The following is a 72,089-nucleotide window of genomic DNA, read 5'->3' as shown; positions in this document are numbered from 1 at the left end:
AGATTAGCCTCTAAATTTAGAAGCGCAGGTCAAGACAGAATGATGAGCCCCCAAAGAACACAATCCTTGAGCTGAATCATCCACTGCTACCGAGACTCACCTACAGCAGGCAAAATGAAATGAATGCCTAAAAAAATTCATCAGGAAACTTCAGAGCAAGAACAACAGAGGCACCCACAAGCTTCACACCAGGTAGTGACGTGCTGGCCAACTGGTGGGAGAGGACTCAAGTATCTCAGACCTATAATACTTCCAGCAGCATTTACTGAGAGGCAGCTACTGCTCATTCAGTTCCTGGGGCTGTGTGGACTTTACTTTTTGAGACACAACACATCACCACTTCATTCACTCTTCTAAGAGGAAATAAAGAGCTAGAGTAGGGTATGGTGGAAGTGGTCTACTGGCAAGCTGGAGGTGAACACTTTATGAAAGGCTAAGCTCTTGCTGAGTAATACTGAAATCACACAAAATGATTTACTATAAAAATCTTTACATTATATTACTGTTTTAAAAAACAAATGGCAGCTATTTGACAGATGTTCAGAGGTTGAGAATTTCAGAAATAGCCTTTAAAATAGGCAGATTAATGAGCAGATGATGGTGAGGTAGCAGAGTTGCACAATGCATGAAACTTAGCAGATGGCTCTGCAACTATAAAAATATTGAGACTCCTAGACAAGATAGACAGAAAGAACACTTTTGCTATTTTCTTGAATTATTTCCGTCTTCTTCTCATATCTTTGGCAGTACTGATGATATCTTTTTCTATTTTTAAATAGAAAAACTTCCCAAATTTATCTTCCCTTCTGTTTTAAGCATAATGGATCTCATTGGACGAACTTTCTACTCTATCAACATGAAGGAAAACATTAGGGTGCATGCTTGAAGCTGCATATGCACAGCCTCATGTTTCCTAGGAAACAAGTGATTGCTCATCTCTCCACCAAAATAAATGGATGCATCAGTTTCAGCTTCCTATAAACGTTAGCTCTTTGATTCAGGGCAGAAATTGTCATAATTCTGCTTGTGCCACTTATCAGCATTTGAGAAGCTAGCAAGATGGTACTGCTTATTAGCATGGTTACAAATAAACTCTGATTAAGCAATGGCAGAGCAGACCTGAGGACAGGCGATCAGAGCCACCATCAGTGCCCTCTGCCCAAGGAGCCAGCAGAGCCATATGCATCGCTGGGTGCTCACATGCAGCCATCTGGGGAAGAAGGGAAGCAGCACCTCCCACCACAGCACCTTCTGTTGGCTGTGCAGAGATGAACAGCAATCAGAAGATAGGAATTTTAGCCCTGCATTATCTTTGACTGACCAGCTCCAAGTTTAAAGGGTCTTCCTGACACACATCGTTGTTTGCTGGCGTATTTCCACGTTCACAGAAAGGGGTCTGGAATTCTCCCTTCTTCTGTCATTATCTCCAAGGGCTTCTTCTCCTAAGCATTATTTCCATGTTCTTATGGTATTTAAAGGAACAAAAGCAAATCAAAACAACAAAAACAGACTCCAAAAGTTGACACTGCTGTATTTCTAAATAGTATTTTACCTCAGACAATTCAAATATTGATTTACCACTGTGTTGCAGGAATCTAACCCTTAACAGCAGAGACACAGCAACATTAGGCTAAGCACTTGTGACAATTTGACCTGCAATGCAAATACCACAGTAAATAGAGCCAAGGCTGATTTCACAGGAAAGGCTATTATGAATATATAGGCACACTTCAGATGTTCTGCAATTTCAGTCTGTCAGCAGCACATACATTAGAAACTCAGCTACCAAAAGCTAAATTTTCTGAAAACTCCCTGTCATTTGAAAGATGGTCATGTCCCCTGACATCTATTAATTGCACTGAAAATTTCCTCATTATTCAAAATGTCGATTATATGAACTTATTCAATGTCTCCCCTGACATCTGGATAATCGGGGTTGTATTGCATATGGGCCCTTCTTGCAAATCTTTGAAGACAATTGACTACCCTCACGAGTAAAGGTTTGCCAGATCAAGCCATATAATATGTAGGAACATTCATTAAAAATAACTTCCAAATAACTTGTTGTATATGATCAAGTGTTAGTATCGATAAATGAACATCATGGTAACAAGACCTGAGCATACAGCATAGGTCTTTTCTAATACAGCATTACTAATCCTTGATATTGATCAGCCAGCAAATCTGAATTCTCTTCAGCAACTTAACTGTTTTTTCTTTTGAGTGGTAGAATCAGTCTCACAAAAGGCCATTCCACGGAGACACGATAGTTCAAAATTTTCAGCTAAGCTTCCCTTCTCCCCTTCTAACTCTTCTGCATTAGTTGACCTGGTTTGTCATTCTTCAAAATCTGGATGGAGACAAGCTCATTAATATAAAGAAAACAAAGAAAATAACCAATGCAAGTTTTCAGAAGAGAAGCAAAACCAAGTTCAGAAGCTTGAGAGATTAATAGAGGTTTGCTGCCAAATTCAGTAACTCGCATCATCTTTTCTGCCATGTGGTACCCAACTCTGGTAGGGAAAAAATCATTAACAAAATGTATGCACACAGCTTAAGCAAAGGAAACAGAATTTTGCTCAACTCTTAACAGCAGCAACACCACCTCTTCAACAAACTGCCATGGGGGAATAGGTGCTTGCAGCTGCTGAAATGCTGCAATGTGGACCTAAGCCAACTTCTGTCCTAATTCTACTCATGGCAACTAAACTGATGTAGATCAACAGCACAGACTTTCTTCCCTTCATTTCCCCTAGCAGTTAAAGATGTTTCCTTTTTTTTGAACACATCAATTACATTCTCTGTCTTCACAGCACTGAGAAACACCATAAATACACTTTAGGTACAAAACATTTAACATCTTGTGTGTGCCTAAGAAAAGTAATAAGCTATTATTTGCAGACAAACAATTTTTCTTCCTTCAGCTGGACAGAAGAATAAAGCCTGGATCCACAAGCACTTTCCTTCACAACTAACAATTCCTACAGTGTCAACAGCATTAAGAGCTGTAAACACCAGTCAGCCTTCACTCCATTACAGTCCCCCAAGTTTAACTTCCTAACTGCAATTGTTCTTTAGCTATGTAGCATGAATACTGCAATCAAACTCCACGGAGAAAATAAGATGGGTTTACTTTCGTTCTACAGTTCCTCCAGGTTTATGCCCCTCAGATCTCATATCACACACATCACATTTCAGCCTGACAGAAATTTCTTGAGGAAGAAATGGACACAACAGGTCATAAATACAACCCGAGAGCACTTGGTGTTTATACTTGAATATTGCACACACAGACCTAGTGGTATTGTGTCAGGCACATAAGCAAGGGCAGAGAATAGCATTCTTTGCTGACAAAGACATAAAGGAATATTAGGGATGTAGAGGTTTTATTTTTCTCTTGGATTTTTCACCTGATGCGAGTGGTGTATTAGTCTCCATTAGAAAATATAACAGGCCCATATGGCTGAAGGGCAGCACTGTATGACCTACAAAAAGCCATGCTGAAGGATGCAGAGAAGCAAGCATCAGTGGGGTTAATCTTGAAAACACAATATATTAGAAGTCCTCAAATGCTGTTATTTTTCCATTTGTTGCAAACCCATAAAATTTTCAAGAGGCATCTTTTCAACTTGATATTATTTGCTAAATGCACATTACTGGTGATGCCTATCTAGGGATAAGTCCAGCACTCCAACATGATAATTTATTCCAGCAGCAAAGGAAAAAAAAAGAAAGAAAATTGCACTCTGTTCTCTAAGCATTATACATTTTGCTTCAGGGCATAAGCCAGGCACGTCCAACCCACAGCCTGCAGCACAGCTCACACTGCAGCCTGCAGCACAGCTCACACTGCAGCCTGCCCTGCCCTGTGCCATCACGGCAGCTTCTCTGCCCTCCTGAGAGAGAGGCCTGGCCTAGCACCAGGCACACACCCACAGCTCCCATCAACACCCATTGGGGTGCTGTTAACACTGTCTGGGCTGAAACCAGAGAAAGGGGAGGATGCAGTGCACTACTGACTCAACTGATAGTAAATAACAGTATGAGTTTTGATACATTGGCCAAGCACAGTCCCACGAACAGAGAAAATTATGCAGTCATTCCTTCCATTTTGATTAAGGGATTTGAGAAGCAAGTTTCAAGATTGCTGAAAAATCATCCATTTATATTTGCGACTCCATTCTCAGTAGATGTAAAGACATTATCCGTGAATTTTCAAAGGCAATGTGTAGAGTGGCAATCAGATATTCAACTCAAAGATGCAATAATGCCTCTCTACTAGATTTTTATAAGAGCTCTCTTCCCAGAGAAAGATAGCCACCACTTCACAACCACACCTCACTCAGGTCATCTCTTTTGGGTTTTTTTTTGGCAGTACACACATTTGTGAACAATTATTGTCAAGGATGAAGCACAGGAAGAATGAAACACCATCAGAAGTCTGACAAACACCTTGAGAAATGGCTAGGAATTACCATCTGCCACTGAACCAGACTGATGTGTTAAATCCACAAAAACAGTAAGCCATCCTGTTAGTTTTATGTTTTTATTGATCTTTTTTAATGTTTTAATAAAAATAGTTAACAGATAAGTTTTGATACTTATATATATTAACTAAATATATTCGACGAAGTCTGCTCCAAAAGTAATGCCTCCTGTTCTATTACATTGGCCCGTGATGTCAGAGGTGGATGTTGGTGGACTGGTAGCAGAAGCTGAACCTTCTCATCAATTACATGTTGTTGCTGTGAGACACCATTTGATCCCTAAGGTACTGATAAGGGCTGAAATCATATCACAGAAATACCAAAGTTGGAAAAGATCTCCAAGATCATCCAGTCCACATGATAAGTATTACCACGAAGAGTCAGTTCATCTATCAATGCAGAATGTCCTCCATTCACATCTCTGGCATATCCTGACCCAGATGACTTGCACAAGCAAAGGAGGACTAGAAAGGCTCTTCTTCAGAACACTCTCCCAGGAACCAACATGTCCCCAAAAGTATCTTTGTAAAGTAAAGAAGCCACACAGTGATTTTACTAAGCATCACCCCTCGCACCGACAGAAGCTGTCATCATTTCACTCCCCCACAGACGCACTGAAAAATTGCTGCTACAGTGTATGTGCCACAAATAAATGGGCAAAGGGCAGGTATTAGTTTTTTTCTGACTAGGTGTCATGGGGGAAATGAGAAATCCCATTCTCACTACATTGCTTTCTGCTTAAAAAAAAATTACAAACACAAAACCCACACAGAGAGACTATACAGAAAACATTTGCTTACTGCAGGTTTCAATAAGGGAGTTTCCCACAACTGCATCCAGTTTGCTTTCTCTGTTAATCATCACCTCACTTTCTGGCCAGAAGCAGCATGAGAAATGCAGACAACAGGCTGATCTCCATCACGTATGCTGAGTGCTGCACATTTAAATGCCACTTGCCAGCATCTGAAGGAAGGCATATATACTTTGCATTAATAACAGGCGATGAATCCAGCCTGCAGTTCAAACTGATTATTTACATAGCCAGTGGTCAAGGCAGCAGGAAACACACAGCAAGACACGAGCTGATCAGCACAGCCCCCTGCTGAGAATACAGCCACCAATACTCTGTATCAAACCCACTCTTTGGCACCAAAATTCTCAGCCTGAACACTTATCCCAGTTCAGATGAACTCATAACTACTAGAAAGACAATTAATAAATGAGATAAGATCTTCCTTTGGGAAGAACACTAGATTACTCCATTAAGATTATTGCAGCTGCATAGCACTAATAAAGGCACATCACTTCGCTAATGGGACCATCGCTTCCAGAAGATTCCTCCACTCATATGAACTTCGTATCAGTGCAGCCAATTTAAGTTCACTTGCTGGATGATGCTGGATCACTGCCAGACATCTCACTGTAGAAACTCTTTTACTTTCATATTCTGCAGCCATACTCAACTTGCATTTTTAGCTGCAGTAACAATCCTAAATGCTACATAAACAGTATTTTCTGCCTAGTCTTCTATATTTTGAAAATTTATTAAATCCATTTGATTGCTAAATTAATTTCTCCAAGCAAAAGAACTGCATTTTATTGCATTTTTAGACAGACTTGTTTCCCCACCATCCCCCAGACCTTCCCTCCCCCTTTCCCTGTTTCCCCTAATGCAATTTAGGTCACTTGAATACAGACGTCTCCAAACCATGGGTGCAAGCAGAATACCACACAGAAGTGACCTACAAAGAGGCCTAGTGGGGATGGAGCTGAAAATCTGAATCTTGAGGGATTTAAAGAAACATCATCTAATAAACACCATCCTTCCTCCCTACTCCAAAACGATCACATTAGAAGAAGCCAAAGTGCACAGCTTCATGGCTGCATGTGAAGCCGTTGCTTTATTAATTCATGACTGCACATGGTAAATAACCTGAGCTAAAAAGAAAACTAACGCACGAGAAAAGGATCTTCCTTTGCTATAAGCTGGCAACAAAAAGGCTCAAATATACAAAAAGAGTCTAAGTTATCACCAACTTATTTTTCAGATGCAGAAGCTTGTAATTTATCCTCCAAAAATTCAACTCCATACATTTTGGGCTTACAGGCAGTTCTCAGAGGAACCTGGAGTGGAATAAGATTCATCCCATGGAAATCTCCTGACAGACGGTACAGTTGCAGCCCAGCCTTCTGCCATCCATCCCTCAGGCAACGTACTAAGTTACTGATCATTGCTCCTTACCTCTGTGCTTTGGCTCCATACTTAATGCACATTTCTGCGGAGATTAATAACTGCACACAATCCCAGCTGTAAGCCTTCAATGCATACATATAGGCATACAAGCACACACATCACATAAGCAGCTTGAAAAATGCTGGTGTGCACCCTATGCAATACCAATTTTAAGGAAGGGGAAGTTCAAGTGAAGCATCTTCCACTACACGTGGAGGGAAAAACACAGGCTTTAGGAGTTTAGAGTCAGAGCAAGACATCAACAAACAAGGCTGTATACAGGTGACTGTAACAGCCACGTTTTCACTATCCTTACACATAGGTCTTGAAGGAGGACAATTTGGCTTTGAAAGCCAGAGGTTCTTTCACACTCTCACATAAAACACAGCAGTTAACGCAGCGGGACTACAAACTTACTGGGCATCTAGAAACACTGAAGGACTAAAATCAAAGGGAGTACCTAAATTAGCAAAATTGTCAGACATATTACATACAAGAGGCCATCTTGTATCAACGTTTCTAAAGTTGCTACATCAAAGAGTCCTGTAGTTCTTACTGGAGCAACTTACTACAAAAATCCAATCCAAAGATGTACGACTAAGGGTTAGTCACACTTAGAGTCATTTTAAGACTATTTAAAAAACTTACAATAATTGGATGCAATGTATAATAAGACACAGAACATAGAAAGAACCCCGAGTCACTGAGCCTACACTCTAGCTACCATACCTTGAATTGTAAGAGTCAGAGAAAACAACCCCTAGTTCCAAAAGTCAGTGTGATAGCAATAGCTTTGACTCTCTTTTCTCAATACCTATCCCTTGATAGCCAACAAACACTTGAGAAATCACAAAGAAGATAGCTCTACTAGATACCTTGCATAATACAATAGTGCAGCAACAGCAGCAGAGCCACAAACTACAACAAGCAAAGATCTGCTCAAATGCAACAGCTACAGAAATTAAAGAAAGAAGCTGCTTACCCCTAAAAGAGCTCAGATATGCAGGGATCTCCAACAAAAAGCCCTAGCCTCCACTGTTAACCCTTAAATGAGGTCTGGGAAAGGGTGGAGCTCCTCAGTCACTCAGATGCACTGCATGCACCTGAGTTCCCTTGATTTGGCCCTGCCTTCCTACCAGGTGCTCAATCAATGCTCCTGAGCTCCCTTTGTTTGACCCTGCCTTCCTACCGGCTGCTCAATCAATGCACCTGAGCTCCTCTGGGTTGGCCCTGCCTTCCCACCAGGTGCTCAATCATTGCTTCAGGTCACGACTCAACATTTCTGCTACACCTCTCGAAGGCATTTTGTCCTTAATTTGACGCTTAGCATTTGATTAGATCTTGAGGTAGGGCAGAAAGATCAATTCTTGACCAGGCACAATTTCAGAGACTTGGTGCTCCTCTCCCAGGTTTTATAGCTTGGCCTGATACCTGGTTGGCTCCTGCAGCTCCACTTTTCATGAACAGCTTCATAGGTGAGCCCTGAGAGCTTTCCTGGATGGCTGAAAAGATTTCTCCTGGCTCTAGCATAAGGATGGGAAATCCCCAAACAGCTCTGCAGAGGTTTGCTCTTTTGCGTGGATGGCACAATATACCTACTTACAGCAGTAGGAGATCTTCTGCCCGTTCTATGTTCTATGCTCTGATTCTCTTCAGACCAGTTGATGAAACCTAACTTTTTTATATGTTTAATTAGGATAACTCAATCCAGGACTGATTTAGCCATGCTTGATTTTCATGGGATTGAACTATACACTGCAAGCTAGATTCTTATAGCTCGGTCTTGCCTGCTAACCTGAGGTGCTTCTTTCCTAAACCTAAAAGGCAGTGATGAGAAATGGACACCTGCAGAGGATGGCTGAAGGTACCTGCTGGCACAGCTGTTCTCAGGAGGAGGGTCTGTCTTATCACTGACAAGAAAGGCTGCCAAGAGCAAGCAGACTCCTGGCTTACTTACCCCTGCTAAGTGCTTAATTTCAATATAAGATAAAGCTGGCTTATTGCTACAACAGTCTTTTTAGGGAGTTTATCCCAAAACCGGCAAGCAACTGACCTCTGGATGTTGCGAACAACAGAAAGCAGGACTACTTTTCATCAGAGAAATAAGCCCTACCCCTCCATACTGTGCCAAACAAAACCCTGAAAATTTGTCTCTCTGTGCTACACAAGGCTGTTTTTCCTTTCAGTAGCTGTCAGATGCTCTGGCTTTCTGATACTGTGATATTTTTTTCTCCTTGTTTTCAGAACTGAGAGGTCTGGCTAGCTAGGTAGGTGTACGACAGTATGGTGTAATTAAAGCATGTAAATCTAATTATTTTTTTTTTCTTACTTTCATGCTGTACATGAGCAATCACGTTGTTTTCAGCAACAATAGTTTTTGCCATAACCCTAGGGGCAAGAACCCAAGCCATGTGTACACTGAAAAAAAAGGTAACCTCAAGTTTCCTCTTCATAGCTCTGATGTGGAACACTGCAGGCACATTTAGCCAATTGTCCTTCAAATGTTCTTCTGTATGTTTGGCTTTTTTCTCCTTTATGCTTGAGAAGACCTCAGAGGCTCAGCTTTGGGGAATGTAGTGGAGTCAGACTTTTGTGTTCATTTCTGTTAGCTGAATTTATGTTGTAGGCTTCTGTTGGGAAATGTCATATTGTTTCACGACCCTAGTTTCATTTGCAGTGGAAGCATTCACACTAGCTCTCTTTCCTTCCTAGGAAACCACATTTCCTTAAACTGCTATCACCCAAAGCACCTGGCAGTAAACACGGAGAAGTAGGTAGATTGTAAGGTTAATTATGTATGGGGTGGGGATGATATCTGCATTCTCCTCTTCATCATACTATCTTCTCTGGCAAGAAGTTCTGTACTGACATTAAGTACTGAGAGGAGAACATGTTGGAGAAGTGCATCCAGAGCTGTGAGAATCCCATGCTATGCCGCTTCACACACGTAATGCTTGAAGGTTTCATCCTGGAGCTGAAAGCGTAGCATCTAGAGACGCTCTGCTTAGGAGACTTAGCAAGAGAAACATATCATGAAAGCATGTTGCTGAGGTGAGTAGGTGTTAGACCCAAGCCTTGTAAGCTAAAAGCAACATCTCATAATCTCTGCTAAATGTAATGGGTAGCCAAAGTAATGAAGCTAACCCAGGCGTAATGATTAATCTTAGTGTGAGTCGTGACCCTGGCAGCTGCATTCTGAACCAGCTGCAATCTATATAATGCATTCCCAGGAAGACCAGACAACAAGGAGTTGTATTAGCACACAGTGCAGATGGTATGAATGCATGTACCAGCAGACTCAAGCCTAGCCAAGGAGAGCAAAGGTCTTCGTTTACTAATATTCTTAAAAGGATAGCAATTTATCTAAGATATTTATTATGCTTATCATAATCAAAGAGCTTGATTTCTAGAATTAATCCTTTTATTGCTAACAAAAAATATTACCATGAAAAAAAGGTTACTAGAGTGAATGCAGTCTCTGAGCAATGCATAGGATTAGCCATAAGCAATACATTTTTTTCCTTCTCCTCCCCCAACACAATGTCAGGGTCATGTAAAGTCAAAGCACTAAATATAGGACAACATTAGCGGAAAGCAAAGCAAGCTTGTCTGGCCACAATGGAAACACAACATAAGGCCCCTTCCAAGGTAAACCCATCAAAGCAGCATGATTACGCTAAGACTAACAAGCAAGAGGCTTGTTAAATCAGAGAGTATATGAGCCTTAACCCAGCTCTCTGTTTATGAGATTCATTCTGGAGATCCAAATGGGTTATTGCAGGAAGAGGAATCAGGACAGATAGATTAGGAGCACTTGCAGGATCCTCTGGAGAAGATTCATGAGCCTGAAAGCATTTAATTGATGGATTTCCATTCAGGAATGGCATACAAAAGTGTCTACTTAAATAAGAGCAATCTGAACTCCCAGATGTGGCGTTATTATGACAAGTCTGGAAGATGCAGAAGAGTTGGAACCACCTTCTTTATCCCGAGAAAGATCTCCTTCCTCCTGGAAAACTTTACTGAATTCCTGAATTTTTCAGTCTGTCACATGCATCAAACAGAACCACTATTCACTGCATAGGCTCTCTCCATGTGTACCAGTTTCTTCTTTCCTTCAGAGCTGTCAGTTCAAAAAGAAAAGAGCCAGGCAATAAAAACAAGGACTTGTCAAAGTTTAGCCTCTATCTATTTTTGATCATGCTCCGAACCACCTCACAACAGCAGATGCTGACTGAGACAAGGCAGCTGTACCCGTGTGATGAGTATACTCCTCAGTAGCTGGAGTGTATGCTGCATGAATGGGGACATGCTGACGAGATTAGAGATGTAGAGCTCTTAAGAACTTCAGTGCTAACATGGTCATAGAAGTAGACACAGTATGGCAGCGTTTTCACATTTGACTTGCTCACTGGTTATGGTGCAGAGGAGTTTGTGCATGCCTGTAAATTGAACAGAACAGCAGGTTTAATTTCAGGCCTAATGGATGCTGATAATGAGTTCCTTTTGATCGCATCCATTGCTTCACTTTAAAATACAGCTTACAAGCTACTTGACAGAGTTTTGAAAAAAACCCTGCTCTACCATCTCCTCCAAAGCTGTCTGTCACTGCAGCAGCTGCACACCAGCCACCCTCATACTGAGAAGTTCAGGCTGACTTCTGCTCTGCACTGCCATTCAGAATCCGTATGGCAAGTGAGACCAACTGGGAATGATGCCATAAAATTTCATTTGCTGAAGAGGCTTTTTTCTAAATTAAACTAGTTAGAACTAAGCTGATTCATAGGATCACAGTGCATTTTTTAAAACTCCATCCTATGGACCTAAGCAATTTTTTTGTTGCTTGAAAAACATAAACCTATCCATTAGGCTTGTCCTAATGTTCAGCAGCTCTTCAGTAGCACTACAGCTAGCAGCTGTCAATATAGTGTGCCTAGATGATCCAAATAAAATGGAAGCATCTGCAATAGTCATCAAATACAAAAAGATTGAAGATACTGGTGTAGCAGAACTTGCATGAGAAAACCAATTAAATGTCTTTATTCTGCAAGCCGGTTTTGGCCCAGCTAGGGACAGTGCCTGCGCTTGGCAGTAGATTCATACAGGTACTGAGCCTTGTGCTTTTCCACTTATACAGAGGAAAAAAAAAGCAACAGTTGTCAGTAAACTCTAAAATAGAGGTGATATAAATGCTTTACACTGTTTTCAGTGTTATTCTAGGCATCATTTTGGAGTCTCTCCATCCTTAGCTCGCTGTAAAACAAATGTCAGCATTGCTTTATCCTCTACAAGTTCCCAGGCACTTGCCAGAAGAATAACATGAATTCCTGTATGAATCTGTCCTGGCTGTCAAACACTTGTGCATCCCACTGTCCCCTAGGAATGGCTGTCCAAACAACTCTTGAACCCATATTTGGGCCCAAAGCAGGAGGTGGGGGCTGGAAATACAGAAAAACAAGTATGACTTAAACCACACTGGCTCAAGTTTTGCACAGTTTCTGGGGAGTAACTGAATTGGGAACACACCACATTGTGGACTCCCATCTCACAGAGAACTCTTCTTTGGAAAACCTGTTTCCTGTGGACAGGTATCCATAAATGGACATGCTCCTATCCTCCCAGGTCTCTTGCAGGCTTTAATAACAAGCAGGGTGCCCTAACCCTGGGACTCCTCCACAACAGAAACTACTAAGAAGATTCCTATAAGAGACGTCGCAAGAAAAGGTGCAGTACAAACCAGCACACACCTAGATGAGCTCTGTGTTGTTGTTCATCTGTAGTATACTCACCCTCCCACTCCCCATAACAGCAGATTATTATTCACCTACAGTAACATCTGTTCCTTTGCCACAGTCTCACCAGTGTCAGAGCTGTGCTGGAGCAACTCCTATATCCCCTTCCAGGAAAACCTCCAGCGGGGCACAGTATTATAATGCCCTGACCACTGAGAATTTTATACACCAGATGGATACCTCCAACCAGAGCACTTTAAGCACATACACCCTACAAATTAAAGCAATCAGTCAGCCTCAAAGAGGGCAAGAAATACTGGCAGATATTTTTTTTCTGCCAAAAAATCAGTTTCACAATAAAAGCTTAAATGCCAGGCTTTGAAAATACAGAACTGTTTAATTTTCAGATCAGTAATCCTTGTTTCAGTTCTCTTGCTTTGCTTGTATTTTGCAGCATGTTAAACTGCTAACATTGATATGATCTCTTAAGCATTTTAGAGTATCAGTGGCCTAGCTTTAAAGATTCCAAACTGATTTTTAATTCAGAGTTTATTCTTTTGCTTCAAATTATTTGTCACTCTCCCCAACCCAAAATTTCAGCCTCTGCCACAGAAAAGCAGTTGTGTTTCCTGAGCACCTTTGTGCAGTCTTTATCAACACTGCTCCAACCCATGTAACTTGCATCACTCTCTTTAGCATTTACCAGAGGTTAATTCACCCCTGGTAATCCAAGCAGGTGCTCAGATCCTCGGGGAATTACTCCCCATTCCTGAGAGATGCTGAATTGTCTTCTTGGAAGCCATCGGACACGGACATGTTCTCTGTCAGGGCAAAAGAAAAGGGCAACCTGGAAAGGGTAAGTGAAGCAAAGGCACAATTCATGTAGTCCTAACCCCAGGGGCTGGCCAGGAAAATGAGCTCTATACCAGCTAGAACCCTCCACAAATAAGAGAAATATACCTGCCTGGCTGCAGTTCAAGGTCCCAGCTGATACGATTCAAGGTGGCACAAGTCATTTAGTGGAGACCACAGCAATGCATGCCAAATTTGTTTCACTGCTCTTTCACTCTTCCATCAGACCAGAGTGCCAAAGGTGAGATAGCAGCAGTTTACTTGCTATGCCCCTCAGTTTCTTCCTTCCTGGCTTTTAGCATCTCATCCGATAGCAAGCTGCCAGAGTTTAAACAATCTCAGAGGCACTCACAAACCATATCCTTTTTTGTTGTTCATTTTACAAAATTAAAAACATTAAACATTAATGTCTCTTGAGTTTCCTCTCCCCCTCACCCCTCCCACCTCCCAAAGTAAAATGTTTCTGTGATTCCACATCAGAAGGGAACAATACTCTGTTGTGCCCAATACTTTGTGGGTGTGGGTGTTTTCAGGAACCACTTCTGAGAAGAAATCCCAGAGGTTATTGTAATCATTCCTTTCACTCCTGGGTACTCAAGCGCAGAATTGCCTGCAATCAATTTGCTCTTGCATCCAAGTATTAAACTCTCTGTGTATAAAAGTATCACAAGCACTTTCTATATTAATCTATGTAGCAATGTTCTAAAGAGCTTTTTATTATGCTGCAAAGAAATTACAAGGCAGAGCAAAAGCCACTAAAGCCTACTTGAGCATTACCACCAAGCACCAGAGTTGGGTCAGATCCTCAGCACACTCCAGCCAGCCTAACGCAACAGCTCTGACTGCATTCACCAGCTCTTCTCAAGGCAAATTCAGGTACACATCCCCATAATGCAGCCCCATAAGCCTACCTTAATCTTACCACAAGGAGGATTACAAAGCTACAAAAAAGAACTTGTCAGGAAATTAGAACACATTTAATATAAAGCACATGAACAGAAAGGTGCTGACTGCTTTCCAAGATTATCTTTTTTTTTTTTCTTTTTTTCCCACTTCTATATCAAAGATTTGGATCAACAAGGATGCTGGACCCACATGCTGCCCAGCCTCGTTGAGGATCCAAATGCCATTTCCCTGAATGCTCAGGCACCAACTCTGAAATTCACTTGTTTGTGAATTCTGAAGCAGAAACAACACTGCTTCTGCCCTAAAAACTTACAAGTTTGACTGAAACAAAACCAGTTCAAGATTGAAGTGATTATCCTCAAATATTCTGCAAATCTATGAAAATATACATTCTCTCTGCTCACTACGACTTGTGGAAACTTGTGCTGGCTGAATTTGATCCAAATATCTTCCAGGGAGATTCTTTAGCTCTGCATTAATCCTTCACATCAACCCTAATCCTCTAAGTAAACTGTTTGCATTTTGCAAGTTTTCATCGTAAATGACAAGGAATTTTAGGTTAGAGATAACACAAAACACAACAATGTAAGAAAGGAATAAATAAAGAAAAGCTATTCAGGGTCTGACAGCCCTGGATAAGTAAGCAATATGACCCATAGGGCAAAAATAAGAACAAGCACGAACACAGGGATGTATGTTGCAGGTTTTATAAAAGGTAATATAGGTTTGGGAGAGCTGTAAAAGCAAGCCACACAGTAAGTAAATGCAGCTGTAACTGGAGTTTTATGACAGTGATAGATTCCCTGAGTAGAAAAGAAGCAACTCAAAACAGAAAACTGTAGAAAACATGTGGGACAGCTCTGTCCTGCCCTAGGATGCTTGAGTGGACCAAATGGCTAACTTGCTGATTGGTGAGTCCAGAGGTATGTCCAAATGGGTAAAATCCTGCAGCATCTCAGAACAGCCTCAACGCTCACAGATGATCAGAGCAAATGGTCAGCACACCTACCCACAGGTTTAACTCAGCTCCAGAGATTTTTCTTACACACTGCACAGAGTCCTTTCTAAGTTAGCTCCTCACAGTAATTTCTGAATAACTCATTTATGATAAGAATCCTACATGATAACAGATCTAGGAATACTTGTATGACTTCAAAGGAAAACACATCTCTTATCTGATAGCCTTTCAGAGCAGTACTATCATATTTTCATAGAATGGCAGTCTTTTCCTGGAAAACGTTATTGACAGTGATGACAGAGAAGTGATGTTCTTCAAACAGATCACTTTTCAAGGTATAGTAAGGAAATTCATGCATGGTTTTAAGCTAAAATTCAAATTGCTATTCACAGATCAGTGTCATAATGATGTTTATTAACTGCTGCACAAAAAGCAAATCTTCTGAATTTGTGGAATTGAAGAAGGACGCGAATGAACAAAAAACACACTTTCAATTCTATTATAACTTACTGCAGAGCACAGAAAGGAAATCAGCACGTTTCAAATGTTTGTATTTATGCACCTGCAGCTCAGAAGAGTTATGAATACAACAGGGATTCTCCTGTTACCCTTTTTACTTTCATCATTCACACATTTGCAAACACAGACCTTTCAAACCTCCAGGGCAATGACAGTGCTTCCAGCTGCACAGGATCCACCGGTTTTCTGAAGGCCATGGGGACGGACAAAAGGGTCAGCCAGGAGCTCTCCCTCAGCAACCACAGAAGTCCCTGACCTTAGGGCTCAGCTCTGCACGCTCTAAAATCACAAGGCACTTAGGGTTCACAGAGGCAAACACTCGAGGGATGCTATCAAGTAAAGGCCTCCGAGTGAACAGAGGCACATGAACAGAAAACAGCAGGTAGACCCCTGCACACAAGTTACCCATGTCTGGTGGTACACAAACCCCACCAGTGCACATTACACACTTTGAGCACGTGGCACTCACTGCTTATTCTGCTCAGACACAAGTGAAGTAGGCAGAACTGACCAGCTTTCAGGACATTCCTTTCTCCTTTGGTCTTCAGACACAGCACTGCACTCTTTCCTTGTGATCTTAAATGTGCAGCAGCACAACTGCACTGACAGGTACAGAAAGCACCCAGATCTCTTCTTTGCCTCCTCTTTCTGATGAGGGAGCAGGCAGTGCAGCAGCAGGGGCTTCTCGTGTGAGCTGGGAGATGTAAGTTTATTTCCTCAACACTTAATTATTTCCCAGACACCCCAGCCTCAGATGGGGCATTTTAAAAGAGTACCCCTTTTGTGCTTCTTTCATTACATGGCTATTGGTATCTATCAAGCTGTTGGAGGCTTCTTCTGAGTAAAATCTACAAGTTCTGGAAAGCACACAGGACTTCTGATGGTCTTGCTAGCTCCTTTGGTGGGATTCTGCTTCTGATACGCTCTCTAGCCACCATGCAGGTGTGCAGCACAGGGCCCTGTTTGAGGAGGCAGGTGCCATAGCACCTTTCCTTTTCAATGTACTTGTCTCTGTCCTGATTCCTGGATCCCCTGCCCCTAAGCACAGGCTTGAGCTCAAAAAGGACAGCATCATTTCTTCCCTTTTCCTTTCCATTCATACACACTGCTCTCCTAAGTGAAATATCAAGAATCAAGACTGCCTACCACACATAGCACACATCTGGAGCTTTAGAATAGCAAAGTATAGGGCTGATGCTCTGTAACAAAAGGACAGCTTTCCATGCAAGACAGCATGTCACAGGATGCACGCAGTGTCACAGCATGCTGATATATCAGGAGACTTCCTTCACAGTGGTTCAAAGTTTGATGTGAAAAGACAGTGGCTAACGTGGATTCCGTTCTAACTAAAGTCAGGCTGTTAGCATTATTTGAACATGGGGTTTTTAATGTGTGGTTTAATACATCTCTACTTTGTAAACTGAGCGCTTTTCAAAGAGAGCTCCAGAATCCAACAGAGCTGTCTTTAGGGGGGCTTTGATCTTTCCAGAGCACCTATCTTGTGTGTCTGTAATTGCTCTAGTTTAACAAGGCTCCATAGCACTTCAAGAAAAAAAAAAAAAAAATCCTTTTATTAAGGCTGTAAACCTAAGTGACCGCAGTGATGGAATGTGCTGCTGTGGGTACTCCATAATTCCCCTGGAAAAAAAAAGAAAAGAAAAGAAAAAAAACACTCAACAACACAAAAGAAGAATCTTCACAATGAAATGAAATGAAATATTTATAAAACATGTTGCCAATGTCCCAGGTGGAATGAAGAAGCCTTGTGGTATGCTGAAAGGCTTGATCTTTCTAAGTATTATGAATGCTGATTTAAATGATTGGGTGAAAGCTGAGGAAGTTATGGCTGAAATTTTGGCTAAAGATGACAGCTCTGGGTTTCAAGTTGCACAAAGCAGTCTGAGGGATTAAGCCAACAAAACCCACTCAAAGATATCCAGTTTCAAAAAGGGTAATCTTTGTATCAGTGATTCACACTCAGACAATGGTGAGGATTCCTCATTACTCTGACTTTGCCATATTAATCTTACTTTACAAATACATGCAGTGATTTATATCATGTTTAATTAACTGATTGAGGGCTCCTGTGGTAAAATGGCATCACATTAAGCTCTGTCCTTATGGCAAATGCGAATCACATCTTTAGCCTTGCAAGAACAAAATATCATGGGATTCACTGATGACAGGATGCAGGAATCGAAATAAGGTCCCTCCTGTTGTTTGAGAATCCAGTGAGGGTGGTTGCCATATGCTCATCATTTCCAAGGGAAAAAAATGACAGGATAGAAGAAAGGACTGCTCTAGTTCTTCCAATATGTTCAAATCTCAGATGAAAATGATTGTACAGCAGTTCTGTACTGAGGCCAAGTTTTACATGAAAGTGCATAGCAAACTTTCAGAAAGCTTATAATGAGAGATTTTTTAATGTGATTTTTTTTTTCTTGTGTTTAAATAAACTGTGAAATGATTCCTTTCTTCAGGAAAAAAAAAATCAGAAAAAAAATGAACTGAAAAAAAAAAAAGAGGCTTCTTTGCCAGCAACATAAGACAACATAAAATTAACTTAGCTTTTGCTATGAAGAGTTATTCCCCTCTAGCACTCACAACCTGTTTTTGAAGATAAAAACTACAACTGTTACTGTTTGATAAAATTAGATGGTGTGTATAATATGCTGTTACCATTAGCAAGATTAAAAGCCTTGTTTATATTATTGCAAAGTTTCTTAAAATTCAAAGAGCATTTTATTTATAAAAGCTGTCGTATTAAGAGACCACACTTTTTACACTAACAGTGAACCTTATACCCAGTAAATTCCCCAGCTATTGACAAATTATATTACTTGAAACAGTTTGTTCCCAAGAATTCAGTGGATTTTTTGCAATTTGTTTCTATGGCAAAGAGGATCAGCAGTGGAGTGGAAGAAGCAGGCTTCAAGTTTTGCAAAGATTTGATGAGATTGCAGCAGTGTTCTCATTCCTCTCTTGGACCAAGACTTTTTGAATGTTATACACTGGTATGAGAGAAGGAGAGACAGTGTTTAAAAGCCTGGTAAGTAGAGCAGCTGCTTGGTGCTGCCTGCTTTGCCATTCTCCCATTTTACACAGTGTCTTAAGCATCAGGTTAACCCGACACATTCTGTCTCCAGATCTTCTGCTAGCGCTGTTCCACTCTGCATAAACAGTTAAATGCCACAGCTAACGTTCAGGATACTCACTCTGCAAATCTCACGTTCAAGTCCCTAGGCCTGAACCTTGATTTTCCACATTCCAGGTGAGTTCCCCGCCGGTGGCGCTACCTGATACTCCAACCTTGCCATCTCCTCCTGGTCGCGACCAGAAATTCCATCCGACGGCTGACAAATCTCTTCTGATGAAAGTGTCTTTGAAATCGATACCCGCCTGCAAAAAAAAAAAAAGTTTCAGTTTCCTCAAACCAGCCTTTGCAATCAAAGAAACAGAAAATTCCCAACCCCTTCTAACCCTTTTGCTGGTGGGTAAAACCACGCCACCTATATGGCTGGGCACATGTGGCAGTGCAGCCCAAACAGAGGGGCACCTGCTTTGCCTACAGTCACCCAGGCAAGCCACAATCCTACAAAATGTGCTCAAGAGCTGGCTTGGTAACACCGTGCTCCTGTGCCCCTCTTCATCCTTTATCAGAAGTCAATGTGCTTCGCTGCTGCTAGAAACATTAGTATGGTTTTGTGATTAGAAAGGTTATATACGCTTTGCAGCCAGCCACTTTATCCTGCCCTCGTTCAGATCCCTTAAAACTGAGTAGAAACAGGGTAACTATTTGCCCTTTACGAAATACATAAACTCTGACTCTCATCATACATCTTTTTTTGAATTCCACCACGTTGCAACTGCCTCCTTCCTTCTCCCTGCCCCCATTACCACATTTGATGTTTTAAAAGGTTTTGAAATTGTTTCCCAAATGTGAAGCACTAACAGGATATAAAAACCAGCTCGGTTGGTACTTACTTAGGAGGATAACTGCTATCCCAATAATGGCAAACAAACGTGTAATGTGTCATACCTTCTGTTCATAATTTTGAAGCTCGCAGTGATTTTAACACCTGTGACATCAGCCCACGGTCATTTGTGATAATTTATGAAGGTACGAGATGTATTTTTAAATATAGAAGGTCATTCAGTAAGTATTTTTAAATTAAGGAATTCACCACAATTCACGACGCCTTTCTGTGAGATAAAAAATGTGTGTCTCAACGTTCTTCATTCTAACACCACGCCAAAAGCACCTCCACAATTGATGCATGTAGAAGAGAATGCTGATTCTGAATGACCAGATGTTAAGAAACAGGTATAGGCACATTAATGAGATAGGGAAGTAATTACTCTTAAAAACTATTTTTAATTGTACTGTTTTAAAGAGCACTTAAATGTTCAAGAAATATTTATGTGTAACATAAAATATCCTCAGCAGTGTGTGATTAATTATTTTTAGGCTATTTTTAGCATAAATTAACTGTAAATTAAGATCAAATATTCTGGAGGCTGGACCGTATTTCACCTAAAAAAATAGTTTGCATTTGGATTGTGTAATATTTAGAATAGGGCTTTCAGCAGTGTAAAGAGTACCTTAAGCCATGTGAAGGTCAAAGTAAACCTTCGTTTTAGATATTTCAAATTGTTATACTTCTTGCTGCGAGATAATATGACATTTACAGTAATTGCTGAAATTCCAATTGCTTTCAGGAAATGCTGCTTCTTCTGCAAGTTGCTAAAACACATGAAGGTGCATAGGACATTGCTGGAGACAGTTTGCAAGGAGATGCAATTAAACGTGAGTTTGATGATACACAAGGTACTGGACCAACATTAAAAAGACTTTCTCATGTTTGACTGTTTACCAGTTTTGTCTTTAAATAATAGTCTTCTTTTGGCATGTAATGTATATCTGCTTGCACTAAACATAATTTATGAATATTTTAACACATGTGTACTCAGTGGGGTGTATTATCATACTGATATAAATAGAATTAATGAGCAGTCAACCTGCCACATGTCATGACATATGACAGGGCAGCCAGAGCATGGGAATAATTCTTTCTGTTTCATATTAAAGCTTCTTTTCCCAGTTGAATTTTTGTTCCCAGATGCCAACAGACCTAATTTTCTAAGGACAATTTACAAAAATAGTAAGAAATGACAAACCTGGACTAATTTATCTTGGGTCACTTCAAAGAATGCTTATTTTAATGTCCTTTTTAATGCACAAACAAACAGATGAGAAGTTTCAGTTAAATGCTAGATTTTTTATACGGAGGAGTTTGATGTCTGCCTCAGCTTTCATTCCCAGGAAGCAGGCATTTTATTTGTTGCTGATTTCAGATTTGTTTCAATGTCACGCTATCTGTTTATGCTGTTGAGGGACTAAAATACAGTAAGCATCTAAATGCAAAGATGACGTGCACGTTCATTTCAGTGCCAAAGGAAATAGAGATGCAGATAATATTGATAATATCACTTTCACCAACGATTTGTTCGAGATTCAAAGGCTAGGTAACAATCTGCTAACCAAGACTAATCAGATTTCTTTTAATAAAGACATAGTGCAAGTTGACAGAATGTGCAAAATATAAGGCAAGGCCATATTCCTGTTTGGCACTTTATTTTATAAGAGAAATAAACTGTAATATCAGTTCTATTCACAAAATGTTGTTTGTCTCATTAAAGGCCAAGGGTCATAATAAAATGACCAAGTTAACAATACTGATCAGATTCCCAGCTAACATCTTAATAAAGATAAACTTGAAAAGTTTTCTTTGCAGTCAAGAATACTGCAAATGTTCTCTGATGCTGCAGCACTGGGGTGCTGGAAATAAACACAGCAAGATACAGAGTCTGCTTTTTCTCCGTTTCGGTTTGAAACCACTCTTTTATTCATCTCAGTGCTCCTGAATCTATCAAGTCATGACTCATGACTCGTTCTTCATCCTTAAACAAGACAGTCTCCTAAAGATGGATCTGGTTCAGGTTCGAAGATGTAAAAGAAGTAAAAGAGACTTATCTCGGGACAAGGAAACCCTACAAGTTCTTGTGCCTGATGATCTTCACGGCAGGGCAGTAGCACCTCTCTTGGGAAATCCAGCTCTGACACACTCAAAGAAAAGGGGCACCATCTAGTGCTTTTTTGGAGGAAAAGCTGCTACTGCTGGTAGGGGTGTAGCGGGGGGAGGGACACACAAGGGCAGGGAGAAGAAATGACACTCCATTTTTTTTTCAGAAGACAAAGAAAACCTGTTGGCCTGTTTCATCTTCCATTTTGAGGCACTGCAGTATTTAGCTCCAGGCTGTAAGTAAAAATTGTCAGCTTTCACAAGGTGGAAGGAAAGAGTCCCAACAGCTAAGATAATATATACAATTTAAAAATGGAAGGGGGGTTGGCATACAGGTATTATTCTGCTTAATAGGTATTTCTTCTGTCCATTAATGCACTTTGGCTGATAGGGAAATGTTTTCCTCATTATACATTCTCTCTTTTATTAATCTAAAAGAAACCCTTTTTAAGTCGTTTTTCTTTCATGGGAGACTATGTTGTGCTGTTAATATTCCTGGCAATGTTCATACAAATAATCTGTCCAGAGTTTACCCAACACAACAAAGAGATTCTATGAAAATAATTATTTGTAACACGAAATCCTTTACAGTGCAATAAGATCAAGTTAACTAGTGATGCTGCTAGGAAAGAGCTTGGGAAGTTTTATCTGATTGGCAAAACTGGATCATATCTGAGTCCAGGGGGAAAAAAAAAAAATGCCCTTTGATAAAATGTCACAGTAATGAAGTCTAATTATCCGAATGATTTTTGAAACCTCTTTGAAAACAGCTTGGGGGTGGGAGGGTGGAATATTCCCTTTTGTTGGAATTTGGGAATTTTTTCTAAAGATTGTGAAATAGCAGCTCAGTACTGTTCAGCTTACTGTTACCATGAGTTGACAGAAGTCGTGCTAGTCAAACTAGTTACGTGCTTGGTCAAAATAACCACTGTTTCAAAGGTACATCTGCTCCTTGGGAGTGGCGGGTCAGGAATGCTTGTTATGAACTGCTGGAGCTGCTGCCTTCTGGACACCCAGAACTACCATAACCCTGCTCTGCACCAAAGCTCAGGACGGCAAAAAATCAAACATGTTGATGCCCTGATCCAAGCACCAGAAGTTGCACAGTGAAGATCAGTGTTCATTTTTGAATTTCCAGGCCATAATTTTGGATTCCCTGGGTACTCTAAGCTCTCGGTCAACTGTGTTCTGGTAAATAGAGAGGATCAGACCCACATGCATGACTAAATAAACAAGAAATATTTCTGCTAGAGTAGTGCTGAGCAAAGCAAATATGTGGCTTGATGAGTAATTCTCAAAGGGAAGCCTATCCCAGGAAACAAAAACAAAAATATCTTTTATGTTCATATAGAGCTTTCCTTGCACAGTTACTCATGCCTGTAATGGAGACGTTTTACAAAAGAAAAAACAGGTGTAGAGTTAAGGGATCTGACCAATGGCAGGCAAGCTGGAAGCAAAAAATCAGCAAAACTGTCACATGTCCAGATCCTCAACAGGACTAGAAACAACTTGTCATGGAAACCATTCAGGACTGCTATGGCCTGCTGGTCTGACCCGAAGCTGAGGAACCGGACTTGAGACGTACTTGCTCCGCAGCCCTCAGTCTTGCACATCCAAGTATGGCCTGACCCACATATATGCTGACTGCTCTTGTCTTCTAGTGAAATCAGGAGCTCAGGACTGCTGCTATTTGGGCCGTGGGCTTCAGTCCCCTTATTTTAGGTACCATATTTTGAAATGTAACATTTAACCCCTCCTTGCCTCGGCTTTCGCATCTGTAAAACTCGATAGCTATGCCTACCTTGCATGGGTGTCAGGAAGATTATTTCAAGTCTCTAAAGAACTTTGAAAAGGAAAAGCAAAACAAACTGAATTTATCTATTACTTGTCATTTTCTATCCCATAAAATGGAAGTCAGATGCAGCCTGGGCTGTGAGCTATAACAAAATGTTCACCTAAGCCTTTGCTATGGCTCCGATGCCAAAACAGCCAATGAATTCAGCACGGCTTCACAGGCAGAAGGCAGCTCCCTCACCTGCTGACGAGGCATCACCCTGAGCCAGTGGCAAGTTAACATCTTAAAGAACCGCAACCCTTACTAACCAATCATTTTATAATTTTTTATTATAGTCTTTATCTAAACTGTCAATACAGTTTACTGTGTATTTCTGATGATTAAAAAAAAAAACTCTAACAAAATAATTCCTCGAGAGGGAGCTTACTCCACCGGGAAGAAAAAAAAAAACCCACAATAAATACCTCTCTGGAGTTTTTCTTGGTGCGGAATGTACCTCATTAGATTTCAGGCAGACACAATCTTGCCTTAACAGGTTTCAGATCTTCTAGAATTGATTAGATGAGCCTATTAGAAAAGTCTACACCAGTTTCTTTCTACACTTGTGCTCGAAGAATAACAGAGGGCTTTGCCCATCATATCTCTTTTCAAAGAAGCAGCCACTTGCCTCCCATGCTGGGTACCTTCACCAACTCTTAATGTAACTTCAAGGTTTGCTGTTTTTTTTTGTCTGAAGCTTTCTCTCCATTTTTCTCCACTCTTCGCAGTCTCACTTTCCTGAATGCTACAGTTCAGTGAAACCCTCTGGTAATGACAGCACTGGAGTGATAATGTACTTTCCCGATTTCCCGTTAATAGTAGCACTTGATCCAGCAACGGGTGCCAGCTCAGTGGCAGAAGGATGCTTTAATATTTTCTAGAGGTAAAAGGACTGGTTCAATTTACAGCCCTGGCTAATTCAGCAGTTTCACTCTGTCTTGGCAGAGAAAAAAATGTTTTAGTTAAAACAAAGCAAAAAATCCCCTTTATTTCTCTCCATTTCATGCCAAAGAAGCAAAGTACAATTGCTCTTTTCTCCCTGAGGAAACGTGTGAATACTGTACAGTGCAATGAAGGAGTTAAAATAACTGAGGGGAAGGAGGGGAAATGGGGAGGGGGAAGAGGGGGGGGGGAAGATACAGCAGTATTAAAAACAAAGCAGTTTGTTTTTCTATTTTAATAAGAGATACATAATCACAGACCATCCAACAACACGCGTATCCTTGCCGAAGAGCTGCTGATATTCTACATTAACCTTTGATAGCGAGAAGTGTATTACCCCTACTGTTTTCCACAATAAATTATGTTATATCTGGCATCCAAAGCGCTAGGAAGTGTTCAGCCAGCTGGAAGCACCAGATTGGCCCAACATCCCTAACGTTCAGATTATAAATAAAGGGTACCTCATACTGCTGCTATAACAAAAACAAGCCATGCGGAGGAAGGGCAACTTCCCCCCTGCCCACAGAAGCAAAGGGCGTCAGTTGGGGAATGGCAGAAGAGGAATTCAAGAGGGCAGGGTTTCTGCAGTGAGATGCAGCCCCCAGCACGTCTAACCTGAGGCAAAAGCAGGACTCCAGGCAGAGAACTGAGACTTCTCCTCTCACATCTTTACTGACGATTTGCACAGAAATAATGCCAAGAGGAAGTGTATCTGGATCTGCGCTTGCCAAATGGTGTAAGCACACAAACACAGGCTCACACATATGCGTATCTGCCCACTCTTTAGGCAGCATTGCCTGTTCTCTTCCAGTCATGAAAATAATTAGCTCAGCCACAACTTCGGTTTCAGAGGATGTGGTGAAATGTGCCACGGTGCACGCTTCTCCCACACTCTCTAATCAAAGGACATTATGGCCAGGGCACATAACGACATCAACATAAAGGATGAGGAAAACCCTCCCTGGTACAGTCTGGAAGATGAAGATATCAAATAGGAAAAAAAAAAACAAAAAAAACCAAAGATGGTTCCAAGACTTAAAACCCAGTGATTGAAAAGAGCTGTAAATGGTCCTTTCAAACAGTTTGCAGTGGGTCCAACTGTTCTCAAGGAAAGCACTTCATTAACTTGAGTGGGTGTATAACTGAACCAGTGCTGGGAGCTGCTAAACCCACTCTACTGCTGGAAAAATTAACCTCATCTATTTATTTTAAGGGCTAGACTATGGTGGTCCCTGGTGAGGATGTAATGGGAAGTCGGACACAAGGAACTGTTCTCCTCACCACTCCTTTTTAGTAGGGGCTGGCCACAGCTGCAGTCCCTCGTGCTCTCCTGAGGGCGAGAATTAGCCCCAAATTGGTATATTCTATCTTCATTACTCCAACTATTACCTAAACAAGGCTATATGCTTACTTACTTAAGCTAAAGAATGGAAAAAAGGAACTAAAATTAAGGTTAATAGAACTGGATAGAGTAATCCCCATTTACTTTGCCCTCACCACAGATGCTTTCCCCTTTTGCCTTCAGTAGATGTTTTCGTTCAAAGCAGTACTTCTTTTCTCTCTTCTTTCTGCTCCCTTTTTTATTTTCCTTTATCTCGTGCCCTCTTCCCTCCCACTGCTGTGGCTGTTTAACTTCCCCTGAGTGTACCCTGGGTGCAGTTTGAGACTTGTGAAGGAAGATGCAGGAGGGCGTACACTCTGGTCTGTAACGCTGTGGGCAAGGGCTCTGAGGAATTACACTGACAACAAAATATATGAAATTATCAGTGTCTTGTCATGGATCTCACGAACGAAAGAAACTTGAAATCTGACAAAGAAACGCTGCTTAGCCTATCCTTCAGTTGGGCCATCCCATATTCTTAAAAATTTCATTTAATTCCCCATTAGGCAACTGAGGCGTTGTCCGAAATTTATCAAACCTGTTGGATTGTTCAGACCTGAGAAGGTTGCTGAGATGAAACATATGCTGCAGAATCAATCAGGTGCCCAGATTTAATTCAGGAACATGGGTGTATTTGTGTCTCCCAGGAGGCAGAGGAGAGGCTAGTCTAAATGCAGCAGTTGTGTATTTGTTAGTGCCTGTACATCCCAGGTTTAGCCCTCTGCATCTTGAAGGAGTCAATGCTTTCCATTGAAAAGGTGGTTGGTTCAGATCCAGTTGTGGGACTCAGTTCTTTCCTGTTATTTTTCTTTGGTTTTAAGAAATGATGCTCCATCCCAGAGAAGGGGCATAGGTTTATCCATTCTTTCTCTAAGACTCGTTATACCAGTATGAGATTTTTGGAAGGAAAAGAGAAAGGTCTGAAGAGAAAGACAGAACTGCAGCACTGCTTCCATGCTCTGTTTTCGCTGTCAGAGACAACACACTGCACAGCTTGTTTAAGGATTCTGGATAGTGTAGTCCCAGCAGACATTTCCTGTACTAAAATGTATTCTCATTAGAGTCACCAAAAGGGAGTACTCAAAACATTACTTATCTGCACATAATCACTATATCACGCCATGTATCCTTTATTTTAATTCCTACTTGCTTGCTAATTACCCACCACGCTGAAGGTCTCACAACTGCTCTCCTTTCAGCAGCTTTGTTTGCAAAGTGTCTGGCAATAATCTCCCAGCAGTGCATTATCATGCCCTTTTCATCACACTATTTAATCAATAGGGTAATGACCTCATATAAGCTAGTTCCAGGACCCAGCCATGCCATGCTAAATAAATGAAACAAACAAAACTGTGGGCTATGTGCCGTCTGATTTACAAATCTGGATACCAATAATTTCTGCAGTAAAATCTACTATAATATATAGAAATTGGAAATTCTTCACATCTCTTGCCAGAAAAAAAAAAGATTCTGCAGTACTATGAGGATATGACTGGTTTCTTTAAGCAGACATAATTGTAAAACATGTGTGTTCTTAGTCAAACATTTATAGGAAGATTTATCCTGATAACACTGGAAACAACACTTTCCCCCAGTACATCACGTCATCGCTTGGAAGCGATGGAATGGTGACCATCACAGCTAATGGGATGAAATCTCAGGCAGCACCAAAAAGAGGGGTTGGAACCTACTTTTCAAAAGCATTTTTGTTCCAGTGAGCAGAAGGAAAGCAGCTTCTCTCCATTTCCTGAGCTGTAAACTTACAAAGTGTGGTTCGCTTTGATTTTGCATCCCACGGTTGGATTATACTCTGTCTAATAAAGCACATGTGAGATGTGTTCAGTAATGTGAGAACTCTGGAGCATATGTAGCATCGCTCTAGTGTGGCAGTTCTCTCATCCAGGGGAACGGGGGTGATAAACTGGGGCTGTCTGCTCCTCCTAGCCATCAGTTTTTATAACACCAGTAGGAATCACATTTTAGAAAGATCTTCATCTTTTCATCCTTCCATTTTTGTTTGGTTGGTTGGGTGTTTGGGTTTTTTTTTTGCAACTAGATAATGAAAAGGGAGAAACATAACTGCTCAGCTGGCACAGAATGACTGCATAACCCATGCTTCCTTAGGAGAGCCAGGGCAAAATCCCCATAACAGCACAGAAGGATCAGCCCATGCAAATAGGATGGTTGGGATAGAAAAGTTTTCTTCATAGGTGTGGAAGGGCAATTCAGTGACAACTAAAAACACAGGTAGGCACAAAGAGGAGTATAAACCACAGTACTGTGTTACCATGGCAGTCTCACCGTGCACTGCTTTCACATGAACTGAGATGTCCTCAGAAACATCGTGAGAGAAAAATAATGGTTCTTAATCTTGTTTCACCTCAAATATTAACTGAAGCCAACCTATTTCGACTGAGTTACCTTGAGACAAAATCTTTACTGGAAATTTCTCACTGAAGCCACTTAAATTTTTTTGGCACTTTCCTTTTAGGTGTGTTATGAAAATGACAATGTGCCAGTCATCCAAGCTGTCAGCACCAGCCAAAATCTGTTCTGAGGCAGAGCAATTTACACTTGGATGAACACCTCCCAAGAAGTAATCACATAAATACCTTCACATTGTAATGCAACTCATGGCTGGATAGGTAGCTCCTATAATGAGCGTGCCATCGTCCCAAAGAGATGAAATGGCTTCAGTGCAAATGCTCTGTTAAGCTGATGAAGAAGCTGTTGTAGTGCTAACTATGCAGCATGCCTGTGAAGCACTTGCTGTGTTACAAGACATTAGTTCTGGAATATAAAACTGCATTTTGCAAAATATTGTCTAAAAATGACCTGAATAACACTAGTTTGGCAAAGTAAGAACCTGAAAACATCAACATTCCCAGCCTCTTAATGAGTGAATCTATTTGCCTATCTGGTGATCTGGCCATTGTGAAACTATGATGTTTACATTTGACTGATGCAGATGCAGAAATAGTGGAGAACATTGAAAAAATAAATGAGAAGACTAAATAAGCAGAAGAAAGAAAACACCACATATCTCCAAGGGAGATGAGCTACATGCAGCATAGGCAGTCAAACTAGGTGTTAACTGCTTCCCTAATATTTACTGGGAAACTCAAGAGTTACACACTGTAAAATATCACCATTAGGTAACATCAATCTTCCTTTCCACCCAAAATCTGTCCTTGGATTACCCAGGAAGAAGGACATGTCATTGACTTATATCTCTAATCCACCTTAAATGAAAATAAATGATTCCTTCCTACATGACATTGCAGCCACAATTTTTTAGGTACAAGAAACTCATATGCACCTCCTGAAACAAGTCACTTCTAAAATGGCAACATCTCTCCAACAGTGGAGCAGATGTGCTGGCATGAACTATGACACCGACTGTCTTTCAGGTCAAAACCAAGCAGAAGGATCAAGCTGAGCAGGACAGTTTTGACTTGCCTTTACAGTTCACCACTTTGGTACCAGTTAGCTTACTGTGCTGAAACTTGAAATGCCACCAGGGGGTTTTGAGTTATCTGGTGACCTAAATGAACTCTCAGATGGAGTTTCAAGCTTTTGGGCAGTTTCCTTGGTTCAGAAAGACTCCATTGTGTATATTTTCTCCTATGGAATTTTTATGAGTTGCTGGCAGAAATCCTTACTCCAGAGCATCTTCCTCATGCAAAAGATATTACATTGGGAAAAGAAAAAAAAAGTTGGAAAGTTTGCTATCCTTGCACTTCCTATGTGCAAGAAGTGTTATCGCTTTCCCTTCAACCCTGGAAGTCTCTCTGCATGCTGAAGTCAATGGGAGACTATGGTCTCTCTGTTTACTTTCAGATGTATTTCTTTTACAGAGGAAAAAAAAAGAATGAAGAACCAAAAATGAGGCAACTTTTCTTCAGACATTTAAAAGTGTTCTGAAACATGTGAGTTTAGAAAATAGAGACACAATACATTTACAAGAATTTTCATTCGAAGTGCTGAAAGAAAAAGGCACAGTACCCACCCATCACTGCAAAGACAGCAAATGGGCCATATGGGTTGTATGGTAAAGCCTTCTGAGTTGTAAGATAAGGCTCTAAGTCATCCTCAGATCTATCCCTGACTGATCCAGGAGAGCTGAAGCACTTCATAGAAAAGCTCACCTGATTTAGATAGGATGGAAACAAATGAACAAAATGTCCAAGACATCACTGCAATACATTTTTCACTATTTGGATGTGTGTCAATATTAAAGTGGAAAAAGTAGGAATTTGATAGAAAGACCTGATAGAAAAGCAAAAGAGGCATATAAGTGATAACTAACCTGATAAAGAACTAAAAGGGATAATATAATTATAGCTGATCCATATGGGTTTCTGGAAAATAGATCTTGTCAAGCTAACTTGATATCGTATTTTGATGTGATTACAAACAGGACTGCTAAAGGCAACCATCTTGATGGATGCCTGTATGAGAACTGGCTCTGTAACACACCATAGTTGGACCAAAAAACTAAAAAGCATAGAAGACAAGAAATCTGTACGTTCCCATTACAGCCTGTGGAGACAAAACAGTATTTTTGGAAAGCGATTTATGACTCTTTGGTCAAGTTCTCTATGTCTTCCTGTAAAGGTCTCCATCTCTCTCCATTTCCTGTTAAGCATTTAGAAAGGTACCAGCGACTAGCAGCTAATTTTTGGGTTGCTAGAATTCGATGCAATGAATCAGAATGGCTTCTTAAACTACCTACCAACCACACTGCAGATGTACACAACCCATCACTGTAATGACTGGGTAAGTCACTAGTACCATAATTGGTTACTGGCTGATGGACTATTTCTTCTTTTTTTGTTAAAAAAAAAAAACCAACAATCATTTTCACAATATTTACAGTGAAAATGGAAAATGGTAAATGATGAAAAAGACAGCTTGGTTAGCTAAGTGCAACCAAATGCTACGCGCTTCAGTACAGTCAGCAGAAGGCCGAGGATCTAGGAACTGCAATTATGAGACAGATTTAATGATGGAAGACTACTCCAGGAGAAAGAGATCCTACAGGGAAGTGGAGGATTGGAGAACAAAAGCCATAGCAAGTAACCAGATTACTATGAATTTCTAGTGTGGTGCAATAACAAAAGCTACATTGTTTGTACATCGCCAGACGTACAAATAACAAAGACAAATACAGAGGTTACGTTATCTTATTTGCCAAAAGTGAAACAGCTAGTAGTTTGATTGAGCTCACAGCATTGTTTTAAGAAATATTGTGAAAAAATCCACAGATTCTGAGGAAGCCAGGAGAACAATTACAGTATTAGGAAACGCGTCTTATTGCAAGAGACTCAAGGCACAAAATCAATTAACTTATCAAAGATAAAGTTAAAGAATGATTTGATCACAGTCTACAAGTGCTTACCACGGGGAACAAGAAAATGATCATAGAGGGCTCTTCAAACTAGCAGGCAAAAGTAGAATCCAAGGGCTAGAAGTTACAGCAAATTCAGTCTAAAATGGAGGCATGAATTCAACGCAGGCAGGGAATAACTTGACATTACTTGCCAAGAACTGTGATTTATCTACCAGCATTGAAAAATATATTTTAATCAACAGCTGGCCTTGTTAAGAAGTGTACACTTCTATTTGTAAGCTTATTACTTTATTCATCCTGTGAATCTCAGAAGATTTTTGTGGAGAAAAAGAATGAATGTTTTAGGTTGGGAAGCGTTCGCTATGGTTCCGTACACAGCCAAGAGATTGCATTTCCATCTGATCACCAAGTCTCAGACTATCTCCTGTGAAGCTTGCCTAACTAATGCACCTTCCTACTACTCCACACTATGCAAATTTTTTGATTAATGAGCACTAACTCAAAGTAGATTGCTCTAAAATTACTAAGCAGGAAGAAATCATAATTTGCAATTATCCCTCACAGAAATACTTCAATACAATACTTTAGAGTCATTTTAGGTGTACTATTGTTTTCCAAATGCAAAGGTAAAACACAAATCACAATATGGTAAAGATCTCTTAGTAGGCAATTAAAAATTAATCAGCTAATTAGATCAAATGAACGAGAAAATAAGTCTCAGGAAGACATCCATTCTAATTAACATAATATTAACCTACAAAAGACTTGTTCATACAAAAAAAAAAGAGATCATCTTTATTTCAGATACCAAACCAATCAATAAAAGGAAACAAACAGTTATTTCTTACCTTGTTACCCCCATGACCAAAGCCAAAAGGAAATGACAGTAATAGTGAGTCAACTGCCTGTGCAACTGTATTCATTTCTTATTTCTAATCTTGTTAACTATTTGAATCCACAATTTGAACGATCTTGTATTCAATTTATGGAGATTCTACCTATATTTTGCCTCTTCTGTGCTTGCTGTGTCTCTTAAGAATCTCGCAGGTACTTAAAACTGATGAGACCCAAACTCCCACCCAGATTTCTCCTCAGCTAGGTGATTCCTAACTAAAGCACAGGACTTTACTGTAGAGATGGAGGATCTTAAAATAAGAAGAAAGTGGAGAGATTCTTAAGTCTATGTCAGGGATGATAACATATACTCTCAAAGAAGGAAATAACATTATAGGACACCTTATTGAATAAACCTGACTGGTTAAGCGGAAAGGCTCAGGCAATCAGACAAGGAATTGGGCATGGTTGAACCTAATTAGATAAGATTGCATAGATTAGAAATATCTGCAATTAAAGGACAGTTCCTAAAATATTATTTCAAATGTCAGATTACTCCAGCTATAATCGACCATCCCAACCTTCAGTTGAGAGCCACAGGACAAGTGCCACAGACTTGGAGCTCTTTGGGGAGCTTGCAGCTGGACAGGACCTTGCCTCCCAGGCACTGCAGTGTGGCAGCTGTATGGAGGGCTCCTAGCAGAGCACACTAGTTCTACATTCTGCATCTCCTTATAGATATCCCATAAATTACCCAGGTTCAGCCCGGTGACCAAGCTAACACAGCTCCCTTGCCCATCTTGGGAGACATGGGTGCAGTTTGAGACTAATCCAGAACTTTCTAGGAGCTGCATGGAACTCACTGCACACAGGCCAGGCTGGATCAACTGCATTATTTACTTCTGCAGATAAATAAATAAAAATCTTGGAGGATGTAATGGTTTAGAAGCAGGTTGTGCAAACCAACTCCACAATGAATGTATTTCACTTTGATCACCCCTTCCAGCCCATAACAGAATTGAGGCAGTATTTTGTTTTGCAGAAATTAGTACCTTCAAGACCTGCAGTGGATTTATTATTTCTGCTAGAGCTTGCACTTTCTTTCTGATCCACTGCTGTAAAATCCAGAGGGACAGAACAGCGCAGAAAATTACTGCGAAGATGTAGTGTGACATAGGAAGAGTCAGACGCGTTATGTGTGAACAATATGACAAAAGGCAAAGCCATCTGAAAATAAATGAAAAAATTAATAATCAAAAAGGGTGTCTAATTCTTATCTGGGCATTTGTTTGCTCACTCTATGAATTAGGACCATCAGGCCATAGCGTGTAAAGCTGGAAGGGATCCTGGGCCCAGAATTGTCCTGCTTGAGGAAATGACCATTTCGGGAAAAGAAATGGGGCCACCCATCTCTGTGGTCACCACAGAGCAAGTTGGAAACGTAACTTTGTCATGCTTCCCTCTTGAAACCAGAGTCCCCAACACAAGAAGGATGCAGAGCTGCTGGAGCAGAGTCCAAAGGAGGGCAATGAAGCTGATCAGAGGGCTGGAAAACCTCTCTAATGAAGAAATACTGATGGAGGTAGCCTTGTTTAGGCTAAAGAAGGCTCTGAGGTGACCTCATTGTGGCCTTCCAGTACTTGAGGGGAGCTTATAAGCATAAGGTAGACTGACTTTTTGCATGGTCTGATGGTGACAAGACAAGGGAGAATGGCTTTAAAGAAAAAGAGGAGATTTAGGTTAGATGTTAGGAAGAAATTCTTTACTCAGAGGGCAGTGAGGCCCTGGTACTGCTGCCCAGAGCTGTGGTGCCCCAATCCTGGAGGTGCCCAAGGCCATGCTGGATTGGGCCCTGGGCAGCCTGAGCTGGTGGGAGCAGCCAGCCCATGGTATGGGGTTGGTGCTGGATGGGCTTTAAGCCATTAAACCTAAGATATTCTAATGATTCTATGATACTAAAGCTCCACAACTTGAAGCCAAGCCTTCATATCCACCCCAAGCTTGGTGTTGTCACAGAAAAAAACCAATAATGGCACTTAAATCACACAGCAGTTCCACAGTGCAGGCGTTGGGTGCTAGTCAGAGGCTATGAATCCTTTCAGAGGTGACAAGATTGCTGCTAAGAGAGAATGACTTCCAGTCACCCCAACATTAAAAACAGCAGCAGTATACACTGCATAAGAGTCCCACATACACATGCACCAGAGAGAACTTCGTTGTTATGCATTTTCATGTAAACTGCGGCTTACACTTAATAAGATACAGGCTCAAAGGATAATGTAAAGGATTTATGAAACAAAAGCCTGGAAAAAAATGAAAGAAAAAAAGCACTTTGGTAACAGAGTAACATTAACTGTTCTATAAAGCTATGAACACTTGACAGAAAATTATCCAGAAACTGCTGAGTCTGTTGGAGAAAAACAGAGAATGACTGTACTCGGAGAATTTCATAGTAGTTTGATCACTGATTCCTCAGTAAGCTGTTTAGGACTGCAGGCTAAACATTCTCCTGGAACAGATGTATCAATCAAAAGCTAAGCCTACTTCAAATAAGTAAGCACTGTCTATTTTCTTCTCCAGAATGCTTGATCAAAAAGCTGTCTTCTCTGGCCATTGATTGCTTTGTGTTTGGAAGGTGCCTGAATACTTCACTGATTTTAGCAGGTCTAGATCTTCAAAGACAGGTCAGTTTTTGTCAGTGATGAAAGAAATCATCTACAGGATATAAAGTAGATTAATGTTTGTCAGGCATTTCAAACAAGCCAGAAACCTATTCTTTCCTGTTCTTTAAAGAACCTTATGACTTGTTTTCTCATAAGGGATAAAAAATTCCAGAAACTAAGAGAGCAGAACAGAAACCCTATTTCTCACTCCCTGATAGCCTGCAGTTATAGTACAACAGGATCAACAGATTAGAAAATGAAAAAGGAAAATGTTGCTGTAGTAATTTTTATGAGTAGTTTTTGATCTTGCCCTCATGATGATTGCCTTCACATATAAACAGCAAGATAGCAGAGGACACACCTCAGCTGAGAGATCACCCAAGAGAACGTCCTCACTGTACAGTGAACAGGCACGAATGAAAAACAGTAAAAGGTTCTACAAGCTTGGCAGCAGGACCAGGTGCAGCAAACAGGTGAGCAGATGGGATGTGGCAGCCTCAGCTCCTCCTGGTTGTTCTCTGGTGCAAGCCCACCCAGTGCAAGCCAGCACCAGGTTGAGATGCCTGGGTTACCCATAAGTTCCAGGGGGAGCAGCCAATGAGCTGCCTCCAGGCAGCAGGGTACTGAAGCTACCTTGCCCAGCTAAGATTGAAAGCAGGAGTTCTACAAACAGTGGTGTCTGCAGTCTTGCTCGGCTAAGAAGCAGGCCCTCGATGTATTTCACTCTGAGCACTGGAGAAGAGCTGTAGAATTAAGCCTACATTACAACAAATACCTAAGCTGAGGCCGTCCCAGTGGCTATCACCAGCTTTCTGTAAGGGGCATGTACCTCTGGGACTCCCGACAGACCTCTGCAGCTTGTAGCCTGTTCACTGCCTGACCTAATTCTTCAAAATGGCTGGCCCATTTTGGCTGACAATTTACTTTAAATGCCCAGACACCAAGCAATGGAAAATTTCCTTTAAATGCCAGTTAATGAGCAATGGAAAATGTCATCACGATGAAATTATGCAGGTACTTAAGTACTCTGCTGGATCAGGCCTTTGTGAGCTACATTATGCTCTCACATTTGACTAGATTTCCTGAGTGTGATAAATAAAATCACACGAACCTCTATGATAAAAGAAGAAAAAAGGAGATACATGTATAAATTTTAAAGCTCCTTTGGTTCTTGGTTGGCATGGAGGAAAGAGGAAAAGAATGCAAAATCATAAACTAGGCTATGCTTGTGTAAATTACTCTGACATTTAATAACTCTCTACTAAAAATTCTCAAGCAAGGCTACTTCAGATATTTTTAAGGTCATGTATCATTTACTGTCTAGGTCAATTTATGCATCAGCAAAAAGGGCTGCAAACCCTTCTGGACAGCACTTTAAAAATAAAGGTATGTGTAACTGCTTGGGCCATATTTTCCTCCCCAGTTTCTGCTCTCTGAACATTTCACCTTGGAAAATTAAAGTAATAAGTGAAGTCAGTATGATATTTCAAGGCAAGCCAAGGACAAGCTTTATAACCGTGCTATCAAAATGCTATTAATAAAAGCAAAAATACACGCACGATGCCTGTGTTCCCCCATGGATGGAAAAAATTATTGTCCATTAAGTTAACATTTCAGATACCCTCTCAGTTTTTCCTAAGGTCCCAAAGAAGGCAACAGAACACATATCTCTTTCAGTGAACTTGTATAAAGTATCTGCTGTCATGTAGTGCTCTATTTTAGTAAACACTCCAAGGCTTCTTAAGAGAATATATGGATGAGTAAGATTTCTGGAGGGGAAAAAAGGGGTGGAAAATTGTAGCTAGAATTTTTTTATTTTCACTAAAAGTTTTATACCAATGCTTTAGTTTATTTTTCTTTGGGTTCAGAGAGCTGTGTTTATTCATATGTCTCGCCTTAACCCTTTGACTTCTCTTCACCACAGCACCCAACAGCTCCACGCTTATTCCTAGGACAACCACAGAATGGCTTAGGGTGGAAGGGGCCTTAAAGCCCACCCAGTTCCAACCTCCTTACTATAGGCTGGCTGCCCCCCACCAGCTCGGGCTGCCCAGGGCCCATCCAACTTGGCCTTGGGCACCTGCAGGGATGGGGCACCACAGCTCTGGGCAGCAGTGCCAGGGCCTCACTGCCCTTCTCAGTAAAAAAATTCCACCAAACATCTAATTTAGATCTCCTCTCTTCTAGTTTAAAACCATTCCCCCTTGTTAGTGATTGGACAGCTCATGTAAAAAGTTGGTCTTCCACCTGTTAATAATCTCCCCCCAAATACTGGAAGGCTGCAATGAGGTCTCCCTGGAGCCTTTTATTCTCCAGACTGAGCAAGCCCAGAACACATGCTGCACCAAGAACTGTTATCTACTTCTTACAGATGGGAAGCCAGATACAGCAGGCATAAAGCAGTGCTGCACAGGAGCATCCAAAGCAGCTCTGAATGAGCAAAGCTGCCTGGGAGATTTCAGGCACATAAGTCACCTCATTCAATTCCCCTCTGCTCATCTCCCAGCATCCCTGAACAATACTCTTGCAGAAACACAAGGCTCAGAGCAGTCTGTACCGTGCAAGGAAGTGTGGCCAGAGGCTCAGGATCTCAGGACCACTGAAATTTGTTGAAGATGTCTGCACAACTGCAGATCATGTAGAGTCATGCTATAAACTCAGACACGTTTGCCTTTGGTAGACATTTGCTTTTGCATTCTGTTTTTGTACACAACCAAAGAAACAGACGGATTCTGACAGGTTTAGAAAGCCCATGGTTTTCCTTGCTGCTTGCCTTGCCAGAAGTCTAACTGCAGAAACAGAGGAGAGACTTGACCTATTTATCGAATTTCCTTAGGTACACCGTACAGGCACATTCTCAGCTACATAATCTTTAACTGTTCCTTCCACAGGAGAAAACATTTGATATTTAAAATACTATGTAATTGTATTGAGTCCCAAGTTTGTACCCAACTTTTTAAAGCAAACTGCCCAAGGAACAGATGGCTCAGCAGGCTTTAGTTGTCACCTGGTCTCAAGTGCTCCAATTGCACACACACACACACACACACACACAAAGACATGGCAATATAAACTGAGGTAGAAGTAAAGGACCAGATAGTTCACTTCGAAAATGTCACAAGGTATTTCAAAAAAGAAAAAGACACTATTTGCCAAATTGAATTAATTACTCATGATACCTTCTGTTTTATGACAAATATTTTCATTGAAAACACTATAATTATTTTGCCTTTTTCTCCAGTTCTAGCAAACATGAAAGATGAAGTATAAGAAACAGTCATTTTTCTCTGCTAGTTACATTAACTCAAAGAATGACACACTTTGTAAAACCTCACACTACGTATTCTTCCCAACAGAAAAAAAATGCTCACTTTAAAGCTCTGTGCTCAAAGGATTTTAGAGAGAAGCGTTTTTTTACTCATACCTGCAGTATTATAATTACAGTGATCAGTATTTCTTGGGGAATTTCTCAGATCTTCCATGTTTGTTTCATTCCTTTTCAAAACTTCCTTCATAAAACACAATTAAAAGTTCTCAGGCAGTTGACAGAACTAAGAACGGAAGTAACTTTATTATTCATTCCCTCTCCTCCATTATTTATCCTTCTTGAGGTGAAAGTAGGACTCACAACTGCAGCACCAGGAGTTTGCTGCGAGTCCCTGGAACGCAGCCTGCTCACAATTAGCCACTGATCCAGCTGCTCGAACCACAACAAGGGAGCGTAAACTCCCTCCTCCTTGAGGCTACAGCTCCGCAGAGAAACCCTTCAACATCACAAACTTCCACCATTAAGTTTCTCAACTGAATAAACAGCATCAGCTCCGAGCTAAATTCTTAAGCTGCAACAAAATAAATACCCACTAAGAAAGCAGCTTTTTTTGGCATCACATACCTGTTGAATTTTTCTGTATGGTGCAGATTTTGGTTTTGGCCTCTTCTCAGTATCCATCTTCCCTGGAAACAACAGGGCAAGTAATTTAAGGTGCACCATTCTAGTATACGTGATAGGCAAGCCATCTTTGCACAAGTGTTGTACATCACAGGTTTTAATTATTACGTTGACAAAACAGTGGTGAAATATGCTATGCAGACCATTACCATACTTTACACCAATGCAAGGCTCTACCCATGCTGGTGTTAGTACAAGGCAGTACTCACATTCACATCCAGCTATGGATTTTGAAGCCTAATTCTACATCTGTTTTTTCAGCCTGGTCTCTGATCTGCATTTGGTGGGTACGACACCAATGATTACTCCGAAGTCATAACTTTCTGCGATTGACTGCGATAGTTTAGCTCCATGTGTAACAGTTCCTCTGTTTAATACACGCTACTTAATTTTTTCCTTGTTAGAAAGTCTTCCATTGGCATTAATTATGTCCACAAGGACAGAGAAGTAAAAAAGCATATTGCTTGCCTGAGGCCTCGGGTGGAAAGAGGTTTCCCAATGCAGGGAATCAGTCTTTTGTGACTTTAAAACTCCTCATACAGCTGATCCCAGACGGAAACCCCCTGCTCACAGCTTATAAATGAAGCGCGAGCCCAAAGTGCTGCAAACTGATTAAACAAAAAGCAGGCAGGCAAGCAATTCACAAGCAGGTCCGTCCTTGACCTATCTGCTTGGTGGATGTTTATGCATTTACACTCAGTGGGCTGCAGAGGAAATACCCACCTTATGACGTAACACCTACACGTGCTTGCACTTTTAAATAACGATTTAATATCACAGCCCCTCAGGAACCTCACGTCCGTCCCTTACCTACCAAATTTGGCTTCTGGCAGCCTCTGTTTACCAGCCCCAGCTCCCACGCAGGGCTGGAACCGCTTATTCCTGCCTGATTTTTGTTTTTCCCTCTCTGAGGGCGCTCCCTGCACACCCTGAGGACCTCAGCACAGAGCTGCAACGCACGAGAGAGGCTGGCAGCAGCCAGCGCGGGGCACGAGCCGCCGCCGAGCCGAGAGTGGGCGCGGGACCGAGCTGAACGCGAGGGCGCGGCTTCCCGCCCACACGGGCTGCGGGGCGGCCGCGCGCGCGGCGCGAGCACGTTGCAAAGTTCTCTGCCGCGTCCGTCGGTCCGCCCTCGCGCCGCAGGACCAATGGTGGCCCGGCGCGGTGCGGCGGCGACCAATCGGCGTTGTCCCGGCGGGCTGCCCGGCAAAATGGCGGCGCCGGTGGCGGCTCGGTGGATGCCGCGCCGCCGTAACGCTCGCCATGCCTGGTAGCCGGCGGAGGGAGCCCTGCCCCAGGCTCACCGCCCTGCGGGGGCGGAGCGGCGGCGAGGACGGGCTCGGCCGGCGACGGCGGCCGGCGGAGCGTCCCGCGGAGGAAGAGGCGGCGGCGGCCGCCGGAGGCGAGGAGGGCGGCGCGGGCCGCGGCCTGCCCGTCAGGGAGGCGCCCCGGCCGTCGCCGTCGCGGGAGGCGGCGGTGCGCGGCGCGGCAGGTACGGCGGGAGCGGCCTCGGCTCTGCCCGCCCGTCTGCGCGGCGAGCAGCTCCCCGCGGAGGGTAGGGCCTGGGAGGAGAGGAGCCGCGACATAGAGCAGCTCGCAGGGTGCATCTGGCGTAGGGATGGCGTCTTCTAGAAGTTGTGCAGGCGGTTCCGTCTGAAGGGCAGGCTGAGGCAGCTGGGAGCTTGTTGTGCGCAGCTGTGCCCTTGTTGTTATCAGCCCCACCTGGAGAGGCACAGAGACGTGTGGATGGTGCCCCTGCAGGGAGTTGTGACCCAGAGCCTTTCAGGGGCCTGTGGGTGTTTTGACCCAGACCAGTGTTGTACGATCTTTTACTGTGTGAGACGCAGAGTGAGGCAGGACACAAAACATAGCTCTACATAGCATTTCATTAACACACAGTACTCCTTCGGGTAAGAAGATAGGCAGTCCTCATATTTAGTGTTAGATGCTGGGCATCCAGCTGTCAGCATCCTGTCATCTCTATGTGACATCACCATCTTGTCCTGCATTAACTGCAGTGGAAAGAACCCATCCTGTAAGTAAAGAACTTCGATGACTGTGAGCTTTGTTTGATTCTTCCTTAAGTGCACCCTCAGTAAGGTTGCAGATGACACCAAGTTGACTGGAAGTGTCGATCTGCCTGGGGGTAGCGAGGCCTTACAGAGGGATCTGGACAGGCTGGATAGCTAGGCCAATGGGATGAGGTTCAACAAATGCCAGGTCCTGCACTTTGTCCACAACAATCCCAGGCAACGCTACATACAGGCTTGGGGCAGAACGGCTGGAAGACTGTAGGGGAAATGGACCTGGGGTATTGATTGATGCTTGGCTGAACATGAGCCAGCAGTGTGCCCAGGTGGTCAAGAAGGCCAGTGGCATTCTGACTTGTATCAGAAACAGCATTGCCAGCAGGAACAGGGAAGTGATTGTCTCCCTGTACTCAGCTCTGGTGAGGCCACACCTCGAGTACTGTGTCCAGTTTTGGGCCCCTCACTGCAAGGAAGACATTGAGGCCCTGGGGCATGTTCAAAGAAGGGCAACAAAGCTGGTGAGGGGTCTGGAACACAGGCCTTATGAGGAGCAGCTGAAGGAGCTGGGATTCTTCAGTCTGGAGAAGAGAAGGCTCAGGGGAGACCTTATTGCTCTCTATAACTTCCTGAAGTGAGGTTGTAGTGAGCTGGGGGTCGGCCTCTTCTCTCGTGTAAATAGTGATAGGACCAGAGGGAATGGCTTCAAGCTGCACCAGGGGAGATTTAGGCTGGACATTAGGAAATACTGCTTTTCTGAAAGAGTGGTCAAGCACTGGAATGGGCTGCCCAGGGAGATGGTGGATTCACCAATCCTGAAGGTGTTCAAGGAATGTTTGGATTTTGTGTTGAGGGACATGGCTTAGTGAGAGCTATTGATGATGGGTGGATGGTTGGACTGGATGATCCTGTGGGTGTTTTCCAACCTTAGTGATTCCGTGATTCTATGAAAGCATCTCCATTGTGCCTCGCCCTGGGTCTGTTAGATTCTGAGTTTCTTCACCTTCGTGTTTGTTATTGTTTAATAAGGATCACCTTTCTGTTTACACAGAGCCATGTTTACATAAAACTCCAAAGAGATCACTGAGTAGGAAATCCAGAATACCCACCTTCAGCTCACCAGTTAATGACACTGATATACAGCAAGAAATCTTTTGGGATCCTCATTCACCAATTGCACGTGGAATAGGTAATATTAACAAAATTCAGACTTCAGGGTGCCTGTCAAGGGAATGCAATTGCAATGTATTAGAAGAAGGGAAAAGACTCTTCAGCAGGGTCTCTTGTGACAGAACAAGGGGAAATAGTTTCAAACTAACAGATGGGAGATTTAGATTGGACATAAGGAAGAAGGTTTTTACAGTAAGGGTGGTGAGGCACTGACACACGTTGCTCAGAGATGTCATGGATGCCCCATCCCTGGAGACATTCAAGCTAAGGCTGAATGGAACTCTGAGCACCTGATAGTCCTGTAGGTTTCCCTATTCATTGGAGGGGAGTTGGATTAGATGGCCTTTAAAGATCCCTTCCGAGTCAAATGATTCTGTGATAAAAGTCCAAATTTATTGGAAAAATGCCCCTTCTTGTATCGTGACAGCACCTGGTGAGTCCAGAGGTGATTGGTTTGATTTTACTTTTATTAAAATCCCCCAGATTCCTCAGTATAGTGCTATATGAACTTCGGACTTCATCAAGTGTAATTTGAGCTATAATGAACTTTATAAATTGTAAAGTTTTGCCACTTTTTAAGTTTTTTTTTTTTTATTATTATTATTTTCTTAGGCAAAGGAAAAACCAAACAGCTTACCAGTAGATGTGCAGTAGAAATTTCAGAAATTGTTAATAGGATTGCTCCTCAGGTAATTGTTACTTTCTAAAACAATGCTCTGTATATGCAGTACTGAAACAGAACAGTGCTTTTACTGAAGGCTCCCTTTTAGTTACAGTAGTCTAACATACATGGCAAGAAGCAAGTGTGCAGATAACTAGAAACATGTTTATAAAACTGGCTTGAATTATAATCATAAGCTCAACATTTGACTCTTAAAAAAACAAGATGTATGAAGAAAGTGGACTAGTTGCAGCTGCATTTAGGAAGTTCTACTTGCAGAACTCAGCTTACTGACCCTGATCTTAGAAGATTTATTGTGGTTTACATATCCTTAATCACTTGTGCATTAAAAGGTATAGTTTCTTCACATACTGGATTTACTTGGCAACATCTGACTCAGACATCTAAGAGAGGCTGCTCAATGATATAAACGCAGTAAAGCTGCACCATTATTCTAAATAATTTGCGTTTTTTACCCCAAGGTCCACGCTCCTGACGTCTCTTTCTGGCTGTCAAACTGACATCCACAGCCCGCAAAATGAAAAGGAGATCGTCTTTTAACAGGAGTCTATTGTTTGTATTGTACTAGATGGAAGAAGAGAACTTGTCATTCCTAGTACAGTCTGTAGAATGTGGCTTGCCAGAAATGCCTACTTATTTGACAGAGCCATTTAAATGTATTTGCTATTTTGAATATTTGTGAGAAAGGAGAATTAGAAAATCATTGATAAGGGATGTCATTTCCTTTTAAATGACTACACTTCTATAATGACTATAAATAATATCATACTGGGTTTGCTAATATATATTGCTTGCGTTCTTTTTTTCTTGAAAAATGAAACATACTGAAAACTACCCTGATAGTCAGTGAAGTTCAAATTACCTTTGTTGGCTAACATGCAGTCACTCCTCACATTCAGTATTTGGCTCTGGCCCTGTACTCGCTGTACTGCTGCAGTAGTGTATCTCTTAGATTTAGGAATTCAGATCCCAGCCTGAATGTTGAAGCTGTAAAAAGAGCTCATTCCATTTCTAAACATCCTTGATTTCTGTTTAAAGGCTCCTTTCTAAGAGTTGTAATGGAAGAAGTCAGATTTTTTTTCCATACAAAATATGATCTGTTTCAAATTCTCCGATCTGTTAATGCTGCTGTAAGTGGATAAAGATAAGGGTATCTCAAGTAGCTTCTTACTTGTGTACTAAAGTAAATAAACTAAATCACAGCTTGTAATGTGAATATTGCTGATTATTCGTAAACCTGACTGGGAAGCAAATATAGTATTAGATTTAATCACCAAACTAAAATTCAATTATTTTAATTGAAGTTCCAGCATTAAATTGATACAATTAAACCGATACAACTATCAGTTGACAGTGTTGGAGTAATCTTGCTTAGCTTGTATTGGTTTAGCTCCCATCCTTGGCTTTCAATAGATTTGATCCAATTTAATTGATTTAGTAACGTTAACTAATGCAAGGTGTGTGTCTAGTCAAATCCTTATCTGAAATCAAATTGCTAAGCATTATAAATCTAATCATCCAGGATGAAAAAGCAGCCTGTAATGAAGGCTCCCTTCTGGGGACGTGGATTGGTGAGGATGCTATTCCCTGCACACCTGGAGTAGTAAAAGTGCGAGCCAGGACAAAGTTATGTTGTACAAGGTAAGTCAGAGTTTTGCCTTGCCCATTGTAGCTGGGTTTTCATGTAAAAAGGCTATGTGGTGTTTCAGTATGCATAGTGAGCCATGTAGTTGTGTATTAGCATACAGAAAGATTTTAACTTTGCAGTTGCTATCTTGTTAATTGGGTGGTTATCACTGGGAGTTATCTAAAGGATTGCATGCATTGAGAGCAGCAGGATTCAGTCATACTCTCAGTAGCTGTTAAACTAGTGAATAAACAGCATATAGGGTAGCTTAGCTGAACTTAGCAAAACTTTCTCAATAGGTCTGATTCTCTTCTCTATTTTATTTTACTTTTGTGTTTTATTAATCTAGAGATCTAAAAATAAAAAGTCCTGAAGAGGAGCTCATGAAGTTGGCCAAGGAATTTGATAAAAATCTGGTAGAGCTAGATGCTGTTCATGAACAAGAGAAGCTTAGTCATGGCTTTATCCAGACCGAGTCTTTAAATGATCACAAAGATGAATCAAAAATCAAGAACCTGAAATCGCTCCTTGATGAGGTTTCTGCAACAGGTACTGCTCTGTCTCTGAAACCAGTTGGAGAAAGCACTGGCATCCCTACAGTAGAGCCTTGTCAGTCTAGCAGTCAAAAGTCTATAGACCTTGAGGCTGAAATAGCCCTTCATGCTCTTTTTGATTGTTCTACCCAGAAGTGTAGTGGACAGTTAAGCCAAGGGCTCTCAGGTATTTCTCTAAATAACAGTTTCTGTGAAAACAAAAGTATCTTGGAGATTGACCACCTTCCTGAGCAAATTAAAAACGTGCAAAATGGCAGATCAGGTGCGTGTCGAAAAGATACCCTACGTGCACCAGGAAGTGTGAAACAGGCTTTTCAGAAAACTGATACTCACATGCTGACAAAAAAAAATTCTTCTTTGAAGACAGAATTGGTGGTCTCCAGTAAGCCTGCTGGAGTAGTTAATGATGATTTTGATGACTGGGATACAGACTTTTTGGCAGATGACTCTTTTGTGATGCAAATAACCCAAAATCCCGAGTTGATAAACATTGAAGAAGCTCCACCAATTCCTATAAATCCATCTGTGCAGGGTTCCAGTGATGCCAGCAGAACAAAGGAAAGAAGTAATTCTACTTCAGTAATTTGTTTGGAGAGCGTACACAAATCTAACAGTTTCCAGTTTTCACCTTTGAAGCATCCTAGTAAAAATGCACAAAATGTTGCAAAATCTCTTTCTTTACAAAAGCCTTATAATAAGATGGAAAACTCAAAGATGGCAAGCATGGATTCTGCTTGGAGAAGTGCCCCCAACAACGATTTTAACTGTATTCCTGTTTCAATGCAGTCTCAAGCAAAGAATGGAAATGGAACTGTTGAGCCTAAAGGTAACCTTGTTCCTCTTTGTCCTTCAAGGTCTCATTCTCGTAGACCTCAGACTGAAAAACCAGGGAATGACACACACATTGTTTTCTGTGAATCAACCAGTGTTTCTACCAATACAAAACCCAATGTCAATACAGGTCACTTAAATCCAGCTGAAATACCAAAGAAACGTCCTCTGTCATTTGATGACTGGAATGAACCAAAATTCTCTGATGAGGTTTTAGACATGTTTTGTGAATCTGATAGTCTTTGGGATGCAAACTGCGAGGACGATGAATTATTGTATCAGGTATGCGATGACGTAGAAAAGCAGACTCAGAACCAGGATGTTAAACAAGGAAGCGAAAGAACTAAAACAATACAAGGAGCCAATATTCAATCCAGATCAAATGCTGACAGTGGCTTTGCAGCATCTAAACCAGGACTATCTGATCACCCCTCAGCACAACAAAGAAACGCACAGCAGGATGGTCATTCACTAGACAACTCTAGGAACTTAAGGGTTACACATGGGCTGACTGCAACAGGGCACGTAGCAAACTGTAAAAACGTACTGAATCCTCTAACAGCGACTTCTGGTACTTCAGCGAAGAGTAAATACACACTGTCAAAAAACTATCATCAAGCTGCTTCTGAAGATACTAGAAGGAGTGCTTCAGGAAAATGGCACAGGTCAAACTCTGTGCCGGGAAAAGAAGCTAGTTCTGAAGCAAGCCCAGCTAATGCAATAAACATTTTTTGTAGCAAATCGTTAGAGAGCCAACATCTTTTGTATAATACAGGAAAGATGCCAAATAACAGTTCCGGTAACAGCATGTCACTTCTGCCTTCAAAGTTTAAGTTTCGAAAGACTGACAGTTCTCAGAGAGCTCTTCATGTAGGGCCTGAAAATCCAGGGAGTCATTCTGGCATTGGAATTGCTCTTCAGGGTTTGGAAGGAAGTAAGAATCAGGTGAATGTGACCTCGCACAGCAAGCCTGAAAATACAAAACCACCTTTCAAGAGGCACCTTTCAGAGTCTTCTGCATTGCCTACATCAGGTGCGTGCCTTAGATATTGAATCACTGCTGAACTGCTTTTCTGTTGTTATTTTTTTCCTCATTGTGCACAGGAAGTTACAGGATAAGTTTATACTGCGTTTCAACTTAAAATAGATTTCAATATTTATCCATTCAGTTTAGGCAATAGTAAATGTACTAATGAGAATTTAGAAGTTGTTTTCTCCAAACTTAAAACTGTCTTGACGCATTTCTTGAATTCCTGTAGTTAAGGACTTTTCTTTCCTATTTTTGTTCCGCTTCTCAGAAATCTTCATAGTCCATAGACACTCAGAACCACTAGAATCAGGTATACTCTGATGGCAGCACTCAGCATACTGTGCTCTGAGTTACTTCAAAGCATTTTGGTACGCAGTGAGTGCTGTAGTGCAAGTCAGTGCTTGAATTAGCAGTATGTACTGGGAGAAAAAAAAAAAAAACATTAAAAATTATTTATCTCAGCCATGATTTTAAAACCCCAGTTTATGGTGGGGCAGGGAAAAGGCAGCAAATGATACAGAATGCCAATTTCTTTTTATTGTATGCCTGGAAATTGGAACTTCGAATCATTCTGAAACCGAGGCGTGTATTGTTATTTGCTCTGTGACCAGAATTGCCAGTGAAATATTCCTTGTGTAATCAGCCCAAACACTAACGCTTCCTTTTATTTACCCTCCCAGATGGTCACTAGACCAGACCATTTTGAAGTGGTCTGCAATATTCTAAGCACTGTTATTCGCTAGAGAAATGTGGAACAAGCCAAGTTTCAGTCAGTCCTCACTTCCTCTTGACCTAATTGCTTGGTAGAGTATTTATTAGTACTAATTTTGATAAAATGGGCCTTTTGAAGTGTACTATATCAACCTCAATTGCTAGGAAGTGCTGTTATAAAAACAAAAAGTAATTCCTGGAAACCATCAGCCAGCATTATGTAAAGAATCACTATTTTATCTTTTCTGTACCCAGCAAAGAAGTAGACAAATGGAAATAAACGATTTTGGATGGGAGGGGGGGGAGTTAAATCGTCATTCTGCAGAATGCTTTAGAGAATGTATTTATGAAATAGAAAGTGCTCTCTTAGCTTAGATTTTATTTCCAGAGAAACAACAGAACTTTCCTCTATCTTAAGCTGTTTGTGAAAAGACCTTGCTGCAATGGAAGGCTGGGTATTAAGCAGTCTTTGCAAAAACTAATATGTAATGGACATCTGTAAATCATCTTTTCTTAAGAATCAAATTGAGCCTTTGTTGTGTTTATCCAGTCTGGAAAACTACTTATTATGAATACATTAATTGAAAATGGGTGCATAAAAATGGTAAAATTCTTGACCTGAAGAATGATGGGAGCCTTCCTGTTGGTTCCAATGAGGTCAGGATTTTATTGTACAGGAATTTATAGTTCTGTAACACAACATATAAAATATTACGTTTAGCTATCATGTTCTTGTCTCCTTTGACAATTTTTATTGCTCCTTCTGACCTTTTTTCAACCTTTCTGGTTTTATTTGTGTGACACCTGTACTATATCTGACCCTGTGTCTATACCATCTCAATGCCCATCTCTCTAACTCACTAAATTGTAGAGCCCTTTTCATTCCAATAGCCTTAATTTTCTTAACCCACTGCCGTCTCCTGTGTTGACTCCTCGTGTCACAAGGTTCACTTGAAGGGCAGCCAACTAAAATTTCCTTGAAGCAAATGTCTGCACCCCCCCATCCCCCCATACCTTCATTGCGAGGTAGTAATCAGCAGCACTGCAAAGGTCATGCATCTTATCCCCCTTCTGCCCTGGGGACAGGATAGATGGGCTTGGGTGCCTGGCATGTCACAATAGTGTGCTCTTGCTATGTATCTTCACACACTGAAAACAGATGAGTTGAAATAAATATTGGAAAAAACAAAACAAACAAAAAAAACCTTGTAGGGTCCTAAATGTATGCTTTTTATTTACAGTGTCTATGGTGGAACAGAAACACAGAAAATGTTCTCAAGAAGAAATTGAAAGAAAAAAACAAGAAGCTCTTGCACGAAGGAAATCCAGAATGCAGGCATTCTTAAAAGATGCTTCAGTTTGACTGGAGTTTCTAAGCTCTTGGCAGGGCAAAGTTGTAATGATGGAAGACATTTTAAACTGCGCCCACAGTTGCTGACAGCAAGCTTTTCTTATTTCTTGATTTAAAAAAAGATCCCGATCCTGAGCCGTTACTGATATCCTGGTGGCATTTAGTCTTAATTAAAACATACCTATGGGAAACGTGTAGTCCCACACTGTCCTCAAAACAATGAATTTCCAGGCTTTTTGAGTTCCCATTCTGTTAGGCACTGAAGTTACATGCTCTAAAAATCATGACCACATGAAAAAAATGGTGTATGCTAATAATTAAGAGGCTTCAAAAATGGGCTGTATGTATTTTGGCTGCATTTCTTTCACTGGAAATATTTTAAGCTAAAGGATGACACTCAAGCACACGCAGACAATGCAATACTTGTGTTTGCTCTCAAGGGAAATTTCTAAAGTTTGAGTTAAAATAAGTGCGAACTAAAAAACGTCCTCTAATGGAAAAGTCATAGAAATGAATAGGTTTTGGAAGCCTTGATCTGTTTGTTACCTTTAGGCAAAAATTGTGCATGGTGAAGAAAGGGTTTAATATATAAATTTCATGAGGTGAAATAACAGCAAGGGAAGAACGCTTTTGTTTTTAATTTCCTCTACGAAGAGATGGAATTGTCCTACCTAATAAAGCTAGTCCATTTTTGTTTCTTAACGTGTGTTACAAGCTAATTAGAAAGGGAAGCCTATGTCATTGTACCAAACCATAAGCAATACAAAATGCACCAGGTGAAATGTCACCAACTGCGAATCAGTTCAGCGTGATGGTTATACATATTCTTCAAACTGAAGTCTGTTAAAACATAATAATGCAATGTCATGTCAGCTTAACGGGGGCTGATAGAATTCTCAATGTGATAGATGGGTGCAGAGCTCAAACTGCAAAAAGTGCCTGTGGGTAAGCTGTGAGATGTTTTTTAACTGAGGGATGCTTACATGTAAACATGTGACACTATGAAAAGTGACTGTGATTTTTCTTTGTAAATAACTAACTTTGAAATGTACCAAAGGTCAGATGAAGCTTTTGGTTTCTGTTAAATGTACCATTTTTGTAACTTTTGAAAATGTAAGTATTGTATATTTGTAAATTGTTATTAAACTTTTTTTTTTTTTAATATTTCTCTAGTGTGTTCTGAAAAATACTGGAGAAATTGGCAAAAGCAGGCGCAATGGCAATTCTCTATTGACTTTACCTTACAGTTTTATTTTGTGTTTTATTCAGTTACTCCACGCCTCACTTTTCTACCTGTAGTGGTAGCAAACCACTTCCCGTGGTCAGTTTAAACTAAAAATCCTTTCCATAGGATGCTTAGATGGTTCTAAGCATGACCATCTGCAGTTGGGTCCTGGAATAAATGCTCTGCTATGTTGTTTTTCAAACTACCGAAGGTGCTTTTGTATTAACCACCATCGTTGGTGCTCATTAGTGCATTATAAAATCAAATCCTGAAGTCCACCAAAGATCATATTGGTGCCAAATGAGCATTACTTGCAGTTTCTGGCTGCAGTTCCCTGTCCTGCCAGCTCCAGCTGTTGCAACAAATGATGAGTTGGATCGGCTTCCTGATCTGAAAAAGTTAACCCAGAAAAAATGGTTTCAGCCTTTCAGAAAACTTCACCACAATGACACACTTAACAGATCAGATAACATAAAATAGCGTGCTGTGGAACCTCTGCTGGCAGTGTTCTAACAGTTTAGATTTGCAGGTCCATATGACAGACACATGAAACCCAACTAAGTCATGGTTGCAAACGTTGTATTTATCCCAGTAAGAGTTTGATGATGAAGGGATCTCAGGCACAGGCAATAGTAAGGCGCTGGGGCTGTCCTGAAATGATGCTGATCTGACCCAGCACTTGCTCATCCTGTTACTGATCTGACCATCCCACTTGTCCTTGGAGCTGCAGAAAAGACCTTAGTGCACAATGAGGGGAATTCTGTTCTTAGAAGGGATATGCAAAGAGCCCTTTGCAATTGGAGGAAGATGCAATCAACCTTTTGATGAATTACTGTCACTTGCTTACCTGGTCACTTCCTATGTGCTGCATAACCATGATTGAAGGGTATTTGCTAGTAAGCGTGAAACATCTTTTTGACAGTTTACAGCTAGTGCATCTACTGCTCTCCCCAATTAACATAATCATTACAGTCGGACTTTGACTTCTTTTCATAAATACCTATTTTTTAGCATAGATCTCCAATTCAAGGCCTTTAATTTGGCCTTTGTTAAACACTGTTTTCCAAATAGAAATCACAAGTTTTTTGGGATCGTGGTTTCTTAACTGATGTCAAGACTAAATAAGATTCTTCTGGTCACACCCTTACTATCCCAAAATGCCCTACTGTATCATCTTCCAATTAACAAACTAAAGAGTCTTTTTGTGACTTCGTGCTATTAGAAACAGAGAAATTGTTTCTTGGTTTAAAATTAGAACCTTTCTATACCACTTTTATTGGAATCTCTGGTCAAAGTGAAAAGCTATTACAGTTTCATTGGTGGAGTCAGTGAAGGCAAAAGCAAGACTCATTTTGGCATAGGAATAACTACAAAGAATATCAACAGGGCCCTGGGTTTGCTCAGTGCAGAGCAGAGGAGCTGAGGGGAGGTACCATGGTGGCTGCAGCTCTTCGCAGGGAGCGGAGGGCAGCAACATTGGGTTTGGGTGGTGCTGCATGGAGCCAGGGGTTGGACTCAGTGATCCTTCCAACGTGGGATATTCCATGATCCTAAGACATGGCAGTGGGCAGGCAAGAGTTTAACCTAGCCTAATCCCACATTGAACAAACAGCATCGTAGGGGTACAGCTACCCCAATGGGCACAGGCCAGACACAGAGAGGGCAGCTCAGACTTCAGGTGCCCAAAGTGCCTTTCAGTTCTGTGCTGACAAAACCAGCCATCAGCTGAGCAGAAACTGCAGGGCTGTGGTGCTGGGCCCAGACAGCTGCTGTGATGTACACGGGCAACTGGAAATCTACGTGGACCAGATGAGAAGCACAGAACCTGCATCCTTCCTGCTTGCTGCCCTGGTCCACCCCTTCTGCTCACCCTGAGGAAGGAAGGGGAGAAGCAGCCCCACAACCCAACAGATTCTGCACATTTTGCTCGGCACCCTTCTTGGCAACCCATCAATACTGTGTGTGCCAGCCTCAGTCATGCAAGCTCTTGTCTCACTGCTTGCAGGAAACAACAGTTCTTCATTAGGAAAGTATCTACATGATTGTAATTAATTAATACACATGTACGTGTAAAAAGTTTGGTATTTCAATAGCTGGCATTCCGCTATGAAGCCACATCTTCCTCCAGGCAAAAAGGACCTTTACGAATAGTAACAACAATCTTAAATACAACCCAAATTAAATTATGACTGTCATGTTTCATTATAAATTAATTTATGACTGTTTGCTTAAGGACTCATCTTCATTTCATTCAGAGCACAGTAATTTTTGCATGAGCAATCAGTAGGCTTCAGTTTAAATGGAAATGGAAATCCTGTATGTCCCCATACCTGAGTATAACTTTTATTTCATGGGCTTTGAAATAATCTTGCTGTGAGGGATGTTTCTCACTAAAATCCAAGGATTATCTTTTTCAGCTAAACCCTGTGCTGATTTTTCATTTTACATAGACAGGTACAGTGGAGTAAAGAACCTATTCATCATTATTCTTACCTATATCTAAAATTGTATATTTTAGAAAATACATCTATTCATACACAACCTTTCAGTTCATGCTGGTGAATGGACCCTGTTTAAAGCATTTGAGAAATTTGGTGACTTTTTTTTATTGTGTTATTTATGTCAGATTTTCAAAGAGGCAAGCATCCAGCAGCTCTCAAAGTTTTGGTCTACAAAGCACAATTAATCTTGGGGCTGCACTTCAGGAATGGCAATGTAATCTTATACTATGTGTACCACTTATTACATCTAGACCTTTATACCCAGAGGAATAACATAGATGAATTCATTGATTATATCTTTTTTTAAGCCTAAAAAGAGCTACAATTTGTCAGGGAAGAATAGCTGGAAGCAACAGATAGTGACCTAAATAGTAGAATTCCAAAGATAAAATAGAAGAAAATGAACACAAATGCTTCATTGTTTGAGAGCTGCATTGTTTGTACCACACTCCAGTGAATCCAGTGTTTGTAGAAGAGGCCATAGCAGATAGAATCTGTGGAGCTAAAAATGACAGCCTGAGTAAGTAGCCATCAAGGATGAAGCCAGGAGGACTCCGGCAATTGTGCTGTAAATCATAACTGCAATATTTGCTCAAAGCTCCGGTTCCTATGCATGCTTGTTTTTGTCAGAATAGTCAGAAAAGTCCTGCCTCATAAAACACTTAGGAATACCTAATGTACTGTTCTCGTGGAACTAAATATAAATTTCTTTGACTATTGTCTGCGTGTAACGGCAGCATGGCAGCCTGCAGACCATTAAGGGCCTGATTCTCCTCCTGCTGCAATTTCCTTCCAGCTCTGGAGGTAATGGAGTGACTCAGGCAAGCAGAGAATTGAGCCCATTGCATTTCATTATTGTAAGTAGTTCTTGTCTTTAGCACATAAATCTACTAAAACAGCACTGCGTTTATCAGAAATTGTTTACGCACATTTTTTGAAGTTTCTGATGGAAAAAGGTTGCATTTATAATACAACTGTTAGGAATCTTGTCCTGTTAAGGCTTCCACATCAGACTTCTTGCCCCTATACAGGAGATTGGAGCTATCTCCTAGGTTTCAAATTTACATTCACTTCTGGTTTAGTTTAGTTCTTAAATTCAGATATTTTCTATGGCATAAGTCATCCACTCCTGACATTTAAGGATATGGCATTTGATGTGGTAAGGCCGTGCAATCTGTAATCTGTAGATGTTGAGGGGGATATCTGGCCTGCCTTTGAAGGAGGCATGCAGGGTGAATGAGAACAGCACGATCATATATGCTGTACAACAATCTATGCATGTGAAATTTATGAAAGGCTCCACATCACTGACAAAAATTTATAGAGATCAAGAAAGTTTGAGTAAACTGCATTAGAGTGTCAAATCCTGATAATATAACTCATTAAAAAGTCTATCTAAGTAACAGTTTTCTAACAGATAACCACACAGATATGAAGAAAAGTTGGAGGACAGCCTGCAGAAAGAGTTATGGAGGTGAGTGGAAAGAAATTTGGAGATGGTTTAAGATAATGTCAATCAGAGCAGACCAGGTAATGACAAACCCTTTTTTCACTTTCTTGAGAAAGTCTGAGGCTCTAACAAAGCTACATAAAACACCTGTTAGTTATAAAAATGTCAAACAAGCATACATTTGGGAGATGGAGAGACTCAAACAGTCATGCAAGGAGAGAGAGATTCTTGGAAGACGCATTGGATATGTATGTCATCACAGCAATTTGCCTGTCCACGTTCCAGAAAAATCACAATTGCTTTTGTGAGCACTGAAAGTAATCAAGCCTGATTTCTTACAAACTAATTAAGATTCGAAAAGATGAATGTTGCAACTGAAGATTCTTCAGCTGAGTCATTTATAGCATGAGAATGCAGCATGGATACCCAAGTGACTGGTAAGAAGGAATGCACACCTGAGCTTTTCTGGAGATAAAGGGATTTTTTGAGACTTCCTTTTCCACCAACTCTCTCTGTTCCATCAAGGATCTAAAAACCATCATTGTTTTTTATATTCTCTAAAGGACTTCCATCTCCTAGTCTGCTAGTGAGATTTCCCTATTCCTTTCATTCAATGGTAGCGTTGCACTCATGATGGCTTCAGCACGTAGAAATAAAGATTATTGCCAGCCTCCAAATTTGCCCAATTTTCTTTATTCATAGGAAGTCTAGGGGTTCACTAGTTAGAAAAGAAATCTGGTGTTATCTTTTACCTAGGAACAGGAGAAGGAGGGAGAGGGCCTGAGGTTTCCATCCCCCAACAAGCCTTGTGCAGTACCTTGTGCCTTTCTCTGCACTTCCCCCAGCTATCTCCAGGCTGGCAGAGGCTGTTGTCAGTCTGGCTCCTCCATCAGCTGAAACCACCAGCCCAGCCCTCTTATACGTATGCATGCACGTTTTAATTAATTTTCCATTGCTGAATATTCATCAGATAAAATGAAGAAGTAAATCTAATTCTAAAATGATGCTGGCTTCGATATTTACTGCAACTTAATGACAACTTTAGACAAGAATTTAATTACGCAGAACCAACATGCAACCTACATTGCATGAATGTACCAGGTGACTTATTTTAAGGAGTAATTCAGAGTGTAACTTTTAGACTGCTCCTCAATATGCACTTAAATCAAAACATTTCCGATGATGGAGCACATTCTTCAAAACTGATTACAAAAATAGCCACCTCACTAATGGAATGATTTTATGTGTTACAGTATAAATAACCTGTGAGGACACTCTTGGGAAGTTACACTGTAATTCAGCACTGTTACAACCAGAAACTGCTAAGGAAATATTTTTTCTTTGACTTGGACCTACTTTTTCTCCTTTATGTTACTTAGAAACAGTTTTCTAAAGGACAGTTTCCATACCAAGCCCAGAAACGGCATTGAAATCTCATGCTCTGTGACAGCACTTCAGGTGTTGTCTACATGCAGCTGCTGTTTAACTGTAACAAACTTCTTTCAATTAAAAAAGTGGCTGACACTATGCCCTGACTGAGCAACTTCAAAAACAAATAAATTGGCATAACACACTTGGGTGGATGAGGAACTAGCTTTGTTCTGGGACCTCAGTGCTTAAAGAGACAGATGTGAAAACACAGTGATCATTCTATGATTCTGCAATTCACTATGCAACTATCCTGTGTGGTATCTTTTAAGTGGGCACAATTTGCATTTGGAAATCTTCATTTAGGTAAAAGTATTTGTATTACAGATTATTCCAACACCATTGTGAGGTTACACCAGGCAAATGCTTAAGGATACTTCCACTTTATAGATAGGCATGCCATCTTCTATGAGCTCCAAAGGCATCTAAAGGAAGATTTACACCCACCCTGTGTTGCAACAGCTCCAGAGGAACTCTAACTAGCCAAGAGTAAATAATGCCCATAACTGAAAACGCTGAGCAGCACCTCAGCTGGTGTAAATTGTCATAGCTGCTCTGTGGAGCTGGGGATGCTTTACACGACCAGAGGATTTGTTCCTCTGAATGCACAGGACATCAGCCTCCAATACATGAAATGACCTTGTGCAGCAGGAATGCACAAACTTTCTTTTGAGCTCAGTGGGAAGCATGATTTCTAACTCCAGCCCCACAGGTGTGCTTCACCTTTTATTGCTCAAGATGGGTATTTGCAATGGCCCATTGGGTAACAGAGAGATGTCTTTTTAAGGTCCTTTCTAAGGCACATTCTGAATGTGGCTGGAAATATTTACTTGCTGCTGAAATTGCACGGGGTAAGCCACACATATTCTCAGAGCTCATAGATAAATACAGCACTGCGTGGTCATCTGCTGCACTGAAGGGGTCGTGAGCCTTTGATTAGGCCTGTGTTGACTTAAAGGCCCTTCACTCTTAAACAGAATCATTTCATTTCCTGTAGAGGGAAAGCTTTAGTCACCTTCAACATTTTGGCACGTTGTACTTGAAAGCAGGCTGGGAACCTGGATCGGACCCCTCCAGTCATGTTTCTGTAGCTCTCACCACTTCAATTCTTCAGCTCTTGACCCTGTCCAAACTGTATCACAACCTTGGTGCAACAAAGTCCTTTGCAGAATATAGGATATATCCATCTGACCTGAAGTTCCAAAGCCAAGGGCAGCCCTGAAGGAACTGGAAGGTGACTCGCTTACCTGCAGCGCATCCACACTCTTGGCTCACAACTTAAGACAGCCTCTAGATCACGATACTAAAGTGTGCCACATGTTGAAGCAAGAGCTCTCTGTGGCATTATATATACTGCCTATACCAGAGGGATTATTTCTAATAATCTCACTTAACAGCCCACACATCATTATGTCTGTCCTAAGGAGCTTAGCTGTCACCCCCCCTCCTTTAAATTCAGCTGGGTGAAATTGGTAGAATAAAACAAAACCCTATGCAAAAAAATCGTCCTGCTCTATAAAACTCCCTGAGACAATCTCTTTCTAACTCCAATATAGTCATAGCCATAAAATCTCACCCAGTAAAACCCCAAGTTCTGTATAACAACTTCTTTCCTCGTCACAACAAGCAACTGTGAGTGCCAGGAGCTCTTAGCTCTTAACGGAATTCTTTCTAAACAGTATAGAGATAACAGGTTAGTTGTATAGCTGGCAAGTCCTGCTTTCAACTTTTCTTCAGGCTTCACTGCATGAACTTGTTTTTTGCTTTTTTTCCTTCCCCTAAGTTGATGATTTTACATCCATACACCCCTGTAATGTACTGCTCTGAGTACCTCCCACACACTACAAATGCAAGGCCTGCGCTGCTCTCTCATCTCCACTGGTTCCAGTTGCACTCATTGCACTGAGTGCCCCTGGCCATGTCACATTTCTGGCCTGCTGGTGCGTTAAGGCCTCTGTCTGACTGAGAAAAAGGTACACTTGGGAGTTTAGAGGCAAGTTTTAATGAAAGATTTCAGAAGCAAAAGAAAAAATTGTTCTTGGGTGACATTAAAAAATGCCTCCTTGTCTATGGAATGGCATCAGCAGAAAGTGCAAAGAGAGGAGAAACGAGACAGAGGAAACCTGTAAAAGAGAAGAATGGGAGAAGCAGTTGGCTAAATGGAGTACAAATAAATAACAACAGAACTTCAAGCAATACATTTCCAAGGGTTTTTTAATAGCTTGAATTTGTTATAGCAGGCAGTGGAGAATCTAGGAAGCTGCTGGGTGCAGTGGTACTGTCAAGCAGCAGTGCAGGTGGGAGGGAGGACGTAAGGAGAACCTGCAGACATCGACCTTCAAGAATGGGGGTGGCCACAACATTTTTAGCTTGGCAGTGATGAAAAAATCGTGGGAAATAGAAACAATGGCAAAAGGGGCAGCAAGGTGTGAGAACTGAGCATCCTGGAGACAGCTTAGGAGGTGATGTCACAGAACTGATAAAGGAGATGGCATCTGAAAATCAAGAAGAAATGCTAAAAAAGTGACCTTAAGAATTCAAATCACTACTGAAGTGGCAGTGGGATGTATGGCAGCAGATGGTTATGAAAACCTGGATAAGAGCATTACTGGCAGACACAGAGAGAGACAGAAGGCCACGTGCACTGGGGACTCTTACACAGGTACCTCTGCTTGGGCAAAGAGGTGAGCAAGTAGCAAAGGGAGCACAAAAAATCAAGGAGCCATCAGTAAGGATGAGTCTTCAAAGCAAAATCAGAAATGAAAGAAGAGAATTACAGAAGTCAAATGTTGGGAGGGAGAGAACAAGATAAAGATGGCAAAGATTGACCTTGGATGGCACAGGAACTTGAAAAGCTTATTTATTATAAATGAGAGGCAGCTAAGAAAAGAGAAGGTATTTAAGATAATGGGAACAAACTAAACCTCTGTGAATATGAAGATGAATGGCAGGAGGAGATCAGTGGGTTGTTACAAAGGCAGACTGCATTGAAGGAATTTTTCAATATTTTTCAATATTTGAATGTTTCAATGTTTGAAAACAGTGAAATATTTTTTCAAGACAAAGGAGCAAGAGCATACTTGAAAGCAGAGAGTCTAGAAAACAGAGTGGTTAAAAGAAGAGAATAAAAGAAGAACTGACAGATCATGGAAGACTTTTGCACTGGGTCTGGAAAATCATTGTGAAGAAGTAGAAAGAAGAGAGAAGGGGAGGATAGAGCAAGAGGAAGTGGAGGTCTTCTCTGGGCTTATTTACTCTGTCCTTACAAAAGAGGACTTGATCCTGGCATGGGAAGGACAGAAGTTAGCAGCAAAACATTTCATTAGTCATGAGCAAACACAGAGGGTTTGAAGCTCCCAACCCAGTATGAACATCTGCATGAGGGGCGGCTCAGTCTCTGGAAGAAGCCCTGACCCTATTAAAGTCAATGACAAAACTCCTGTTGCCTTCAACAGAGCCAAAATTTCACCTTGTGTCTATGGCCATTCCACTGAGACTTCCAACATGAATGCCAATTAGTGCCAGTTTCAAAGGTGACATTCGTGACACGGATACTCGCTCCGCTGGGAGATGAGCTAAGATTATCACACTGAGTTTGCATAGACCAGAAAAGGTAAGTGTGACATTCCCTGTCCTAACAATCAGCTGAGGCAAACAGATGCATGCACACAGAAATAGCTCTGATTTTCAGTATTTCCAAAGCATCCTAAAAATCGCATCGTTATTGATTTCAAGAAAAAGAAATAAATATGTATGAATTAGTAGCTCAGCCTCTGTGTGGCAGGTCTAAATGAATCCATTAGTATGTTAAAAGCCACACATAAAGTAATGTTTAATTTATTTAAAAAGAGGGGGGTGAGCAAAAATCTCTAAAAGGTAAATTGTCTCATTCTTTAAACTGAATAAGCAGATAAAAATGAGGATAGTGCATTACTGCTTAGAGGCTTTCAGAAGTTAGACCTATACAACAGCCACTGTTAGCACCTTCAGATTAACAGTTCAACAATCATTGGAATATTAAACTGAATGTGTCATTGTAATCTTGTAAAATACACGTGTGAGCATTTTCTCTAATATCTGCATTGGTCAGAGATGCAAGCAGACAGCATAAGGCAGTTCTCAGAATAGTTACTTTCACATGTCTAGATCAAAGCCCATGCAGCCACCCTTACGATTCAACACACAGAATTACTTCAACCTCCGGATAACAGCAAACTCCTCCCATTTTTCTGACCTGCACCAGTTCTACCAGTGACTGCACTGAGTCAGACCTGCAATTTCCAGTTCAACTGTCCCACTTATGAGAGTAAATCTGGACTAACTAGAGGAGAGAGCCTCACTTTTGTATTTCATCCCAGTGCTACATATATCAGAATGTTTCCTATTGGGACTAATCTTGATCTCCCACTCTGCACCATCATTTCCATCTAAATATGTCACCTGCACCATTTAGGCTTAAAGGAATAAAGGAAAACCACACCAGTATACCAACAGCAGTAATATATGATGAGGAGCAGATCAGCCACATTTCAGACCCCAGGAGACTGCTGTTTCAAGGCAAATCTGTATCTCATTCTAAGCCAGCTTCTGAATAAATATATGATCGCATCAGGAAGTCACCATACTGCTCCTCCTGTGCACATGTTTGCACGCAGGCATGGCCTGTGAGCAGCTGACAGAATGCCTGGAGGAGCCTGAGTCTGGCAGAGCCCAGGGGCTGCAAATCCAGCCTGAGAGTGCGCTGGCAGCTCTGCATGTGGGAGCTTGCACATCACCTGCTTGCACTGTTCCTAGCCCTAGGAAATGCACTAAATCTTTCAGACTATCCATGCCAAATTCATCAGCAGCTTTAAAACGGAGAAAGAAAAACACAGAGCATATATTTACTGTTCCCATTATGTAAAATAAAAGAAAAATGAGAATGCATAACAAGGCATCAACTCACTGCTCATCTGCCACAGTGTGGAGTAAGGCTTGCTCAACACCTCAGTACCATTTATGTGTGAGCCTGTTGCATGAGCAATCACGACTAACATGAGATGAGCCATCAGGCTTCCTCAGCCTGCCTCACACTGTGCCCACGTTGCTCTGTGTCTGCTCAGCACACAGCTCTTCCCCATCTCATCTGCAGTCTTCTGCAAAAAGCAGTGGTAGAGTAGAATCGATTGATTTGGTGTTGTATCAGTGTCAACACCAAACCAAAGGACGCCAAGAGCTGAACACGAGCCACTGCAGTGCTTGAAAGTCAGGCTCAGAAGGACCAGGCCAGCAGAGGAGGGAGAAGGTTAAGCAGCTCAAGAGTTTTTCCTCACAAAGCCTCAAGCTTGGCGGGTTTCTCTTATCGAGACATGGAGTTGTCCATTCCAGCAGAGGGGTGAAGGGGGGCTGCTATGTTTGTGTGTTGAGTGAGGAGGAGATGGGTTTCATTAATCTTAAATGCCTTTGCAATTCAAGAATTGTAGCTCTGGATCAGTTCCTGTACTAACATGATTAGCAAATATTGACTTTTGAGTACAATAATAATGTGTCATCTGAAACCCTTGATAAGTAACTTAAGTACTTCCTTAGCTTGCATCTTATTAAATTAGATGAGGTACAGTTGAGACACATTACACAAAGCCATTGAAATGAGAAATCAGACCTAAAGATTTTAGCAATGATTGATTAAGAAAAGTCCAAAGTTACAATACAGGTGAAACGCTGCGGCCCATATTCTGATCTCCCATCCACCACTACAAATACAGATTGCCTTGCTCTAGTATTTATACTAATGTTAGTGAGCTAATTGGCATCAGGCAATTTGTTTCAGTATTTGCTAACGTGGGTATGTTTTCTTTGGAAATCTCTGGCTTGAGGTGAAGTCACTTTTTTCCATTTTTGCAATACCGTAATTCTCATCATTGTAACAGAGGTAAACATTCCCTATTTGTGACTTTTTGACATGCAATCCATCATCTGATTATACACAAAGGCCATAGAATGTCAGTTTTATGGAAGGTTAACTGACATAGGTTTTGAGCTTTTGAAGTTAATATAAGGAAGAAAAAGAAGCACGTCACACTTGTGTGCCTGTGAATATGGTAAGTATAACATACTCAAATCTGTTCATAAGGTTTAGTTTAAAAATGTGTACAGCAACTCAACCAAGAAAGGAGTTAAAAGATGTGATACTCCTCAGATGCAACCTGACAAATCTTACTTTATTGATTAGTTTTCAAAGGCAGTGCAGTGAGAGCACTACACTTACAATAGACTTTGGAATGAGGAGGGGGGGGAGAAGAAAGCTCCAAATGTCATCAAAGCAAATGGTCTGTGAATGTTGCTTCAAAGCTAGTCATTAGTTGCCAGGGTATTTTGCCACAAAGCTTGTAAAGAGGTTTTCCTGGAGGGGAAGGTATGACAAAATGCACTTCTTGGCAAGATGACTTCTGCTTAAATAGCAGGACACATTAATTCTTGCTTGATACATAAAATTAATTAGAGGATTAACATCCTTTATGAAATTTTGCCAGAGATTTTTTCCTTTTTACCAGGAATAGACCCCAGGCCTTTTCTGTACTCTAATGAAATTGCAAATTGACTTGTGTTCAAATGATGCTTGACTAAAATGAATAATTAAAAATGTATTGCTAACAATGAGATGGGTCAGCTGATCTTTTCAAGGATTAATTAGTTTCAAGAACCATCTTTCTCATGTAACATAGCAAAGGCCACTGCCAGAACACCTTTTTTTTTTTTTCATACAGTAGTTCCCCTCAAAGTCTGCAGAGAGTGGGCTTCTCTTTACGGCAAAGCAGAGAGGGGCTACGCCTGAAGGAGTTGATCTGTTATTGTATCTAAAATCCAATGATCCCAATTCCTCTCTTTATTACAGCCTGATACAAAACCAAGCTGAACTGGCGGGAGTCTCCTGGTTATCTTCATTATGTTTTGTGTCATTGCCAGGAAAGTGTGCTACTCTAAGTCCCAAATACCTCCACGGAGATGAACAATGGCACAGATCTCTACAACTGAGAAAGGAGGAAGGATGAAATTTTCCATAGCTCAACAAATAAATGGAGGAAAACTAAGACTCAGGAGAATAAGGAAACCTGTGATGTACGCGTGCATGGTCTTTCATAAATTATGTTGGGATTCGCTGCTCTCCAACACGAACAAGGAGGTTCAGGAGCTAGGAAAAATGACTCAACATAAATTTTTCAGAAATAGATCAGGAATCCAATTCTCAAATTTTTCAAAAGTTTGAAGCACAATTTCCAATAATATAATCTCCAAACGCACCTATGCTGCTAATTACTTTCCATTTTCACATCTGCCATGAAAAATCCCACTGAATGTCTATCCTTTTCTCTACATGCCTTTGAAAATTGGCTCCGGGCACCATTTGTAAAAGTGACTTGTATACTGTGGCATCTCAGCCTGGCTGAATGCCACACAAAGCAACGTTTGGAGGTTAAGAGCAAGAAGTTGGAAAAACTGCATTGCTGCTGCGATTCCATCCTTTTTGGTTTTTGAGTTAGTTCATTTTGAGCTGATTTGGGTACATTTGTGCAGTGCTGCTCCATGCTGCGTAGAAATTTTCTCGGGTACTTTGAAAACGTAACCTTTAACTTCACGTAAGGTGAGACTTACAGAGACATAAAGGTGCAAAGGGAGCGGACGATTACAGCTGAGGAGCCAACTGGTAACTTGCTGCTGAAAATCTTTTTCTGAGATCTTTCACTTTTAAAATATGAAATGCCTGAGTTACTTCCCCAGTGTGTGCAAATAAGCATGTTTCATTTCTTAAATTCCTTAATCGCCTCCTGTGTTTGTAAAAGGTCCCTTTCTGCGATGAGAATTTTCTTTAAAAAAAGGAACCCTGACATTCAATTTCAGTGTTTTCTCAAAACACTTTCTAATTCTCAAAACGCTTATTTCTACTGTACATGTCTCTGAGTTCCTGTCTCCGATGGATTTTTCAGATGTGTTTTATGTTGTGTGATGATGTTTCTAATTTGGGTGATGAAAGGTTAAAAGATACGCCTGTATGAAATTACCCAGTGGCTCCTGTGAACTAACATCATATCTTATTGAGTATGATCACTCTGTCATTTGCTTTGGCTACGGCCAAGGTTTCAGATACAGTAGGAGTACACCAGGATCCCCAGAGCCTACTGCAGAATTTGGAGGGGGGCAAAACCACATAGTTTCCTTGCCTAAGACTCGCTAGTCATGTGTAAAGAGACGATGCTCTGGAAAATGTTGTTTTTCTTTGGCTGCCCTTTAGTCAGATCTTCTCACTGCTGGCATTGTGCAGAGTCAGCTTAAAAGGTGTATTTAGCATTGAGGGATTTGGTAAATACTGCTTTATTGTGCTTCATACTCCCTACAGGGCATTCTGAAGAGATGAATAATAAGTGTGAACAGGAAGAGCAAGTTTCCAGTCCTGTCAAATTAATTAGACCAGTGTAGACTGAAGCGAGGCTTGCCGTTAGGTAGGTTGAAAACAGGCAAAGGGAATCACTCAGGCATATACAAAAATGTTACCCCACTTCTATCATTATTGTTTCCTTTTGAATCAGATACAAAATGTAGCTGCGTTTCGTTACCCACAACAAAACCACTCTCAAATGCTGGTCACATAAATAAAATAAGATGGATATGCAGAGCTGTGGCAAAATCCCCCTGCTGTGGCAAAGGCAAAACTTGCCAAGCAATGACGCTGCCCTTATAGCTGCTGTTTGAGAAGTGTTTCCTTACGGTATTAAGGGAATTAGCAACACCCAGACTTAATGTCATTTAATTCTGCAAATACATTTCAGAGCTTGACTCAGCTCCCAGCTATAAAGCAGTCTCTCTGATTTGCCAGCCGTGATCTTCATAATTTTTGGAGACTTGCATTTTTCCTTACAGCAGCCCAAAAAAGCCATTCTTAGCCTCATTCCTGGGCTCCAGTCTTTTCCTAAGTCTTCTCAGACAGTCATCAACATAGGAGGTAAAAATGGGTCTGATCCAAATCCTGGTTTAGTCAGTGGAACAGATTCCTGCTGAATGAAGTGAGGGCTGGATAAGATCAGTAGACCCTATTTTTTCATTCCCTGCCTCGACAGGAAGGATCTCTACGTGCCCTTCCAAGCTCTGGTATGAAATGACTCAAAGCCTGAGACTACTGCTTCTCCTGGAAAATACTCCCCAGACCAAACAGATCATATGATAAGAAAATTATTTCCACCTTTATCACAATCCAACTTCTTTCCCAGGTTCCCCTGGAAAGCCCTAATTTTGATTCCCCTTCAGTTGTTTGTGATAATTATCCACGTAATAAATTCCTCCCATACTTTGCGTGGGTACTTGCGTTGGTGCTTCCATACATCCTTGTATCTAAGTCCTTCCAACTGTTTGAGCATTTTAGTACTCTTCTGTGATTTCAGTACATAAATGCTTCTTTCACAAATGCAGCATATCTTGCATAGAGATGTGAACTGCTTTACTCAGTATAACACAGCAGCTATCTCTAGGGACAAGAATATTTGGGTGGGATTCACTTGATCCTTGGCATTAATCTCTCTGCACTGCTCTTCAGCAGAACAAGATGGCTCTGGGAGGCTTCTAAGGAAATCTAGAGTGACTGTGAAGGCTGCACCAAAGACATCTCTCCTTACGTGATGTGCATCAGGCCCTTGGAAATGGGCATCTGGAAAGGGAACAAATTACGTGCCTAACAAAATTAAAATGTTCTGAACAACTTATTGTGCTAACTTCTTTTTCAGGGAGGTGAATAAAAATTAAGTGTTTTTATAACCTTGGAAGCTCCCGTTTTGAAATTTTTAGAATGGACAACTGTGGTTGTTGCTGCTGCTGTGTTGAAAAGTGTTACAATGAAGACGCACCAGATTTCTTAAATGAACCAACAAAAAATTCTGCTGAAACATGAGTTAGATGTTTCAGTGTTTCATGCAATCCAATCTTCAGCCTTCGGTTTCTAATTTTGGTTCATAGAGAACTTCGGTCTTCTCCTGCTCATCCTGCTTTAGAACAAAATCACACCTTTCATTTGCCATTTCCAACTAAATTGAGACAGGTAGCTCCTGCTGCATCCTATCCTTCAGACACATCCCTCCTCAATCTGCATTTTGTTTTACTCTTTTAGCTTTCATAGAATACACTAATATGCACTCACAGTTTTGCTCCACTTGCCCTCTGGTTATGAAGTTGCCCCATAGGTATCAGTGCCAGCCTCTGATAAGCTCAGCTTGTCTCTCCATGCACTGTGCTTGACCTCATGGGTGTGGGGAGGAATATGGAAAGTCAGGCTGAAAATCTCATCCTTCCACTTTTCGGTCCAAAATTAATTTGATGTGAGCCAGTACTGCTCTGCTGACTACTATTTTGTGCCTCTGAGCTCACATTTCACCATGCTATGTTCTCGTGCCACATAAAACCAAGGTGAAGGTGTACCGCTGAACGCACTTTCCTTTATAGAGCAGAGCCATGGTTTAGGAGTTAAATTTGTCAGCTCATTGAAAGAAAACACAATGAAAAGGTGCTCCAAACTCTGTGACAGCCCTGAAAGCAGACTGTTACCACTCTCTCAGCTCCCTTATTTCAGTTTTTGGCTACTGGTTCAGAGCAACAATGAACTTCCACTTTAGGAACTACAGAGGGAAGATGGTCCGCAAAGAGAATAGCTTGGGCACTGGGGACAATGAGAGGTCTGGGGCCTGAGACTTAGAGGCAGGCGCTCCCTTCTCTGTTTTAGAGAATTTCAAAATACTTTGGTTTTCCTTCCAAAATGGAAAAAAACAGACATCTTACAATTGCAAAACCCTCCATAAAATGGAATGATCTTTTTTCTCCCCACAGTTCCATCTGAAACAGATGGAATTTTCTTCAGTGAAGTGACCACTTAATTAAAAATATGGGATACCAAATTAATACCACTTCAGCAGGTACCGAGGGGACAAGTGAAAATTGTCCAACCTTCTCCAGGTGTTTAAGTCAACTGTTTATTGCTTTTTAAGGTGTTTGGCAGCTGGTAAGTAATTTAAATGACGCTTGTCGGCTCCCAAATAGAAGAAATAAATGAACACAAAAGAGCAAGATTTCAATTAAAGTTCATCATGTAAAACAGGCCTCATGCCTTCCCTGACCACAGAGATTAGCTTTTGTGTCTGGAATTGCATTTCATAAACCTCCTCCCTCGACATGGAACATCTGCTCCCTTTAGGACTATTGTTTTACACCCATAAATAAAACATAAAATTACATTTTTGTCACTCTTCAGGCCAGATCTTCAGCTGGCATAAATCAATGGTGAGCAGTCAACCTCAGCAGAGCTCTGCTGACTTAAACCAAATGAGAATCTGGCCCTTGATGCTTTGGTGCTGAAGAAAATAATGGGTCTGGGCAGAGCGTGTGGGACATTGTTTATCGGAGAATGTGTGTGAAACTACGTGGAGCAAGTAACCATAAAGCATGATTGATCTCTCCAGCATATTTTAGCACTTTTGTGTGTGTGTGTGAGTGTTTACTGAAACCTTTTAGGTAGTGCAGTCTTCTCAGACATCATTTTATGTTTGAAAAGCTTTCTAATTCATAATGAAAAGTTACGCGTCGCTCCAATGAACCCCTAGCTTCAATTACTTGCTGTGCAAATGGTTGGCTTGCATTTTGACCAATGTTTATGGTGTTTGGCAATTTTTCAGTAGCTACTTTGCCCTGATATGATTAATTTCTTGCATAATATGAGGTTTTGCATGTGTGGAGCTGAAATAATCCTGCTAGGCAAAAGTGAAATAAAAGAGCTTGTGTGTTTCAGCTTTAGAAACATTTGAAACATAACATCACAATTCTAAGCGTGCCAATGATAATACAAGTTAGCCATGGATGAAGACAACCACAAGAGACATGAAGTTCCTGATGGGATTCAGCGGCATGAAAGTCATTCCTTGGCTTGTAAGGTCAGCATACTAGATCATAGCTGGGCAGCCCAAGAAGCAGAAAGCAAGAGACAAGCCTTCAGCACATCGTACGTGACTGCGCTGGGCGAAGTGAGAATGGCGGCTGTATCCATTTTCCTTCCTGAATGCCAAATCCCACTCCAAATGGTAGTCTCCCTTTGCAACAGAAGTGCTAACATGCATTAACTACCCTGAAGTAAATGGAGGTAGAGCTTGAACAAACAAATCTTCATTTAAAAATACATTTAGCTTTAAGCACCTGAGAAATCTCACTGGAGTCATGCTAGAAAGCCAGGTCTGTGTAACAGCTTCTTTATTGGATCAGAGACCTAAGCGGACTTTATAGTAGATGACTGGATAGCAACGTTTGGATCTATGCAACCCTAGATTGCAAGATTTTGCTGACAGCTTTTTTTCAGTGGATCTGAGGAGAATGAGATACCCAACTCCCATTATACTCTACAGCAGAAAGATGCTTCCATGGAACCTGGTGTCCAGTTCTCTTTGGGCTTGATGAACAACAGGGAGCACTAGCTCCCAAGCTGTCTGCCCTGCTACTGCAGCCCATAGATACCTCTGCTCTGATTCAGCTCATCATTTAATGTCTTAATGCAAGCACGCCCTCTTCACTGATTTAATCTAAAATGTTGTGCTGTAAACTCAAGAGGCTCTGTGGTGGGCAATAACTCCCATACTAACTCAGGTATGTAGAAAGTTATCCTCAGCAGAAGTTGAGAAGCGGATCACTGGAGGTGGTAACCTCTTAAACTGCCCTAGAAAGAAGCCCTTAGGTACCTTCAAAATCCCAACCTCCATATTTTTACTTCCTACAATCACACACTTGTCACCTTAATAGAAAGTACGTCTACATTGCAAATTCCAGTATAGCAAAGAGGTACTCAGGCTGGCTATAAATGAGCTAGCCATAAATGAGCCTGCTTTCTGGCAGGATAAATTAGCCCATATGGAGCTAACACTGCCAAAAAGCAGGGTAAATTAGTCCTCTCGGTGTTCTCTGCTGTCTCATCTAGACTGCGTCCAGTATCTACAATGGTTCGTTTACAGCTAGCTTGGGTATTTCTGCATTGTCATGTGGACATACTCAGAGCAATATTATTATTATTGTTGTAACATCTACAAGAGTGCAGGAACTGAGCCTAATGTGGGTTAGTTACCTTTTACCTTTGCCTTTTAGCTCAGTGCAGAGGCTGTCGGATGTGAGAGCACTGCAACATGATTTCACCAAAATTTAGGAGTTACTTTTGCTCACGTGAAAGTACACAGATTAGTCATCTTGAGTTTTAACAAACTTATGGCCACAAAGATCCCTCACAGAGAAGACTTTTAGCTTGGGATTTGTTTCTGCCATTGAACCTTTTCTGATAAGCCAGCCTGTCTGGACCACTTTCTGGTTAAAATAAAAGAAACAAGAGATAGAAGTGGAGTTCACTGATCTGTCCTGGGTAAGTTTGCTCAGCCTGTTTGGTCCTTGAGGTTCTAAAGAGAGCTGAGCTAGAGTAGCATTATTTAGAAAGTAACATTCTTTTTTAATGCCTACTTTATCTGTGGATCTTAAAAACACAGAATGCTTTTGACTGAAACAAAATTTTAAAAAGCATTCAACAATTAAGAAGAGTGCAAATCCTGCCAGAAAATTACCTGAATTAGCTGAAGTTGAAACAAGTCCTGGGTACACGGAGCAGCATCTGTCTCCGAAATCTGGAGCAACGTGGAACTTCACAAGGCACCTACATGGGCAAAAGAAATGGCAAATTGAGCACAGATCAATCTATACTTAAAACTTCCAAATACATTGGTAGGTCGACAACTTCTCAATAGAGACACACTTCCACTGCCAGGGAAGTGCTTAAGGCAGGACGGCTTCGTGCAGGTAGGTGAAATAAAATTAGTGATGCTAAGAAAAGCTGCAGCGGTAAGTGTGCATCTGACAATTAGCACTCATACCAGCACAGCTATCTGGCAAAAAATCACATCCAATTTAATACACACATGCCGGCAAGCCCTCTAACACCAGCTCCCAATATATCATGTTAACAGAAGTCTTCACATTTCAGAAATCCATTTCATCCAGTAGTGCATAATTTTACAACCAGATAGTACAATACATGAAAATACACTTTAGATTCCTGTTTGACTTCTGTGATCTTAATTAGTACCATGCAGAATGAAGAAGCCAACTTTAAAATGCCCCAGCGCTATCCAGTTTCTCAGTCACTGTTCTGCCTTGTCTGGGCTTTGCAGCAAAATGGAGCAGAGCAATCAGCATGCAATGAAATCTCCTTGGAAATGTGAATGCAGCCCTTTCTTTTTCTGTATTTACTTACAGATCAGCGTAGCCCCAAAGAACTATAAACAGCTGAGAGCAAAAAATAAAGGGACCTCAGAAAAGTTTTATGTCCTCCAACTATAAATGTCAGGTGGCAGTATGGGGCAGTTTATTTTTCTGTAGAAATATCTAATTTTTTTTTTTTCCATGAAAATATTTTTCATCTCTCTCTCTCAAAAAAACTAAAATCCACTTAAAACAACCTAGCTCAGATGTCAGAGGATGAACGAAAAGTACCAGAGCAGCCACACACCCAGAGATCTCCACAAACACCCAGATAAGGCAAAATCTTGGTGGTGTAGCCAAGAACCACACTAGGCTGGGTGACTTGAGGGGCAGCATAGGCCAGATGAAGCATAGCATTTGTAGCCAGCTCCGGTACAAAGCGAAGCGCTGGGGTGGAGCACGTGTGCATGACTGGGGGGCAAGGGGCACACGCAACGTTTTCCAAAGGTCTGATTCCTCGCGACTCTGCTTTCCCTCCCCAATTAAGGGTTGAAATGAGCCACTGGAATCTACTGTATATCCTGGGGAAATGAACGCCCTGGCTGCTTTCCAACTCCTATTTCTCTCTTTCTACAGCAAACAAACAATAGGCCAAGTAGGATGTTGTACATAGCTGAGGAAAAAAGGGGGGGAAAAAAAAAAGAAAGAGGAAAAGTGAAGTATTGATAAACTGAGATTAATTTTTACAAAAATGTTTATATCAAGTGCATATGCTTTGCCTCTTGGCCATTATGGAAATGTCAGGGGTTTAATTGGCAGCTGTGAATAGCAGCACCTGCAAACAGCTCAGGGCTTGTTCCTGTGGTCTGGCAACATTCTTACTTTATGCTTTAAATAAAGGCTTACTCACTGAGACAGAAATAACTGACAGTGGATGATTGATGATTGCCCATCACGCAATGGCTGACATCTACCATTCACCGAATCCATTTACAATTTCACTTCCAGATTTCATTAACAGGGCCATGACATCTAGGAACAGGATTGATACAGATGGCAGCTCAGTTACAGAGTTCAGCTGATGCTGAGCGTATGTTAAGCATGGAAAATAGATTACTATGAGCTCCAATCTATCTCATGTGGTACATTTTGGAAACCCTATCTGTTTACTCCAGGTAACCTTTTATAGTTCTATTTATCCTGCCTAGTTTCAAACCAGATAGCAATTTTCCATAGCAGAGAATTTATACTGCCATTTGCAACGTGCATTTATAAAATACTTTGGTGAAATATTAAGACAAGCTTTTGGCATTCTAAAGGTCCCCCCCCCCACCCCCCCCCTTTTTTTTTTTTTTATCCCTATTTCTTTTCCTTAAGAAGGAAACAAAAAACACTAGTGCATAAAATCGGCGATTTCCCTAATCACAAATATCCTCTTCGGAGCAAAACAAATGGCTCGCTCCCACCACGCACCTGCGGGTGCCTCAAACCGCAGTGGCCGTGGAGCAAACAGCAAAGTTTCCAGCCAGAGGGGCCAGTCCTGCTCGGCTCGGCACTCCTGCTGACCTTTGCCTGCCATGGGACACCGCGTCCTGCAAATTCTTGTTTTCATCTCCGACGCCTCGCATTTGGCACGGGCTGCTCTTCAGGAAGGCTGAGGCTCAAAATGCAATTTTCCGTTTTCATTAAGAAGCTGGGCCAAATATCTGAATTGAGTTTTCAAACCCCAGAAAGCCTGGAGCTGCTCAGACACAGGACTTGAAGGTGGCTAGTACTTAGGGTCGGGGACACCTCTGTAATTCGGAGCTGTCTTCAGAGCGAGGGCTTGGGACCCTTTCCTTTGGGATTTGTGTGGCCATCAGCACAGCAGGAAGTGGGCATATTTGTCCTGAGCAGCTCCTGACTCTTTAAAAAGTACCAAGCAATCATAAGGGACGCTCCTGAACCAGAATACTGTTTTCTAAAAGTAAGTAGTCCCAACTTAATAAACTCATACCACTATGATCCACACTGATAACAGTCACCACCAAGCCCTAAAGGCACGGTAAAAACCTGTACAACACCACACTCGAGTAAGAGCCTCGCTTCAGGGCTGACACAACTGCTCCTGGAGAAATGCATGCTATGCTATGCAAGAATTGGTTTTCCACCATTCCCAGACCTCGCAATCTGCTTCCCAAACTCGGACTGTGAAGCTCTCGCACCAGTCCATGACTTGCAGCAAGCTTTCAAAATCCTGCAGACACACAGCAGGCCCCTTCTCAGCTCCTCTGCCCTCTCTCCTTCCCTTTAAGCCAGCGGACCTCTGCCCTGTCCCACTTTGCTCTCGGCAGCACCTTCCAAACCCCCTACATTTGTTACTGCTCTTCATACTTTCACAGCGAATAGAGAGTGCAATGGAAATCGGTCTTACTGCAGCTCTTCAGCAGGTGCAGAGATAGCCGGTTTCCAAACTGACACTCCTAATGGCTTTCCAAAAACAGCTCTGTTTCATCTCAAAATTGGTGAGCCAAATCCATTCCTTCCGTACTTAACCAGCCT

General features: G+C 41.3%; 1 protein-coding gene across 1 annotated transcript; it reads left to right on the top strand.

The window, feature by feature from the left end:
• Window positions 1-39,989: 39,989 nt before the first annotated feature.
• On the top strand, window positions 39,990-48,721 carry ETAA1 (ETAA1 activator of ATR kinase; the record flags this gene model as incomplete). The annotated part of the gene is made up of 6 exons (XM_079532617.1): window positions 39,990-40,218; window positions 41,805-41,942; window positions 42,536-42,612; window positions 44,128-44,246; window positions 44,582-46,650; window positions 48,600-48,721. 6 exons carry the CDS (start codon window positions 39,990-39,992, stop codon window positions 48,719-48,721), a joined length of 2,754 nt encoding a protein of 917 aa, XP_079388743.1.
• Between the last annotated feature and the right edge of the window lie 23,368 nt (window positions 48,722-72,089).

This window comes from Tetrao urogallus (assembly GCF_951394365.1).
Source record: "Tetrao urogallus genome assembly, chromosome: 2".
Lineage (NCBI taxonomy): Eukaryota > Metazoa > Chordata > Aves > Galliformes > Phasianidae > Tetrao > Tetrao urogallus.
Note: the sequence above shows the minus strand (reverse complement) of the source record. Positions and strands in the feature narration are given on the sequence as shown.